This window comes from Coregonus clupeaformis, chromosome 29, assembly GCF_020615455.1.
Source record: "Coregonus clupeaformis isolate EN_2021a chromosome 29, ASM2061545v1, whole genome shotgun sequence".
In the NCBI taxonomy this organism is placed as follows: Eukaryota; Metazoa; Chordata; class Actinopteri; order Salmoniformes; family Salmonidae; genus Coregonus; species Coregonus clupeaformis.
The window spans coordinates 15,902,929-15,975,017 of NC_059220.1; the positions used below are offsets into that span (position 1 = coordinate 15,902,929).

Here is a 72,089-nt window from a genome sequence, read left to right on the forward strand (position 1 = left end):
GGGAGGAGCTATAGGAGCACAGGCTCATTGTATTGGCTGGGATGGTATGAATGGAACAGAGTCAAACATGTTTCCATATGTTTCATGTGTTTGATATCATTCCATTTATTCCATTCCAGCCATTGCAATGAGCTCGTCCTCCTATTGCTCCTCCCACCAGCCTCCACTGATGTCAATGCAGTCCAACAATGACCAAACCCTGTAATCATATTCCCAGCTGTATAAGAAATGAGAGCATATTTCAACACCATTTAGACTTAAGCTTGGAGAATAAAAAAAAAACGTTATTAGCAAAAAAAGTATGGAGTAAACCAAACTCTTTCGGGTTTTTTTCTTTCTCAAAATCATTTATTTACTATAATACATAGCAGATTATGTTCAAATCTTAAGAGTTTGTACACCGGCTTGAATGAGGCAGATCTTATGAACAAAATAAGGTTGCGTTTTATTGAAACTACACAAAAGGTATATTCTACCTAGCAGCTGCACACTTGTTTCCCCCAACCACAACCACATTATCTGCGGTGTCTCTATAGAGAAAAATAACAATGATAATAGGTTGTCTGAAATGGCACCCTATTCCCCCATAGGGCTCTGGTGAAATGTAGTGAACTACGTAGGGAATAGGGTGCCATTTAAGTCACAAGCATAGTCTTGAAAGGCTTAAAGATGTCTTCGATCTGTCAATCTGTTTCCCCCTTCATCCCACCAAGCTCCTCTCTCCCTTTACCCTGTCCTCCAATCCAACAAGACTTACACTTTTCCTTTCCAGAACTTTCTAAGCAGCATCTTTTACTTACAGCAAAACAAAATGCAGTACCATCTACAAAGAAGCAATGGGTCTTTATTCATAAAATGAATGGAATTAAGTACAGTCAATTAATCTAACCCAAAATCTTTGTACATCATACCACAAAGAAATCTGATTATAGCAGGTTTTACAAGATTATACAGAATTTCAGTACCCCACGGTATTTTGCTATATCAGCAATCTTATCTGCTGATAAATATATATATATAATTTTTTCCCTCTATTTAAGGGAAACACTTAAGACAGATAACCAAAATATGATATTAAGAGTTAACTTGCATGGAAAAAATAATGAATGAACAATAGATACAATTTCACCCCTGTTTCAACGTTCCCTTAACCAAGTTAGATAAAAAAATATGATCTGAATGAAAGCGGTTAATCTTGAGTTGTAAATTCAGTCTTTTTTCTTTTTTAATTGTTCATCATCATGCAAATGTAGTTAAACAAACAGAAGAACAACACAAACGTCTCTTATTGGTCAGTAGCACCACTGCCGAGACATTTCATCAATTAAACAAAAAACGTAGAAAAGAACAGAACAGAACAAGAGAGACAAAGACTGCTTTGCAATGCGAACATTTCAGAGTTAACGCAGAGATGTGCCATTAGGGTTCTAGTAGTGGGATGCTCCCTTCATAAGCTTCAGGAATTGCATGAGTTCTGCTCCAATAGGAGATAGGAGGCCAGGCAGTCTTCCAATAGGAGATAGGAGGCCAGGCAGTCTGTCTGTTTTATGTCCCGGTCTGGTGCAGTGCAGCATCAGTCCTCTCCCTCCCAAACAGTGCGAGGCGTTGGGAGTAGGTAGAGAGACAAAGCCTGCAAACTTTCACTGTCTTTCTGTCCCTCAAACCCTTGAGATAAAAATTTAAATCATACTGGTAAAAATACTAGAATCCATCATCATCATCATCATCATCATCATCACCAAATCATACAAAAATAAACAAGCAGAAGAATATCTACGCTGGTAGAAGTATCATAACAGATCGTGCATCATGTAACGTCAAGTTCACTTGAATGAATAAAGAGTTTTAGACAGTCAGTCTTTTTTTCTTTCTAAAAAAAAACAAAACAAACTTGTATAAATATATTTTCCTTATATTTTGCGAGGTGTTGTAGAATTTAGCAAATACTTTTCGCATCGCATGTTTTTGTCCCCCTTCTGGAGGCATACAGCGTCTTTATGACTGTGTTCATCATGAGAGCTATGGGAGGACAGTCAGTTCTGTCTGAAACAGGGTAAAGGTATGGCACTGAATGAAGACAAATGCTTTTGTTTTGTTGTTTTGTGTTCCTGGGGGATAGCTCGACGAGTCAGTCACCCTGAATCCAGTCAGTCACCCAGAAAGGGGAGCAGAGAACAAAGTTGGTCATTTAGTAATGTTTTTTGTTTGTTTTGCGTTCAGAGGGACTCCAAAGGGAGGACACATCACATCACCCTATGCCACCCCACCACGCAGCGTAACTCCCAGCCCAGCCTACTCCCTACCCCACCTGGGTCCTCCAATCCTGGGGTTTTGGGGGGGATGGGTGGTGGGGTCTGGAGCTTGGGGGGGGGGTCTATATGAGTGGGTCAGGCTGCAGGGACATACTATGCTGAATCTGCTGGGGCTGAAGAGGAGGGGGCAGCTGTAGGGGCCTCAGGGCCTCCACCATGCTGTGACAGTGGTGGGGTGGTGGGGTGCTCTCTGTGCTGGAGCTCTCCTGGATGTCTCCGCCGTAGAAGAAGTAGTGGCTCTGGTGGATGAAGGACTCGATGACAGACTGGTTAAGCTTGGTGGTGGAGAGGGTGTCCTTGTTCTCAAAGTCGGGACGCATCAGCGTGGGCCAGAAGCAGATGGATAGATTATCAGCCGTCATCAGGGTGGTCTTACTCTGCTGGCTCACCCTGGGGAAAGACGCAATTTAATTGATTTATTCCAACCATACTTATTTTGTACTTTATTTAGGAATACAGAATCAGGTACCGAATTAAGGGGGTGCAGATAAGTAAAAGAAGTGAATCCTTTGCCCTCAGAACAGCCTCAATTTGTCGGGGCATGGTCTCTACAAGGTTTCGAAAGCATTCCACAGGGATGCTGGCCCATGTTGACTCCATTGCTTCCCACAGTTGTGTCAAGTTGGCTGGATGTCCTTTGGGTGGTGGACCATTCTTGATACACACGGGAAACTGTTGAGTGTGAAAAACCCAGCAGCGTTGCAGTTCTTGATACAAACCGGTGCACCTGGCACCTACTACCATACCCTGTTTAAAGGCACTAAAATATTTTGTCTTGCCCATTCATCCTCTGAATGGCACACATACACAATCCATGTCTCAATTGTCTCAAGGCTTAAAAATCCTTCTTTAACCTGTCTCCTCCCCTTCATCTACACTGATTGATGTGGATTTAACAAGTGACATCAATAAGGGATCATAGCTTTCACCTGGATTCACCTGGTCAGTCTATGTCATGGAAAGAGTAGGTGTTCTTAATGTCTGTATACAAAGTGTATATCACAACGGAAAACAGAATTATGTTCATTTAGCATCTCCCCGTATCACTTTGTTTCAAAACGTTTTCTCCCTATTGAACACGACCCGGTCCAACTACAGGACTGTATGACATGCTTGTTTCTATGACTACTGTCACCTAACAAACATCATGTATACTTTGCAGCTTACTTCAGATTGCACCCATTATCAGTCAGCTGAAGGCCTGTGACTGTTTCTGATCCAGTTAGTTTCACAGCGTTGTCTCTTACCTGTTCAGGTGAGTGATGACGTATTTAAACACCTCGTAATTCACAGCAGGGAACTTCCTCACTATTTCTTTCAGCACTTTGAGTCTTTCTATGTGGTCCACAATTTCTGAAAGGAGGAGGAGAACAGAGAGGAGGAGGAGAACAGAGAGGAGGAGGAGGGGAACAGAGAGGAGGAGGAGAACAGAGAGGAGGAGGAGGAGGAGGAGGAGGAGGAGGAGGAGGAGGAGGAGAACAGAGAGGAGGAGGAGAACAGAGAGGAGGAGGAGAACAGAGAGGAGGAGGAGGAGGAGGAGGAGAACAGAGAGGAGGAGGAGGAGGAGAACAGAGAGGAGGAGGAGGAGAACAGAAAGGAGGAGGAGAAGGAGAACAGAAAGGAGGAGGAGGAGAACAGAGTTAGCTTTTTACTCATTCCTTCCCTTGGGAGAAGAAGATAAAATGAATGGAATATCACGAAGGCGACGGGGCTGCCAATGACCTCCCACACAACAAACACATTCAAACACTAGCTAGACCTTCAGCAGATACAACACCAGACCACTATGTTGACAGTACTACATGCCAAACTATATAGTCCATGACCCAGACCACCAGATTTAGGCTGTCTGTATCATCTGGGGGCACAATGTCTCTTAGTGATTTTCTTGTCACTCTTTCTCTAATTAATAATAGCATCAATTTGCACTCTTGTCTTGGATGTTTAGGCCTAACTCCACGTAAGATTGCCAAGTAATAACAGACGTATGGACAAACCATGCTTTAGCACATCAACTCTTTCAAGACATTTAACATATCATCAGATATATTTTATCACAGCCTGCCAATTAACTCTGACCACAGTGCTATTGTGGAGGTCACCTGGCTGAGACTACTAGGCTAATCAATAGTTAGAACGTCATCAGAGGAATGTTTGTGCTATGTGTCCCAGAGCAGAGCCCTGTGCACCAAGGCTGGCCCGGACTGAGACTAAGGGTGAATCCCAAATGGCACCCTATTCCCTTTATAGTGCACTACTTTTGACCAAAGTACTACACTACATAGGGAATAGGGTGCTAGTTGGGACGCATCCTGACACTTGGAGGTCCTCGTCCAAACACCTCCACATTACGCTGCTTGCACAATTATAATTTCTGCAGAGCTGCTCCAACCCCTGAGAGACAAGCTCCAGGAGTCTCTCTTTCTCTACCCCTCTCCCTCCCCCTCACTCTCTCCCTCCCTCTCTCTCCCCTTCCTTCCCTCCATCCAGGAGAGTAGAAGGAGACATATTTCTGGGACATTAATCTGCAGCAGTGAGCCAGAGAGGAGCCCGCTGGCTGGGTTGGTTTCAACAGTGATCAGAAATACATTACTGCAGACCCAGGATCACATGACTCCAGCTAGGAGATCATACAGAAACACCCAGGCTGCTTCCCAAATGGCACCCTATTCCCTATATAGTGCACTACTTTTGACAAGAGCCCTATGGGCCCTGGTAAAAAGTAGTGCACTATATAAGGAAAAGGGTGCCATTTGGGACACAGAAAGAGACAGCCAGGGGGGAAATAATGCAGATGCATGAAAATCGGTTGGCATCCTTGGACAGGAATTTGTCTTTCAGGAAGACGGCTGTGAGCCGAGTGTGATGTGACTTAGAGGTGTGAATTATAACTGGGGTTGGAATATTACTGCAGGCTTGTAGTTCTACAGCAGAAACACAAAGAGAAATGTGTATACATACAGAGAGAATAATGTGTATACATATGGAGAGAGAAGTGTGTATACATATGGAGAGAGAAGTGTGTGTGTATACATACGGAGAGAGAAGTGTGTGTGTATACATACGGAGAGAGAGAAGTGTGTGTATACATATGGAGAGAGAGAAGTGTGTACACATATGGAGAGAGAGAAGTGTGTACACATATGGAGAGAGAGAAGTGTGTACACACAGAGAGAGAGAGAACTGTGTACACATACAGAGAGAAGTGTGTATACATACAGAGAGCGAGAAGTGTGTATACATACAGAGAGAGAAGTGTGTATACATACAGAGAGAGAGAAGTGTGTTTTCACTCAAAATCTCACGATACATGGCCCCATTCATTCTTTCCTTTACACGGATCAGTCGTCCTGGTCCCTTTGCAGAAAAACAGCCCCAAAGCATGATGTTTCCACCCCCATGCTTCACAGTAGGTATGGTGTTCTTTGGATGCAACTCAGCATTCTTTGTCCTCCAAACACGACGAGTTGAGTTTTTACCAAAAAGTTCTATTTTGGTTTCATCTGACCATATGACATTCTCCCAATCCTCTTCTGGATCATCCAAATGCACTCTAGCAAACTTCAGACGGGCCTGGACATGTACTGGCTTAAGCAGGGGGACACGTCTCGCACAGCAGGATTTTAGTCCCTGGCGGCGGAGTGTGTTACTGATGGTAGGCTTTGTTACTTTAGTCCCAGCTCTCTGCAGGTCATTCACTAGGTCCCCCCGTGTGGTTCTGGGATTTTTGCTCACCGTTCTTGTGATCATTTTGACCCCACAGGGTGAGATCTTGCGTGGAGCCCCAGATCGAGGGAGATTATCAGTGGTCTTGTATGTCTTCCATTTCCTAAAAATTGCTCCCACAGTTGATTTCTTCAAACCAAGCTGCTTACCTATTGCAGATTCAGTCTTCCCAGCCTGGTGCAGGTCTACAATTTTGTTTCTGGTGTCCTTTGACAGCTCTTTGGTCTTGGCCATAGTGGAGTTTGGAGTGTGACTGTTTGAGGTTGTGGACAGGTGTCTTTTATACTGATAACAAGTTCAAACAGGTGCCATTAATACAGGTAACGAGTGGAGGACAGAGGAGCCTCTTAAAGAAGAAGTTACAGGTCTGTGAGAGCCTGAAATCTTGCTTGTTTGTAGGTGACCAAATACTTATTTTCCACCATAATTTGCAAATTAATTAATTAAAAATCCTACAATGTGATTTTCTGGAGAAAAAAAATGTCAATTTGTCTGTCATAGTTGACGTGTACCTATGATGAAAATTACAGGCCTCTCTCATCTTTTTAAGTGGGAGAACTTGCACAATTGGTGGCTGACTAAATACTTTTTTCCCCCACTGTGCATACAGAGAGAGAGAAGTGTGTATACATACAAAGAAAGAGAAGTGTGTATACATACAGAGAGAGACGTGTATACATACAGAGAGAGATAAGTTTGTACACATACAGAGAGAGATACGTTTGTACACATACAGAGAGAGAGAAGTGTGTACACATACAGAGAGAGAAGTGTGTATACATACAGAGAGAGAAGTGTGTATACATACAGAGAGAGAGAGAGAGAGAAGTGGGTATACATACAGAGAGAGAGAGAAGTGTGTATACATACAGAGAGAGAAGTGTGTACACATACAGAGGGAGAAGTGTGTATACATACAGAGAGAGAGAAGTGTGTACACATACAGAGAGAGAGAAGTGTGTATACATACAGAGAGAGAGAAGTGTGTACACATACAGAGAGCGAGAGAAGTGTGTATACATACAGAGAGAGAGAGAAGTGGGTATACATACAGAGAGAGAGAGAAGTGTGTATACATACATACAGAGAGAGAGAGAAGTGTGTATACATACAAAGAGAGAGAGAAGTGTGTACACATACAGAGAGAGAAGTGTGTACACATACAGAGATAGAAGTGTGTACACATAGAGAGAGAGAGAAGTGTGTACACATACAGAGAGAGAGAAGTGTGTACACATACAGAGAGAGAAGTGTGTATACATACAGAGAGAGAGAGAGAGAGAGAGAAGTGGGTATACATACAGAGAGAGAGAGAAGTGTGTATACATACAGAGAGAGAAGTGTGTACACATACAGAGAGAGAAGTGTGTACACATACAGAGAGAGAAGTGTGTATACATACAGAGAGAGAGAAGTGTGTATACATACAAAGAGAGAGAGAAGTGTGTACACATACAGAGAGAGAAGTGTGTACACATACAGAGAGAGAAGTGTGTACACATACAGAGAGAGAGAAGTGTGTATACATACAGAGAGAGAGAAGTGTGTACACATACAGAGAGAGAAGTGTGTATACATACAGAGAGAGAGAGAGAGAGAGAGAGAAGTGGGTATACATACAGAGAGAGAGAGAAGTGTGTATACATACAGAGAGAGAAGTGTGTACACATACAGAGAGAGAGAAGTGTGTACACATACAGAGAGAGAGAAGTGTGTACACATACAGAGAGAGAAGTGTGTACACATACAGAGAGAGAAGTGTGTACACATACAGAGAGAGAAGTGTGTACACATACAGAGAGAGAAGTGTGTATACATACAGAGAGAGAGAAGTGTGTATACATACAGAGAGAGATAAGTGTGTATACATACAGAGAGAGAAGTGTGTATACATACAGAGAGAGAGGTGTGTATACATACAGAGAGAGATAAGTGTGTATACATACAGAGAGAGAAGTGTGTATACATACAGAGAGAGAAGTGTGTATACATACAGATAGAGAAGTGTGTACACATACAGAGAGAAGTGTGTGTACATACAGAGAGAGAAGTGTGTATACATACAGAGAGAGAAGTGTGTATACATACAGAGAGAGAGAAGTGTGTACACATACAGAGAGAGATAAGTGTGTACACATACAGAGAGAGAGAAGTGTGTACACATACAGAGAGAGAGAAGTGTGTACACATACAGAGAGAGAGAAGTGTGTATACATACAGAGAGAGAAGTGTATACATACAGAGAGAGAGAAGTGTGTACACATACAGAGAGAGAGAAGTGTGTATACATACAGAGAGAGAAGTGTGTATACATACAGAGAGAGAGAGAAGTGTGTATACATACAGAGAGAGAAGTGTATACACATACAGAGGGAGAAGTGTGTATACATACAGAGAGAGAGAGAAGTGTGTACACATACAGAGAGAGAAGTGTGTATACATACAGAGAGAGAAGTGTGTATACATACAGAGAGAGAAGTGTGTATACATACAGAGAGAGAAGTGTATACACATACAGAGGGAGAAGTGTGTATACATACAGAGAGAGAGAGAAGTGTGTACACATACAGAGAGAGAAGTGTGTACACATACAGAGAGAGAAGTGTGTACACATACAGAGAGAGAGAAGTGTGTATACATACAGAGAGAGAGAAGTGTGTATACATACAGAGAGAGAAGTGTGTACACATACAGAGAGAGAAGTGTGTACACATACAGAGAGAGAAGTGTGTATACATACAGAGAGAGAGAAGTGTGTACACATACAGAGAGAGAAGTGTGTACACATACAGAGAGAGAGAAGTGTGTACACATACAGAGAGAGAAGTGTGTATACATACAGAGAGAGAAGTGTGTACACATACAGAGAGAGAAGTGTGTACACATACAGAGAGAGAGAAGTGTGTACACATACAGAGAGAGAAGTGTGTATACATACAGAGAGAGAGAAGTGTGTATACATACAGAGAGAGAGAAGTGTGTATACATACAGAGAGAGAGAAGTGTGGATACATACAGAGAGAGAAGTGTGTACACATACAGAGAGAGAAGTGTGTGTATACATACAGAGAGGTGTGTATACATACAGAGAGAGAGAAGTGTGTATACATACAGAGAGAGAAGTGTGTATACATACAGAGAGAGAGAAGTGTGTATACATACAGAGAGAGGTGTGTACACATACAGAGAGAGAGAAGTGTATATACATACAGAGAGAGAAGTGTGTATACATACAGAGAGAGAAGTGTGTATACATACAGAGAGAGAAGTGTATACATACAGAGAGAGAGAAGTGTGTATACATACAGAGAGAGAAGTGTATACACATACAGAGGGAGAAGTGTGTATACATACAGAGAGAGAGAGAAGTGTGTACACATACAGAGAGAGAAGTGTGTATACATACAGAGAGAGAAGTGTGTATACATACAGAGAGAGAAGTGTGTATACATACAGAGAGAGAAGTGTATACACATACAGAGGGAGAAGTGTGTATACATACAGAGAGAGAGAGAAGTGTGTACACATACAGAGAGAGAAGTGTGTATACATACAGAGAGAGAAGTGTGTATACATACAGAGAGAGAAGTGTGTGTACATACAGAGAGAGAAGTGTGTATACATACAGAGAGAGAGAGAAGTGTGTACACATACAGAGAGAGAAGTGTGTATACATACAGAGAGAGAGAAGTGTGTACACATACAGAGAGAGATAAGTGTGTACACATACAGAGAGAGAGAAGTGTGTACACATACAGAGAGAGAGAAGTGTGTACACATACAGAGAGAGAGAAGTGTGTATACATACAGAGAGAGAAGTGTATACATACAGAGAGAGAGAAGTGTGTACACATACAGAGAGAGAGAAGTGTGTATACATACAGAGAGAGAAGTGTGTATACATACAGAGAGAGAGAGAAGTGTGTATACATACAGAGAGAGAAGTGTATACACATACAGAGGGAGAAGTGTGTATACATACAGAGAGAGAAGTGTGTACACATACAGAGAGAGAAGTGTGTATACATACAGAGAGAGAAGTGTGTATACATACAGAGAGAGAAGTGTGTGTACATACAGAGAGAGAAGTGTGTATACATACAGAGAGAGAGAGAAGTGTGTACACATACAGAGAGAGAAGTGTGTATACATACAGAGAGAGAAGTGTGTATACATACAGAGAGAGAAGTGTATACACATACAGAGGGAGAAGTGTGTATACATACAGAGAGAGAGAGAAGTGTGTACACATACAGAGAGAGAAGTGTGTATACATACAGAGAGAGAAGTGTGTATACATACAGAGAGAGAAGTGTGTGTACATACAGAGAGAGAAGTGTGTATACATACAGAGAGAGAGAAGTGTGTACACATACAGAGAGAGAAGTGTGTACACATACAGAGAGAGAAGTGTGTACACATACAGAGAGAGAGAAGTGTGTATACATACAGAGAGAGAAGTGTGTATACATACAGAGAGAGATAAGTGTGTACACATACAGAGAGAGAAGTGTGTACACATACAGAGAGAGAAGTGTGTATACATACAGAGAGAGAGAAGTGTGTACACATACAGAGAGAGAAGTGTGTACACATACAGAGAGAGAGAAGTGTGTACACATACAGAGAGAGAAGTGTGTATACATACAGAGAGAGAAGTGTGTACACATACAGAGAGAGAAGTGTGTACACATACAGAGAGAGAGAAGTGTGTACACATACAGAGAGAGAAGTGTGTATACATACAGAGAGAGAGAAGTGTGTATACATACAGAGAGAGAGAAGTGTGTATACATACAGAGAGAGAGAAGTGTGGATACATACAGAGAGAGAAGTGTGTACACATACAGAGAGAGAAGTGTGTATACATACAGAGAGAGAGGTGTGTATACATACAGAGAGAGAGAAGTGTGTATACATACAGAGAGAGAAGTGTGTATACATACAGAGAGAGAGAAGTGTGTATACATACAGAGAGAGGTGTGTACACATACAGAGAGAGAGAAGTGTATATACATACAGAGAGAGAAGTGTGTATACATACAGAGAGAGAAGTGTGTATACATACAGAGAGAGAAGTGTATACATACAGAGAGAGAGAAGTGTGTATACATACAGAGAGAGAAGTGTATACACATACAGAGGGAGAAGTGTGTATACATACAGAGTGAGAGAGAAGTGTGTACACATACAGAGAGAGAAGTGTGTATACATACAGAGAGAGAAGTGTGTATACATACAGAGAGAGAAGTGTGTACACATACAGAGAGAGAGAAGTGTGTATACATACAGAGAGAGAAGTGTGTATACATACAGAGAGAGAGAAGTGTGTATACATACAGAGAGAGAAGTGTGTATACATACAGAGAGAGAGAAGTGTGTACACATACAGAGAGAGAGAAGTGTGTATACATACACAGAGAGAAGTGTGTATACATACAGAGAGAGAGAAGTGTGTATACATACAGAGAGAAGTGTGTATACATACAGAGAGAGAGAAGTGTGTATACATACAGAGAGAGAAGTGTGTATACATACAGAGAGAGAGAAGTGTGTACACATACAGAGAGAGAAGTGTATACACATACAGAGAGAGAAGTGTGTATACATACAGAGAGAGAGAAGTGTGTATACATACAGAGAGAGAAGTGTGTATACATACAGAGAGAGAGAAGTGTGTATACATACAGAGAGAGAAGTGTGTATACATACAGAGAGAGAGAAGTGTGTATACATACAGAGAGAGAAGTGTGTATACATACAGAGAGAGAGAAGTGTGTATACATACAGAGAGAGAGAAGTGTGTACACATACAGAGAGAGGGAGAGGTTTGTACTGACAGGAAAGGGCGAGTATCTCATGTTATTCCCCTCTTGCTTTCCTTCCAGCTGACTTCATGAGAGGAGAAGGTGACTGACTGGCTGGTACTAAGGGAGGCACTATGAGGGGCATGGAGGAAACAGCACCCTCTCACCAAGTAGCCTACTAGAGGCACTGTGTTTCCTACCCCTGATACCAGTTTTGCCCTTTCATTATTTTCCTAACAGGGCGCAAAGCCTTGTTCAAGCAAAATGTGTAACTAAAGCCAAAAGCTTTTAGATGGGGGGAGGAGGGAGCAAAGCTAATCCTAATATATATACAGTATATATATGGTAGATATACAATGGAAGGAGAAACAATGCCTGTAACAATACAACTCAACATAGAGCAGACAAGCCAAGGGGTAATAATAACATTCTTTCACATCTGCTTGCAGTTAAACACTGTGGAATATAGCACCATCACCCTTCCTGGCATACATCCAACATCATGAATATTTGCCACATTCTACTAGCTAAAGAACACTTGAGGTGAAAACAAGAACAGACTGCACCTGAAATGTGATAGTAAAATAGGGCTGTCCCCAACAAAAAAAAATCTTGGTCGACCAAGAGTTGTCTGTTCTTTCGACCAATCGATTGGTCAAAATTTTTAAATGTGTATTTTTCCATATATTGACACATCCTATGTGTTTTAATCAAATCAACTATATTCACTGAGCTTGTCTGATGCTTTATGCACACTGTTTGATTAAATAATTAAGACACACAAATTACTAGAGGGAGTCCGACCAGCAATTGATTTGATTGTGCCGGCCCTGGCTTAGACTTGCTGCGCTGTTAAAAAGAAAAGACAGCGAGTGACTGTGACTAGCACCCGTTGTCTCTCTCTCCTCCCTGCTGCAGCGACCACCACAGAACATCAGTGTGTATAGGGCTGTCCGTGTTGCTGAAGCTGCAACATAATTACAGCCATTTCTGACTGAAAGGTTCTGTTACCGAAATCCCTCATTTGTTTAGGAAAAACATTCCCTATTCCCTCAACCCTTGCTCTCTTTACGTGACACATGTATGCATCGGATATGTCAGATATGTGTAATACATTTGACTAGTTGTGGAAAATACTGGAGATCAAGAAGCCGGCCGCGACCGGGAGACTCATGGGCGGCGCACAATTGGCCCAGCGTCGTCCAGGGTAGGGGAGGGAATGGCCGGCAGGGATGTAGCTCAGTTGATAGAGCATGGCGTTTGCAACGCCAGGGTTGTGGGTTCGTTTCCCACGGGGGGCCAGTATAAAAAAAATATGTATTCACTAACTGTAAGTCGCTCTGGATAAGAGCGTCTGCTAAATGACTAAAATGTAATGTAAATGTAAGGTAAGGAGCAAGCGCTGCATTCATATTATGTGTGCCAAACAGGTGCTGTAATTTTTCTGAGACTGGTGTTTTGCGGGTACTATTTAATGAAGCTGCCAGTTGACGACCTGTGAGGCGTCTGTTTCTCAAACTAGACACTCTAATGTATTTGTCCTCTTGCTCAGTTGTGCACCGGGGCCTCCCACTCCTCTTTCTGGTTAGAGCCAGTTTGCGCTGTTCTGTGAAGGGAGTAGTACACAGCGTTGTACGAGATCTTCTGTTTCTTGGCAATTTCTCTCATGGAATAGCCTTCATTTCTCAGAACAAGAATAGACTGACGAGTTTCAGAAGAAAGTTCTTTGTTTCTGGCCATGTTGAGCCTGTAATCGAACCCACAATTGCTGATGCTCCAGATACTCAACTAGTCTCAAGAAGGCCAGTTTTATTGCTTCTTTAATCAGCACAACAGTTTTCAGCTGCGCTAACATAATAGCAAAAAGGTTTTTGAATGATCAATTAGCCTTTTAAAATGATAAACTTGGATTAGCAAACACAACGTGCCATTGAAACACAGGACTGATGGTTGCTGATAATGGGCCTCTGCATGCCTATGTAGATATTCCATAAAAAATCTGCCGTTTCCAGCTACAATAGCCATTTACAACATTAACAATGTCTACACTGTATTTCTGATCAATTTGATGTTATTTTAATGGACAAAACAATAGCTTTTCTTTTGAAAACAAGGACATTTCTAAGTGACCCCAAACTTTTGAACGGTAGTGTATATTTGTGTTTTTTTAGCAAACATTTCCAAAAACCTGTTTTTGTTTTGTCATTATGGGGTATTGTGTGTAGATTGATGAGTGAAAAAAATTATTTAATCAATTTTAGAATAAAGCTGTAACGTAACAAAATGTGGAAAAATTCAAGGGGTCTGAATACTTTCCGAATGCACTGTAAGTATTGAAATATAGGCCTAAGTAAGTTACGGTATTAAGACTAAACAGGATGCTCTCTTAGGCCTACAGCTCAATGGCGGTTATAAAAGGCTGCTATACTAAGCCTACTAATGATAATGATAATCATAATAATAATAATAACAATAATAACAATAAGGAGATTACGAAAAAGGAGAGTTATTGTTATTATTATTTTTGGGACAATTTGGAACAGTGTAAACAACACTAAATAAATTATAAATAATACCAGGGAGGCTGTTCTAACGAAAAAATTCATTTTTTACAGTAAAGCAAAAAACAGCAGAATTTGTGAAATTGTTTACTTGACATGTGGTTGCGTGAGGCTTGGTGCTCATGGAACCAGTAGGCTATTAAACAAACACTCAAACAGGCAACAGAAGCAGGATCTGTCTTATTTCTGTAGATATATTGATTATTTATAAAGCCAGGCACATTTAACAGTTAGGCTATTGATTATAGACCTAATTAAGTTGGGGTTTCTGCTCTCCTCACTTTCCTTAGACAATAAGGCGAGGGCTGTTTTCTCATCTCCTCATTCTGCTGCTGCCTCCGCCACATTGTTCTCAACACCAATATGCTGGTTAACTTTGCTATTATGCACATAGCAACATGGTCTAGGAAAGGTGCCAATTCAACACCGCACTGATGTGTTCCAGAACCGCGAACAGCGACCGCTATCCAACGCGGGAGAAAGCGCATTTGTTATAAAATAATATTATTTTTATTAGTGTTGCACCATTGTTCTTATGTAATATAACCATATAGAATTTCAGTAGCATGTCTTAGATTGATGGACTGTGCCATCCCCACGGCCTCCACAATGGATCAGTCCATTCAGACAGGCGCCAATCATACAGGTACACCATTCATTTTATTTTATATTTTGTTTGCTACTGCTCGACTAAAGAAATCTCGGTCGACCAACAGCATATCGACTAAACAATCGACCAGTCGACTAAATGAGGTCAGCCCTACAGTAAAATAAATGACACAGAAATGAACCGAGCAGGAAAAGAAGAAGGACAGACTGGGGTACTGTAATTTACCATCTATTTAGCAGTACTTTGGAGAGAGAGAGGGAGAGAGAGAGAGAGAGAGAGAACTGGTTGAACTCCTCTTCTCTAGCTGCTGGGTGTGATTTTAGGGGGGAGGGCTGAGGCGCTGGGTGTCAACCCTCCCCACAGCTAGTAGTTAGTGAGTTAGGACACTGGCCTCTACAGACCAGACATGGGTTGATATAAGATTTGTTTTCTTTCAAAAGCATTTCATTGAGCCTGCCTGAGAGTGCCAGATGGGCAGGGTTTGCACTGCCACTGTTGGGAGTATTGCACTAGGCAAGCTTAACCAAGCATAGCTAAAAGCATTTGAAAGAGACACAATACTATCTGAACCCAGGTCAGCCCTCCAGAGCATGTGTAGCTAACAGTACAGTATAGTACTCACTGGCTGCCTCCACCAGCTCTGGGTGCAGGGTGTAGGGGATGAGAGGGTCAGGTAGGTCAGCGAAAAAGGCCTTCAGAGCCCCCGCCACAGCATTCACAGCCACATCCATCACTATCAGGTCCATACTGTGGTCTGCAGGGAGCGAGAGGGGGACATGGTTAGATTGGAGGGGGGGGAGAGAGGGGAGGAGAGTAAGAGGGATGAGGGAGAGAGGGGAGAGAGTAAGAGGGAGGAGGGAGAGAGGGGAGAGAGTAAGAGGGATGAGGGAGAGAGGGGAGAGAGTAAGAGGGAGGAGGGAGAGAGGGGTGAGAGTAAGAGGGAGGAGGGAGAGAGGGGTGAGAGTAAGAGGGAGGAGGGAGAGAGGGGTGAGAGTAAGAGGGAGGAGGGAGAGAGGGGTGAGAGTAAGAGGGAGGAGGGAGAGAGAGGTGAGAGTAAGAGGGAGGAGGGAGAGAGGGAGAGAGTAAGAGGGAGGAGGGAGAGAGGGAGAGAGTAAGAGGGAGGAGGGAGAGAGGGGTGAGAGTAAGAGGGAGGAGGGAGAGAGGGGTGAGAGTAAGAGGGAGGAGGGAGAGAGGGGAGAGAGTAAGAGGGAGGAGGGAGAGAGGGGTGAGAGTAAGAGGGAGGAGGGAGAGAGGGGTGAGAGTAAGAGGGATGAGGGAGAGAGGGGAGAGAGTAAGAGGGAGGAGGGAGAGAGGGGGAGAGAGTAAGAGGGAGGAGGGAGAGAGGGGAGAGAGTAAGAGGGAGGAGGGAGAGAGGGGTGAGAGTAAGAGGGAGGAGGGAGAGAGGGGTGAGAGTAAGAGGGATGAGGGAGAGAGGGGAGAGAGTAAGAGGGAGGAGGGAGAGAGGGGAGAGAGTAAGAGGGAGGAGGGAGAGAGGGGAGAGAGTAAGAGGGAGGAGGGAGAGAGGGGAGAGAGTAAGAGGGAGGAGGGAGAGAGGGGTGAGAGTAAGAGGGAGGAGGGAGAGAGGGGTGAGAGTAAGAGGGAGGAGGGAGAGAGGGGTGAGAGTAAGAGGGAGGAGGGAGAGAGGGGAGAGAGTAAGAGGGAGGAGGGAGAGAGGGGTGAGAGTAAGAGGGAGGAGGGAGAGAGGGGAGAGAGTAAGAGGGATGAGGGAGAGAGGGAGAGAGTAAGAGGGAGGAGGGAGAGAGGGGAGAGAGTAAGAGGGAGGAGGGAGAGAGGGAGAGAGTAAGAGGGAGGAGGGAGAGAGGGGAGAGAGTAAGAGGGAGGAGGGAGAGAGGGGTGAGAGTAAGAGGGAGGAGGGAGAGAGGGGTGAGAGTAAGAGGGATGAGGGAGAGAGGGGAGAGAGTAAGAGGGAGGAGGGAGAGAGGGAGAGAGTAAGAGGGAGGAGGGAGAGAGGGGAGAGAGTAAGAGGGAGGAGGGAGAGAGGGGTGAGAGTAAGAGGGAGGAGGGAGAGAGGGGTGAGAGTAAGAGGGATGAGGGAGAGAGGGGAGAGAGTAAGAGGGAGGAGGGAGAGAGGGGTGAGAGTAAGAGGGAGGAGGGAGAGAGGGGTGAGAGTAAGAGGGAGGAGGGAGAGAGGGGAGAGAGTAAGAGGGAGGAGGGAGAGAGGGGTGAGAGTAAGAGGGAGGAGGGAGAGAGGGGAGAGAGTAAGAGGGAGGAGGGAGAGAGGGGAGAGAGTAAGAGGGAGGAGGGAGAGAGGGGTGAGAGTAAGAGGGAGGAGGGAGAGAGGGGTGAGAGTAAGAGGGAGTTAGAGAAGGAGAGCGGGGGAGAGTAAGAGGGAGGAGGGAGAGAGGGGTGAGAGTAAGAGGGAGTTAGAGAAGGAGAGCGGGGGAGAGTAAGAGGGAGAGAGAGTGGTGAGAGAGTAAGATAAAGAGAGGTGAGAGGAGGAAGATGCTGAGAGAGAGAGAAGGAGCTAGTGGGAGCAGGACAGGGCCTAAGGTGAACTGACAGCTGTCAGAGTAGATCTTTCTCCCAGAGATAGAAAGGGAAAGAGAGAAAAATGCACTTCATTCCCAAATTCCGGTGGTGAAAGAAGAGAGAGGGAGAGAAGAGCGAGCGAGAAAGATGGGGAAGAGAGAGAGAAGAGAGGAAGAGAGGGAGGACTAATGGTTCCGGGCCAGCAGGCAGATTGATGCCCATAGTGGCTCTTTTCAGTAAACAGTGTCTCATGGATAGGAAGTCATTTGGCCACTCGATGGAAGGAAGATTTTTCCACCCAGCCCCTTTGCACAGCTCGATGGCTCCCCCCAGGGAAATACAGCCAACCGGTGAGCTTACACAGTAATTCAATTCAAGGCTAAATAAAATAACATAAAATTGATTGCTTGTGTAAGTCAAGCTATACGGCAAATTGGAGTCATTTTGACTTGGTCCGGGCTTATATAGAGACAATATTTATTGCACTACACCGCAAGCAGTATTTATACGTTTTTCAAGCAAGCAAGCGAGGGAAGGATCCATATGCAGCCGAGTGGTGACTATATCAATGTCTAAATCATATTCTAGGACATACCCATCCCTCCCGCATTGGCAGGTTACTACAATCAGCCATCCCCTGTGTGTTATAAGACTCCCATTCACAGTAATTCATATATTATTTGTGTCTGAATTTAAACAATTAGGAGGGAAATTAATAGAGTCCTTGGGAACAGTCATTATTGGTTTTCCCAACCAGTCACTTTCCCTCTCTGACATCTTAATGAACCGGTGTGATTTAACCACCTGTTCAGTTTAGAAAAAAGAGGAGAAAGAACACGGAGCTTTTAAAGACAAGAAGGAAAAAGTGAGCTTGTAAAGAGAAAATACATTTAGAAGAGAAGAGAGGATCGCAAGTAAAATAGTGAGTTGACAGTTGCAGCTGTGTTTTACCTTGATCAAACTGCTTCTGAATATTGTCTTGATCAGTCTTGTTTCCACTCACGCGATACAGGCCCTCTGTTGTAAGTCCTGGAAGAAAAAAGAACAGGCATATATTTAGAGCATAAGTACAGGCAGTGCGAATCTACTACTTGACCTGCTATTAACATGGTTTGATTTCCACTGTGAAAAGGGTAGGAGAAGTTTAAAGCCAGTTTTCCATTTTGCAATAATTTCAGATCAGAGAAAAATAAAACACAGACACAGCCACAGTGACATTAAGCATGGCCAGGCCATCTTTTACACACTCTCTCTCACACACACACACACACACACACACACACACACACACACACACACACACACACACACACACACACACACACACACACACACACACACACACACACACACACACACACACACAGTGTGGAGGAGGTGGAGGAAGAGGCTGTGAGTTTTGAGAGGTAGAGGAAAAACAGGCCCTGGCTCTGGGATACAGTAAGCACTACCTCAACCTAACCTAACCTACTTACAAACCATCCCAATAGTCAGGCCTATTTAGAATATTATTCTTATTAAACATGATGAGGCATTGTCCTTGCATCATCTAGAGACAGGTTGGTTGGTTAGCAACAAAACCGACGCATGCGCAAATATGGGGCAAAACAGAAGGGGTAGGCTTAGATTGTTGACATGTAAATTATATTTAGTCTCCAACGTTTATTGTAAACAAGACAATGAATCAAGAACAAGATAAAACTAACTGAAAAGAGCCACTTACGATTCCCCACATGGCAGCTTCTTGTCTTTGTTGCTAGCTATCTGGCCATCCAGAATCACAACAACACACAGCCTTCTGCCCCACTTAAGCGTGCACATGGTTTTCGTGACGTTGTCAGCTACCCTGTCTATACAATCTGAGCTCCCCTCACATTGTCCATAGACAATATATTTATGTTTCTATTCATCATTGCATAACGAGACACAATAGCATCTCTGAACATCTCAGTTGAGGGACACTGACAGACTTCTCCCACCATGTTGACACACACACACACACACACACACATACACACACACACACACACACACACACACACACACACACACCACACGCAGCAGTGAGCGGCCTAGTGGTTAGCCTAATCAGTTTGCCGGTTGGATGGTTGTCAGTCACACCAGCTGATCTGGGGACAGCGCTTGGGGAGCATCTAACCAGCAAAATAATGCAGGCACAGTGTGTTTGTGGTCGGGGGTGAGCTCTGTCTGTTTGGGCCCGCTGTAATGACAGACTGCAGTGTGTGTGACTTTGCAGCACAGACACAGAGCTGAGCAGTTTATAGTGCACACACACACACACACACACACACACACACACACACACACACACACACACACACACACACACACACATACATACACAGTGTGGGACTAGCTAGCTACAGTACACATTCCTGAGATGCTGTAACATGTCAGAGCAGGTCCTCTCTTAGAGCACTGATGTGATGGCACAGTGTGTTTATATAATAGAGATGAATGTAATATATACTGAAGAACAGGGGTACAGGTAGAGATGAATGTAATATATACTGAAGAACAGGGGTACAGGTAGAGATGAATGTAATATATACTGAAGAACAGGGGTACAGGTAGAGATGAATGTAATATATACTGAAGAACAGGGGTACAGGTAGAGATGAATGTAATATATACTGAAGAACAGGGGTACAGGTAGAGATGAATGTAATATATACTGAAGAACAGAGGTACAGGTAGAGATGAATGTAATATATACTGAAGAACAGGGGTACAGGTAGAGATGAATGTAATATATACTGAAGAACAGAGGTACAGGTAGAGATGAATGTAATATATACTGAAGAACAGGGGTACAGGTAGAGATGAATGTAATATATACTGAAGAACAGGGGTACAGGTAGAGATGAATGTAATATATACTGAAGAACAGGGGTACAGGTAGAGATGAATGTAATATATACTGAAGAACAGGGGTACAGGTAGAGATGAATGTAATATATACTGAAGAACAGGGGTACAGGTAGAGATGAATGTAATATATACTGAAGAACAGGGGTACAGGTAGAGATGAATGTAATATATACTGAAGAACAGGGGTACAGGTAGAGATGAATGTAATATATACTGAAGAACAGGGGTACAGGTAGAGATGAATGTAATATATACTGAAGAACAGGGGTACAGGTAGAGATGAAGAACAGGGGTACAGGTAGAGATGAATGTAATATATACTGAAGAACAGGGGTACAGGTAGAGATGAATGTAATATATACTGAAGAACAGGGGTACAGGTAGAGATGAATGTAATATATACTGAAGAACAGGGGTACAGGTAGAGATGAATGTAATATATACTGAAGAACAGGGGTACAGGTAGAGATGAATGTAATATATACTGAAGAACAGGGGGTACAGGTAGAGATGAATGTAATATATACTGAAGAACAGGGGTACAGGTAGAGATGAATGTAATATATACTGAAGAACAGGGGTACAGGTAGAGATGAATGTAATATATACTGAAGAACAGGGGTACAGGTAGAGATGAATGTAATATATACTGAAGAACAGAGGTACAGGTAGAGATGAATGTAATATATACTGAAGAACAGGGGTACAGGTAGAGATGAATGTAATATATACTGAAGAACAGGGGTACAGGTAGAGATGAATGTAATATATACTGAAGAACAGGGGTACAGGTAGAGATGAATGTAATATATACTGAAGAACAGGGGTACAGGTAGAGATGAATGTAATATATACTGAAGAACAGGGGTACAGGTAGAGATGAATGTAATATATACTGAAGAACAGAGGTACAGGTAGAGATGAATGTAATATATACTGAAGAACAGGGGTACAGGTAGAGATGAATGTAATATATACTGAAGAACAGGGGTACAGGTAGAGATGAATGTAATATATACTGAAGAACAGGGGTACAGGTAGAGATGAATGTAATATATACTGAAGAACAGGGGTACAGGTAGAGATGAATGTAATATATACTGAAGAACAGGGGGTACAGGTAGAGATGAATGTAATATATACTGAAGAACAGGGGTACAGGTAGAGATGAATGTAATATATACTGAAGAACAGGGGTACAGGTAGAGATGAATGTAATATATACTGAAGAACAGGGGTACAGGTAGAGATGAATGTAATATATACTGAAGAACAGAGGTACAGGTAGAGATGAATGTAATATATACTGAAGAACAGGGGTACAGGTAGAGATGAATGTAATATATACTGAAGAACAGGGGTACAGGTAGAGATGAATGTAATATATACTGAAGAACAGGGGTACAGGTAGAGATGAATGTAATATATACTGAAGAACAGGGGTACAGGTAGAGATGAATGTAATATATACTGAAGAACAGGGGTACAGGTAGAGATGAATGTAATATATACTGAAGAACAGGGGTACAGGTAGAGATGAATGTAATATATACTGAAGAACAGGGGTACAGGTAGAGATGAATGTAATATATAATGAAGAACAGGGGTACAGGTAGAGATGAATGTAATATATACTGAAGAACAGGGGTACAGGTAGAGATGAATGTAATATATACTGAAGAACAGGGGTACAGGTAGAGATGAATGTAATATATACTGAAGAACAGAGGTACAGGTAGAGATGAATGTAATATATACTGAAGAACAGGGGTACAGGTAGAGATGAATGTAATATATACTGAAGAACAGGGGTACAGGTAGAGATTAATGTAATTTATACTGAAGAACAGAGGTACAGGTAGAGATTAATGTAATATATACTGAAGAACAGAGGTACAGGTAGAGATGAATGTAATATATACTGAAGAACAGGGGTACAGGTAGAGATGAATGTAATATATACTGAAGAACAGGGGTACAGGTAGAGATTAATGTAATATATACTGAAGAACAGGGGTACAGGTAGAGATGAATGTAATATATACTGAAGAACAGAGGTACAGGTAGATCAATGGCAGGTGGTAATCCAGGTGAATCACACACTCCCTGTTCTCTATATAGTGCACTACTTTTGATCATTTGGGAAACAACCCTAGCTTAGTTATGAAATGAACAGCAGTGTCTCATGGGAATGGGAAGCGTACATTTCCTTTCCCAAATGGCCCTTGTGCAATTTGTTTGAAAGTGTGTGTGTGGTGTTAGGCCCCTCCTGACACACAGAAAACACAAGAGCAGCTGCTTTACGAGAGGCACTGGGGAAATTTCCATGGCATGATAAGATAGAGCTTCTACTTTTTTAACACTGACTCACTCTTAATGCCGTCATTCATGACTTCTGTTCATATTTCCTGTAACCACTATTTCATTAGAAGCCAGTTAAGCTATGTTTCCTGTAACCACTATTTCATTAGAAGCAACTAAAAAGCCATTCAATGTTTGTTAGGGTCTACTCTGAGAAGCGACCGAAGGCACCATACTAAGACAGCGCTAGGGCTAAATACCCCAGTCTAAATACCCCAGTCTAACGACTTACTCTACATACAGACATGCAGGTCACAGCCATAGAATATATCTAGCCTAATCTTGTTCCACTCATTCTATTTCTATGGTCACAGCACCTGTTAGTTCCACCCCACATCATGACTTCTCCGACCGTTATCATGACATTGCTGAAACAAAACCGTTTATTTTGTGTGTGTGTGTGTTGATGCCGATGGGCCGAGGTTTTTGACTGGAAGTGACCCTGCCTGCACTTTAGTCAAATAACTGGGAAGAAGGTTGCAGCCAAAGACATCAAGAACAAAATGAACTCCACTGAGGGAGGGAAGCGCTATAGGGAAGTGATCCGAATTTAGACGTGTTCTACAAGCCGGATGTTCCATTGTCCTCCTCCCTAACTACACATTAACTCAACACCAACTCCACCTCCACCACTACCACTACCACCACCAATACTACTACTCCCATTCTGTCTGTGTCTGGGAGTAAGAGAACTTGATAACGTGATTAGCATCATGTTCTACATATCACTATGCAAAGCTAGCCTGGTCACAGATCTGTTTTTGCCATCTTACCAATGCCAACTCCTATGGTCATTGTCAGGAGCTGGCAGGTGCAAGACAGCACAAACAGATCTGGGACCAGGTTAGTACAGAACATAATCTCTCTTTACAACTACAACTTCCAGAAATAGTCTAGCAGACAGACCGCAGCTCTAGAATCTTTGCATTTCAAACTCAGACTAAATCTGACCTCCAGCAGTAGATAAACTTCTGATATCCTTTTGGATGGGTGTGACCGGTAGTTCCTCACGACGTCATATCGTCGTAGAAACAGTGGAACAATCCACTAAAGCGTTTAGTTTAACTGCCGGCGGCTGCCTGGATCGTTTTATGACTAACTTTGATCTGCTGCAACAGAAACAATAAAATCCACTAACTGAATAAAAACCTTTTTAAACCTGGCCTCTGCTTGTCACATGATGATAGTACAAAAGGTCAGCAGTTAGCTAGAGTTATCAGATGTACACTACCACTGCTTCCACAATGTTGTTGAACACAAATATATATATAGAGTTTAGGCTTAGATATTGTAGCCTGTAGGCAGTCAGTAATTCCCCTAGTTTAAATTTCAGGCCAAACAACAGTGTGGCCCCTCTGGCATCTAAACTGTAAATTGAAACCAAATAGAAGCCAAACTCTTCTAGGCAACAATGGTATGAGAAATATGCTGTGTTAAACCAGTCAGAGGCAGGGCTGAGCAAATTGGGGTCTTCACTATCACTGCCCACCTTCCCTCTCCTCCTGATCTAATGCTATCCTACACCAGCAGCTACAGCAGGCCACAGATTCCCATCCACATTCCACAGGAAAAAGGTTGAAAAAATAAACAGTGTTTTATTAAACCCATTCATCACAAGGCCTCAACTAATTCAGTCAGAGAAATAAAACAAGGAAGCTACTATCACCCAAATGACCTTGACTGTTGTGGTGGTGACTGAACCCAACCACCACAGCCAAATCTACTGCAATTCTCTGGTCGTTTGTAGCTAGTATCTACTCTGTCATCTATCCTACTGAGAGGCCGAGGCTTGGATGCATCCTAAATGGCACCCTATTTCATATATAGTGCACTACTTTTGACCAGGACCAATGGAGCTGGCAGACATAATTACAGTAGTAGCCCATCCTCCAACAGCAGTAACAGTAACTGCGCTGTGTCAAGAGACCAGAGTGTCCTAGCCGACTCATCAATTTCCAGCCTAGTGCGTTAATAATTGTCCTTCCTTGCAGCCCTCTGTGCCCATAAATCATCAGCCCAGAATGCAATGCAGGGGGAGAACTAATCTGTGTCCCAAATGGCACCCTATTCCCTATTTAGAGCACTACTTTTGACCACAGCCCTATGGGCCCTGGGCAAACGTAGTACTAGGGCTTTGGTCAAAAGTAGTGCATTTTAAAGGGAATAGGGTGCCATTTGGGACATATCCATACAGTTGGCTTCCAACTCCACTAAAGCCACACTGACTCAATAGCCAGGATCAGCCAGACAATAAGCCTTCAACTCCACTAAAGCCACACTGACTCAATATCCAGGACCAGCCAGACAATACACCTTCAACTCCACTAAAGCCACACTGACTCAATATCCAGGACCAGCCAGACAATACACCTTCAACTCCACTAAAGCCACACTGACTCAATATCCAGGACCAGCCAGACAAAACACCTTCAACTCCACTAAAGCCACACTGACTCAATATCCAGGACCAGCCAGACAATACGCCTTCAACTCCACTAAAGCCACACTGACTCAATATCCAGGACCAGCCAGACAATACACCTTCAACTCCACTAAAGCCACACTGACTCAATATCCAGGACCAGCCAGACAATACACCTTCAACTCCACTAAAGCCACACTGACTCAATATCCAGGACCAGCCAGACAATACGCCTTCAACTCCACTAAAGCCACACTGACTCAATATCCAGGACCAGCCAGACAATACACCTTCAACTCCACTAAAGCCACACTGACTCAATATCCAGGACCAGCCAGACAATACATCTTCAACTCCACTAAAGCCACACTGACTCAATATCCAGGACCAGCCAGACAATACACCTTCAACTCCACTAAAGCCACACTGACTCAATATCCAGGACCAGCCAGACAATACACCTTCAACTCCACTAAAGCCACACTGACTCAATATCCAGGACCAGCCAGACAATATATCTTCAACTCCACTAAAGCCACACTGACTCAATATCCAGGACCAGCCAGACAATACACCTTCAACTCCACTAAAGCCACACTGACTCAATATCCAGGACCAGCCAGACAATACACCTTCAACTCCACTAAAGCCACACTGACTCAATATCCAGGACCAGCCAGACAATATATCTTCAACTCCACTAAAGCCACACTGACTCAATATCCAGGACCAGCCAGACAATACATCTTCAACTCCACTAAAGCCACACTGACTCAATATCCAGGACCAGCCAAACAATACACATTCAACTCCACTAAAGCCACACTGACTCAATATCCAGGATCAGCCAGACAATACACCTTCAACTCCACTAAAGCCACACTGACTCAATATCCAGGACCAGCCAGACAATACACCTTCAACTCCACTAAAGCCACACTGACTCAATATCCAGGACCAGCCAGACAATACACCTTCAACTCCACTAAAGCCACACTGACTCAATATCCAGGATCAGCCAGACAATACACCTTCAACTCCACTAAAGCCACACTGACTCAATATCCAGGATCAGCCAGACAATACACCTTCAACTCCACTAAAGCCACACTGAATCAATATCCAGGACCAGCCAGACAATATGACGCCAGGACAGCGGAGTCACTCACCACCTTCCGGAGACACTTGAAACCCCACCTCTTTAAGGAATACCTGGGATAGGATAAAGTAATCCTTCTACCCCCCCTTACCCCACCCCCTTTAAAAAAAATAAAAAAATAAAAAAGACATATTGTTTGGTTATCCCACTGGCTATAAGGTGAATGCACCAATTTGTAAGTCGCTCTGGATAAGAGCGTCTGCTAAATGACGTAAATGTAAATGTAAATAAGCCTTCAACTCCACTAAAGCCACACTGACTCAATATCCAGGATCAGCCAGACAATACGCCTTCTAGGACGCTTCTTGTAGGCACAATTAGAACTAAGCGGCCTACCTGGAGTCTTTTTTGATTAAACTAGGCCTTGTTGTCATTCGAGTGAGGTAAGATTGAACAAGATTACCTCATCATTGATTCCCTTATCAAATGTAATTTGGTCTCTACCGTTTGTAGTAAAATGGTCAAATAACCCAGCAGGCCAGGGTTGAAACAATTATAAACTTGGACCACAATCTTGGATAGACAAGACACATGACTGCTCCTCTCCTTGCTGGGGCTGAGTGAGCGCACCCTGATCCAGTTTGCATCCCATATGGCACCCTATTCCCTATATAGTGCACTACTTATGTCCAGAGCCATTTGGGAGGCAGCACCAGAGTAAAAGAGTGAAGGATGAGCTCATAGACGTCAAGCCCAGTTGCCAGAGCGGAGCAGAGCGCTGTCTGTCTGTCTGTGGACGTAAGGTGTTATCACACAGGAATGTGTACAGCTACAGCAGAGCAGACTTTACAAAAGCAGCTCCACTGGCACTGGAGAAGATTAAGCAGAGGGAGGGATGGAGGGAGGAGAGGAGGCACAGCAGCTCTTATCTGGGGCCTGCAGCACATGCTGCTACTGCTCCAACTAGAGGAGAGGAGGCAGTCATTATCATCAACTTCTTCTCTCTCCCTCTCTCCCCCATCCTCTCTTCATCTCTCTCACCCTGTCTCCCTTTCTCTCTCCCTCCCTCTCTCTGTTTCTCTCTCCCTCTATCCCTCTACCTCTACTTGTCTCTCTCTCTCTCTCCTCCTCCCTCTTTTTCTCTCTCTCCCTCCCTCTCTCAGTCAGGGATGATACAGGGCTGTCTGGACTGACTCAGCTATACAGGAAACCTGGGCAGAGACTGGCTAAACATGAGAGGAAGGAAGAGAGATGGGTATTGGAATCCATAATGACAAGTTTGGCAACCTGACCATGTTACCTAAGGCCACCACTGACGTACAGTGAACAGGGTAAAGAACTGAGAGAACTGTTGAGCTCCAAGCCTGCCGTCAGTGTCCAATCATATTCTAGTTGCTATACAGGCTGAGTCATAGGGCTAGTGTCCTATGTAGGGCCGGGTTCTCCAACCCTGTTCCTGGAGAGCTACCATCCTGTAGGTTTTCGCTCCAACCCCATTTGTAACTAACATGATTCAGTTTATCAACCAGCTAATTATTAGCATCAAGTGTGCTAGATTAGGGTTGGAGCGAAAACCTACAGGACGGTAGCTCTCCAGGAACTGGGTTGGGCAGCCCTGATGTAGAGTATAGGGTGCCATTTGGGATTAATGCATAGTCTTTCAATAAACTAAAACCCTTAGTATTAACAGAGCCATAATAACCACAAATTGTCAAGACTGATATTGATGGCAAAATGATCTCTACCACAAAGCCTAATATACAGCTAAGTGTTCATTGAGTTTTCCGGTGGCTTGTTGTGTGTGTGTTGTTGTTGTGATCACTGGAGCTTGTCTAAGGTGTTAGCCTGGGACCAATCCTCAAGTGAGACTATGGTCAGTCAGAGTGTCCGTCCCAAACGGCACCCTATTCCCTACATAGTGCACTACTTTTGATTATGGTCAAAAGTAATGAGTGCACTATGTAGGGAATAGGGTGCCATTTAAGATGCATCCAGTCAGACAGCTCCTGCTCCTCCTGTCACACTGTCACAGACTGTGTAGTGGTGGACATCTGTCCCTCTCTGAGCCACACTGACACAACCACCATCGCATCATTTGATTCAACTAATCTCAAATGTATCATGAACAGATGGGACACATTTTTAAAATAGAACCTTTACCTCTCAAACTGTAGCAATTGCATAATAATTTGTGTGTGTGTGTGTGTGTGTACGCTAAACTATATGTGTCTCTGTGCGTGTGACAGTAAATGAGAAAGATGTACATCACTGTTCCACTTTCCTTACACCCCCCTCTCCCTCTCTCTCTTTCTCTCTCTCTCTCCCTCTCCCTCTCTCTCTCTCTCTCTCCCCTCTCTCTCTCTCTCTCTCTCTCTCTCCCTCTCTCTCTCTCTCTCTCTTTCTCGCTCTCTCTCTGCCTCTCTCTCTCTCTCTCTTTCTCTCTCTCTCTCGCTCTCTCTCCCTCTTTCTCTATCTCTCTCTCTCTCCCTTCCCTCTCTCTCCCTCTCTTTCCCTCTCTCTCTCTCCCTCTCTCTCTCTCTCTCTCTCTCTCTCTCTCTCTCTCTCTCTCTCTCTCTCTCTCCCTCTCTTCTCTCACCAGGGACCAGCAGTAGCAGAGCAAAGCTACATTAGTTGTCTTAATGTAAAAGCTTAACAGCTGTATGGCCCATTAAAAATCCTGGCCTACATATAATTAGATAAAATGTGATGGATTTTGCTAGCAACAAAAAAGGATTGTAATAAGAAAAATCTAAATTCTTCTAAACAGTTCAGTTTATTCAAGTTGAACTAATAGGAACACAGTGTATGATAAGGCCTTGCTGATAATCTACTTGGGAATATATTTTTTCTCGCTTTGATGACATTATCCATAGATATTGATGGTGACGGCACATTGACAGAATGACTTTCCGATCAACAGCTAGGTACATTCTTTTGATTCATTAAACTTTCTCAATACTTTTCTTTTTTGCTGGCAGCCTAGAAAGTAAGAGGAGTTTGGGTGGATTTGTTTGAAAAGTGCCAAATGTTTTCACTCACTCACTCAGTCACTCACTCAATCACTCACTCACTCACACACACACACACACACACACACACACACACACACACACACACACACACACACACACACACACACACACACACAGAGGTCTAACGCTAATCACGCTAGGAGTGTTAGAGAGGCGTATAACACAATGATCCGCACATTCAAACCCTTCACTCCAGCAGCCCATAGAAGCATTCATACCTGGGATGCAGTAGCTATGCTGGCTAACTGTGTGATATGGGGACGACTACAAGTCAAGCCACTATGCCAGGGCCCCTCAACTACAAGCATAGAGTCATGAAAACTGTTACATAAAATAAATGTTCTATGGTGTAACAGTGTGTGTGCGCGCATGTCAGTACATTGCTCAGGGTTATTTGGCCCTGGCTGACATACCAACAGTTGAGTGTTGAAGAACAGAGAACTGGAACTCTACTGAACTCTGTGCTATGGGGTGGGTAGGGCTGGCCGATGGCTGATGGAGCCACTACAGAACAGTGATTGCGTCCCAAATGGCACCCTATTCCATATGTAGTGCACTACTTTTGACCAGGGCTCTGGTTAAAAGTAGTACACTATGTAGGGAATATGGTGCCATTTTGGGACACATTCCGTGTTTAGCGCCTGTTGGCAGGGAGTATTTTTGTTCAGGCAGTATTGTGTTGTTCTGCTATTGTGAGGCTGACGTAACGTGCAGCAGAAGAGGCAGCGGAGGCCCCCCGGTGCCTGTGGTGGGGACTGACTAGGGAGGGTCGTGGCACTGGCAGGCAACTACGAACAGAACAGGGTCGTGTTCCGTAGGGAGAAAATGTTTTGAATGGGAGTGAAACTGGGAGGCACCACTTGATCTTGTCCAATAAGAATACAGATTTTTGTTTTGCGTTGCGTGTTCTACTGAACAAGACCCATGCCTGCTGTTATACACCGGGGCATCCTAGGGCCAGCACCAGGCTAGAGGAGGTGGAGGAGGATGAGGAGGAGGAAGAGGAGGAGAGGAAGAGCAAGAGGTGCAGGAGGAGGTGGAAGAGTGCTTATCACCAGCCAGCCCAGCCTGCTTGCAGCCACAGCTAGAGAAGAACAAGACCTGATGTGTGTCGAGTTGACAGCTCTGTCATATCCAACTCACTCAAGTTCCCTCTGTGACATCCCCTGGCCCCACACTGAGGGGAGAAAGCAGAGCAGAGCAGAGTACGCTGCCAAAGGGAATAACAGGAGATTGTCTTGTTCAACATGGACTGCTAAGCGTTCGCCCTGTCTGCCAAGACCTTGATAAAGCAGCCTGCCGCGTCATCACGAACTTCTACAGCTGCAGCTGGCCTGCAGCAAGGTGCTTGAGTCACAACCGTCAGGGGAAGAGAAGAGACAACACAACAGCAGCAAAGCAGAGGTCAGGAGAGAGATGGAGGGAGGGAGGGAGGGAGGGACCAGCCCCACAGAGCAGAGACCAACCCCACAGAGCAGGGACCAGCCCCACACAGCAGGGACCAGCCCCACAGAGCAGAGACCAGCCCCACAGAGCAGAGACCAGCCCCACAGAGCAGAGACCAGCCCCACAGAGCAGGGACCAGCCCCACAAAGCAGAGACCAGCCCCACAGAGCAGGGACCAGCCCCACAGAGCAGAGACCAGCCCCACAGAGCAGGGACCAGCCCGAAAGAGAAGGGACCAGCCCGAAAGAGAAGGGACCAGCCCCACAGAGCAGAGCCCAGCCTCAGTACCAGTAGTACAGAGGCCTGCAATGACGCTCAACAAGCCCCAGAGGCTACTGCTGGAGCTGGATCGAAGGGAGGCTTGGCTAATAGATCTGATCAGGGCCCTACTAGTGCTCCTCCCTCCACCCAGCTCTCTCCCCCTGGGCCTGGCTCACCACCAACCAGGAAATATGGCTCTACAGCTCCTCCCTCTCCCCAGCTCTGAGCTCTCCCCCTGGGCCTGGCTTACTGAGGCCCTGCCTGAAAACTCCTGCCTGGATGGGCCGTAACAAATCACCTGAACATGTAATTCCACAGAGGCGCAACGGCAACGCGCTGCAGGGCATTATAGATAGATAGATAGAGAGAGAGAGAGAGAGAGAGAGAGAGAGAGAGAGAGAGAGAGAGAGAGAGAGAGAGAGAGAGAGAGAGAGAGAGAGAGAGAGAGAGAGAGAGAGAGAGAGAGAGAGAGAGAGAGAGAGAGAGAGAGAGAGAGAGGAGAGAGAGGAGAGAGGGGGAGAAGAGAGAGAGAGAGCGAGAGGAGAGAGAGAGAGAGAGAGAGAGAGAGAGAGAGAGAGAGGTTAACATACGTTTCACATGCCCTTGAATTGAATTTAGAGAGAGAGAGACAGAAGAAAACTAACAAAACAAATATAATAAACCTAGATAAGAATAATGAAAGTTAGAATATATATTTTAAAGATTTTACTATTTCCAATTCAATATTGTGTACAGTGAGTAATCTTGATGGCGAAATCTCTTCCCTCTTGTCTTGTTTGACATTGACGGCTAGCGTGAGTAACTCAGAGGCTAGCCTGACAATCATTGGCCCATTGTGGAGCAGAGTAATCCCTGAGGCTGAGGAGAATGCTAAACAGGAGGCCGCAGCCCAGTCGCCACCCCCCATCTTCAGATCCAGGGGCTAAGCGTGCACGCACTCATGCATACACTATTGTGAAAGAGCTGACTGATGCTTTTCCACTCAGCATAAAGTCACTTATGGTCATTTTAACTGCATCAAATAAAATCAAGCTTTATTTATACAGCACATTTCAGAAATGGAATGCAACGCAAATAAAAAACTATGAAAATAAAAGCTGAAATATTTACTACACAACAAACATACGATAAAAAACAAAAGAATGACACAAAATGAACGACTAAAAAGCCCCCTGAGGAAAAGCAAAGCTAAAAAGATGTGTTTTAAGATCTCTTTTAAATATGTCCACAGTTTCGGCCCCCCTCAGGTCCTCTGGCAGGCTATTCCAGAGGCTGGGGGCATAATAACTAAAGGCTGTCTCTCCATGCCTCTTGGTCCTAGGCTTTGGGATAGTTAAAAGGCCAGTGCCAGAGGACCTGAGGGACCTACTGGGTACATAACTTAAAAGCATGCCCTCGTAAAACTGACTATCCTACCGATCCTTGACTTTGGCGATGTCATTTACAAAATAGCCTCCAACACTCTACTCAGCAAATTGGATGTAGTCTATCACAGTGCCATCCGTTTTGTCTCCAAAGCCCCATACACTACCCACCACTGTGACCTGTACGCTCTTGTTGGCTGGTCCTCACTACATGTTCGTCGTCAAACCCACTGGCTCCAGGCCATCTATAAATCACTGCTAGGCAAATCCCTGCCTTATCTTAGCTCATTGGTCACCATAGCAGCACCCACCCGTACTCTGCGCTCCAGCAGGTATATCTCACTGGTCATCCCCAAAGCCAACACCTCCTTTGGCCGCCATTCCTTCCAGTTCTCTGCTGCCAATGACTGGAACGAATTGCAAAAATCTCTGAAGCTGGAGACTCTTATCTCCCTCACTAACTTTAAGCATCAGTTGTCAGAGCACCTTACCGATCACTGCACCTGTACACAGCCCATCTGAAATTAGCCCACCCAACTACCTCATCCCTGTATTGTTATTTATTTTGCTCTTTTGCACCCCAGTATCTCTATTTGCACATAATCTCTTGCACATCTAGCATTCCAGTGTTAATACTAATTGTAATTATGTTGCACTATATAGCCTATTTATTGCCTTACCTCCATAACTTGCTACATTTGCACACACTGTATATATATTTTCTGTTGTATTTTTTGACTATATGTTTTTTTACCCCATATGTAACTCTGTGTTGTTGTTTTTATCGCACTGCTTTGCTTTATCTTGGCCAGGTCGCAGTTGTAAATGAGAACTTGTTCTCAACTGGCTTACCTGGTTAAATAAAGGTGAAATAAAAAAATAAAAAAATGTATTGGAGTGCACAATCGTGGATTGATTTAAAAACCAATAGAATAATCTTAAAATGAATTCTAAAACTCAAAGGCTGCCAGTGCAGAGACCTTAAAATGGTGCAATGTGTGCTCACCATCTGGTCTTAGTCAGTACCGGTGCTGCAGCATTCTGTATGCTTTGCAGTTGACCAATGGCTTTCTTGAGTAGACCAGACAGGAGAGCGTTACAGTAGTCAAGCCTGCTTGTAATAAAAGCATAAATGAGTCTCTGTATCAGCCTGAGAGAGAAACGGCTGCACCTTGGCAATGTTCCTCAGGTGGTTAAAAGCTATTTTGGTCACATTCCTAATGTGTGATTCGAAATGTATAATGTGCAGCAGATTCTCTCTCTATGCTTTGGTTCCAACAATAAGTACCTCGGTCTTGTCAAATTTATCTGGAGGAAGTTGTGAGCCATCCATGTATTTAAATCACTACTACAGTCTAATAATTTATCCGTGAGTTGCTCTGTGTCCTCTCTCTGCTCAGCATCTTGCCTGGTGTCTGTTAGTAACGTTACAGCACCGGTGGTCCATTCTGAGACCCTACTGATCAGCATCTTGCCTGGTGTCTGTTAGTAACGTTACAGCACCGGTGGTCCATTCTGAGACCCTACTGATCAGCATCTTGCCTGGTGTCTGTTAGTAACGTTACAGCACCGGTGGACCAATCTGAGACCCTACTGATCAGCATCTTGCCTGGTGTCTGTTAGTAACGTTATAGCACCGGTGGGTGCTCAACCCCCTCCTGTATTCCCTGTTCACCCATGAACGCGTGGCCAAGAACGCCTCCAACATAATCATCAAGTTTGCAGACGACACAACAGCAGTAGGCCTGATTACCAACAATGGCGAGACAGCCTACAGGGAGGAGGTGAGGGCCCTGACAGAGTGGTGCCAGAAAAAGAACTTCTCCCTACACGTCAACAAAATGAAGGCGCTGATCGTGGACTTCAGGAGACAGCGGTGGGAGCACGCCCCATCCACTTCGACGGGGCCGCAGTGGAGAAGGTGAAAAGCTTCAAGTTTCTCAGCGTACACATCACTGATATTCTGAAATGGCCCACCCACACAGATAGTGTGGTAAAGAAGGTGCAACAGCACCTCTTCAACGTCAGGAGGCTGAAGAAATTCAGCTTGGCCCCCTAAGACCCTCAAAAACTTTTACAGATGCACCATTGAGAGCATCCTGTCGGGCTGTATCACCGCCTGGTACGGCAACTGCACCGCCCGCAACAGCAAAGCTCTCCAGAGGGTGGTGCGGTTTGCCTAACACATCACCGGGCGCACACTGCCTGCCCTCCAGGACATCTACAGCACAGGGCTATTCTATCCTACAAATATACTAAATATTCTATCCACATACTGTCCATAATGTCTATAATGTCTATACATCCCATCACATATATATATTTTTTTATTTTTTTTATTTCACCTTTATTTAACCAGGTAAGCCAGTTGAGAACAGGTTCTCATTTACAACTGCGACCTGGCCAAGATAAAGCAAAGCAGTGCAATAAAAACAACACAGAGTTACATATGGGGTAAAAAACATAAAGTCAAAAATACAACAGAAAATATATATACAGTGTGTGCAAATGTAGCAAGTTATGGAGGTAAGGCAATAAATAGGCTATAGTGCAGAAGAATTACAATAGTATTAACACTGGAATGCTAGATGTGCAAGAGATTATGTGCAAATAGAGATACTGGGGTGCAAAAGAGCAAAATAAATAACAATATAGGGATGAGGTAGTTGGGTGGGCTAATTTCAGATGGGCTGTGTACAGGTGCAGTGATCGGTAAGGTGCTCTGACAACTGATGCTTAAAGTTATTGAGGGAGATAAGAGTCTCCAGCTTCAGAGATTTTTGCAATTCGTTCCAGTCATTGGCAGCAGAGAACTGGAAGGAATGGCGGCCAAAGGAGGTGTTGGCTTTGGGAATGACCAGTGAGATATACCTGCTGGAGCGCAGACTACGGGTGGGTGCTGCTATGGTGACCAATGAGCTAAGATAAGGCGGGGATTTGCCTAGCAGTGATTTATAGATGGCCTGGAGCCAGTGGGTTTGACGACGAACATGTAGTGAGGACCAGCCAACAAGAGCGTACAGGTCACAGTGGTGGGTAGTGTATGGGGCTTTGGAGACAAAACGGATGGCACTGTGATAGACTACATCCAATTTGCTGAGTAGAGTGTTGGAGGCTATTTTGTAAATGACATCGCCGAAGTCAAGGATCGGTAGGATAGTCAGTTTTACGAGGGCATGTTTGGCAGCATGAGTGAAGGAGGCTTTGTTGCGAAATAGGAAGCCGATTCTAGATTTATCTTTGGATTGGAGATTCTTTATGTGAGTCTGGAAGTTGAGTTTACAGTCTAACCAGACACCTAGGTATTTGTAGTTGTCCACATACTCTAGGTCAGACCCGTCGAGAGTGGTGATTCTAGTCGGGTGGGCGGGTGCCAGCAGCGTTCGATTGAAAAGCATGCATTTAGTTTTACTAGTGTTTAAGAGCAGTTGGAGGCTACTGAAGGATTGTTGTATGGCATTGAAGCTCGTTTGGAGGTTTGTTAACACAGTGTCCAATGAAGGGCCAGATGTATACAAAATGGTGTCGTCTGCGTAGAGGTGGATCTGAGAGTCAACAGCAGCAAGAGCGACATCATTGATATACACGGAGAAAAGTGTCAGCCCAAGAATTGAACCCTGTGGCACCCCCATAGAGACTGCCATAGGTCCAGACAACAGGCCCTCCGATTTGACACACTGAACTCTATCTGAGAAGTAGTTGGTGAACCAGGCGAGGCAGTCATTTGAGAAACCAAGGCTATTTAGTCTGCCAATAAGAATGCGGTGGTTGACAGAGTCGAAAGCCTTGGCCAGGTCGATGAAGACGGCTGCACAGTACTGTCTATTATCAATCGCGGTTATAATATCGTTTAGGACCTTGAGCGTGGCTGAAGTGCACCCGTGACCAGCTCGGAAACCGGATTGCATAGCGGAGAAGGTACGGTGGTATTCGAAATGGTCGGTGATCTGTTTGTTAACTTGGCTTTCAAATACTTTCGAAGTTGAAGTCGGAAGTTTACATACAACTTAGGTTGGAGTCATTAAAACTCGTTTTTCAACCACTCCACAAATTTCTTGTTAACAATCTATAGTTTTGGCAAGTCGGTTAGGACATCTACTTTGTGCATGACACAAGTAATTCTTCAACAATTGTTTACAGACAGATTTTTTCACTTATAATTCACTGTATCACAATTCCAGTGGGTCAGAAGTTTACATACACTAAGTTGACTGTGCCTTTAAACAGCTTGGAAAATTACAGTACAAGTCAAAGGTTTGGACACACCTACTCATTCAAGTTTTTTTTTTTATATTTGAGATTCTTCAAAGTAGCCACCCTTTGCCTTGATGACAGCTTTTCCATACTCTTGGCATTCTCTCAACCAGCTGATTGTGGAGGCCAGGTCATCTGATGCAGTACTCCATCACTCTCCTTGGTAAAATAGCCCTTACACAGCCTGGAGGTGTGTTTTGGGTCATTGTCCTGTTGAAAAACAAATGATAGTCCCACTAAGTGCAAACCAGATGGGAATGCTGTGGTAGCCATGCTGGTTAAGTGTGCCTTGAATTCTAAATAAATCACAGACAGTGTCACCAGCAAAGCACCCCCACACCATCACACCTCCTCCTCCATGCTTCACAGTGGGAACCACACATGCAGAGATCATCCGTTCACCTACTCTGCGTCTCACAAAGACACGGCGGTTGGAACCAAAAATCTCAGATTTTGACACATCCAACCAAAGAACAGATTTCCATCAGTCTAATGTCCATTGCTCGTGTTTCTTGGCCCAAGCAAGTCTCTTCTTCTTATTGGTGTCCTTTAGTGGTGGTTTCTTTGCAGCAATTTGACCATGAAGGCCTGATTCACGCAGTCTCCTCTGAATAGTTGATGTTGAGATGTGTCTGTTACTTGAACTTCGTTAAGCATTTATTTGGGCTGCAATCTGAGGTGCAGTTAACTCTAATGAACTTATCCTCTGCAGCAGAGGTAACTCTGGGTCTTCCATTCCTGTGGCGGTCCTCATGAGAGCCAGTTTCATCATAGCGCTTTATGGTTTTTGCGACTGCACTTGAAGAAACTTTCACAGTTCTTCAAATTTTCCGGCTTGACTGACCTTCATCTCTTAAAGTAATGATGGACTGTCGTTTTTCTTTGCTTATTTGAGCTGTTCTTGCCATAATATGGACTTGGTATTTTACCAAATAGGGCTATCTTCTGTATACCACCCCTACCTTGTCACAACACAACTGATTGGCTCAAACACATTAAGTAGGAAAGACATTCCACAAATTAACTTTTAACAAGGCACACCTGTTAATTGAAATGTATTCCAGGTGACTACCTCATGAAGCTGGTTGAGAGAATGCCAAGAGTGTGCAAAGCTGTCATCACGGCAAAGGGTGGCTACTTTGAAGAATTTCAAATATATCTTTTGATTTGTTTAACACTTTTTTGGTTACTACATGATTCCATATGTGTTATTTCATTGTTTTGATGTCTTCACTATTATTCTACATTGTAGAAAATAGTAAAAATAAAGAAAAACCATGGAATGAGTAGGTGTGTCCAAACTTTTGACTGGTACTGTATGTGAATGCGACCAATAAAATGTTATTTGTTTTTTATTTGATTTCACGAGGTTGAAGCCCTTTTGACACACGTTCAACCCACACCCCGCCCACTCCACCCAGTTAGAGAGGGGAATCTTTGGAGTTGAAGGAATTGACTCAAACGTGCAATTGGGAACACCGGGACTGATCAGGACATTCAAACCTAGATATCTAGACTCAGACATCATTTTGAAATTAGATATTTTGTGAATGTTACTACTATGGACTACTGAAAACAACAAAACCACTGGATTACATGGGTAAAATAGTCCTTTAACTTGACTTTACCGTTGACTTCCTCTGTGATCCGGGGAGATGTCTTCATCTGCCCATGACTGTTTGTGAGCATCGCAGGCCTCCATTACCACTAACCAGGCCTCCATCACTACTGCATTACCACTACATTACCACTAACCAGGCCTCAATCACCACTCCATTACCACTAACCAGGCCTCCATTACTACTCCATTATCACTACATTACCTCTACATAACCACGAACCAGACCTCCATTACCACTACATTACCACAGCATTGCCAGTAACTAGGCCTCCATTACCACTACATTACCACTGACCAAACCGCCATTAGCACTACATAACCACTACATTACTACTAACCAGGCCTCCATAACCACTACATAACCACTAACCAGGCCTCCATTACTATCCAATTACCATTACATTGCCACTACATAACCACTCCATTACCACTCCATTACCACTAACCAGCCCCTTTGAAAGCCTCAGCTCCCTTCCTTTCAACGACCTCACAGATGAAAAAGTGCATCAAGGCAGAAGGCTATTCTTTCTCCTTCCTTAGTATTTTGATGTGAATCCCTGGGGAAAGAAATCGTCCTTTGGCATCTCTCTCTCTCTCTCTCTCTCTCTCTCTCTCTCTCTCTCTCTCTCTCTCTCTCTCTGTCTGTCTGTGTGTGTGTGACCCAAGCCTAACTACTAGTCTGCGTGCCAGTCTGAACATGCTTCTTTACACACATATGTGCAGTCAGTCATTCTTTCATTCTCTTTTCCTTTCCTCCATTTTGTGATGTGGAGAGATGAGAAAGTCCATAGCGGCAGGAGAAGAGAAAGCGCAAGAGAGAGACATGGAGAGACAAAATGGGCTGCCATGGGTGTCTGTTAATTGAATGTGATCGCTCATTTTGTTTCAGCATTCCTCAGGCTCTTGATGAAGCCAGCACTCTTCCTGCACTCTGCAGCACTGTGCTGTTGTATGTTATGTTCAGTGATCCGATGATAGCCTGATACCTATTAGAACTATTTTATAATAGCACAGAACTTCCAGTCCAGTTGAAACTAAGGCCCCCAGCGCTAAATCCAGGCCCTTGTCATTTAAAACTAATAGAAGCCACTCTTTGGGTGAGCCTTGTCTGAAGGGAAACAAACATTGATGCAGCAGCAGGACCTCTCTCTCAGGTCTCCATCCCCATTCTACCAGTTCTAGTGTCCACAACACCATGCAAAGCCCCTCATCCCCCAGTCACTACAATCTGGTCAGGGTCACACAGACACCAAGAAACAAGCAAACTTGTTGAATGAGTAGTATCTTCAGGTTGAGAAATAAAAAATGTAGAAGCTAGACACAATGACTGACACGTGAAAATGTATGACAGTGTTTTCCACTAGCGCCGGTTACACACTCATTTTCAGCCGGGTACTTTTCTCACTTAAATTAACTAGGTTACTTTTTTACAATTCACAAGTCAGAAAAAAAGACAGCCCTCTCCCGCTAGAATGAACGATATGCATCTTCTAGCGATCTATTGATAGGACAGGTGTCTGTCAGTCACAAAGTGAGCGATGACAGGAAAGCACTGCTGGTTTGACAGTCTGCCATCTGTCCCGCCTCCCGGTACCTGGGAGTGTGTGTTGTGTATGCTGTGGTTGCAGTCACATGTCTTTACACGGCGGGAGAGAGCATGATGCTCCTTCATCGTCTATGTGAGTCAATTTGCATGTCCCATTTAATGTCGAAATCCACTTAGCCTATTGTTTTCTGGCACATTCATTTATTTTCTTTCGCATGTTTCATATGTAGCCACGATGTGCTGGCACGTAGGCTTACTGTGTTTTGATTGACGAACAGTAAGCTTGACTAGTTTATAAATGGTGTCGAACTGACTGAATAAAGTTGATCTCATATATCCTTGCCATTCATAAATCATACAACGTAGTTATATGTCCATGGAATGGCATCGGGACAAGTGAACTAAAGACCTCGTTTGCTTGCCAGACAGTGACGTTAAAGTGAGTGACTCGTCAGTAGTCTACCGAATCGCATCGGTAAGAGAGACGTTTATTTGGCTCCCTAATTTGCATACTGGTAGGCTTTTTGGTGATTGTCTGCAGATAAATGATGAAAACATTGGATAAAGATGGTGAATCCTCCTCACTGCAGGAACAAAGGGTAGGCTAGTGGAGAGAGCCTCACTATGGTCCAAAATATGATCAAATAAAACTGATTAAAAGTTAATGTTACTTCTATGGTCTTTTCAAAGATATTGATATAAAGTAGGTCTACTGATTTAATCAAAGTGTTGACAATGGAGTAGTCAACTGCTGCTTTCTGTGTAGCAAAGCCCATGATTAACACCTGCTTCATTCTTCAATCATACCTGTATTGCAGATAGCTGAGAAAATGCCTCTTCAAAGAAAGCTTGAAGCCTGTGGAAGTCAGCAGACTCTTACAATATTCTTTAAGAAGTTACCTGTGGATCAGTTGTTAAACAAGTATTTTTTGGAATAAATGACATACTGCAATTCACAAAGAGAGTTGCAAACCCTTGTTGAAATTTTTTCACTAATGTAACTGATATTGTTCTATCTTCTCTTAACACGTATGGAACTTAATTGAGCATCTGTAACGGTTATTTTAGAGACACATTTTTTTATTTGAAAAAGTGCCCATCACACAACTTGTTTTATTTTAAATGTAACCTTGTATTTATTTATTCAAGATCATTTGGGCTATTTACATGTTTCTGTTTTAATAAAAAACATAATTTGAAGAACAAACATAATTCATATCTTACAGTAAAATACATTAATCTAAAGCAGGGGTATCAAACGTACGGCCCGCGGGCCGGATCAGGCCCGCAAACGGGTTTAATCCGGCCCGCGAGATGATTTTGAAAGAAAAAAAGAAAATAAAAGATTTTTTATTTTTTTATTTTTTATTCAATAAAATAAACTGCTGTTCCAATTGCGTCCACTGGATAGCGCAATAGCAATTGTGTTAAGCAAGCAAACTGTTTATACCGGGGCAGAGCAAGTAGGTCAAGCACGTGCAGCCAATGAGCTACTTTGTTTTGCCCGCAATATTTATTACGGCTTCTACTTTTAACATTATGTGCTTTGGCACCCTCATTGCCCCAATATGTCTCTGTCAAAAAAGAGAAAAGTGGACACAGAGTGCAGAGTGTTCCAAGAAAAATGGTCATCCTATTTAATCACGGAATTGAATGGGAAAGCTGTATGTTTGGTGTGTTCAGAGCATGTTGCAGTGCTGAAAGAATATAACCTTCGTCGCCACTATGTGAGTCTTCATGCCGACAAATATGACAACTTTCAAGGACAGCGGAGATGAGAGAAGGTGAATGAACTGTTGGCGGGTCTGAAGAAACAGCAGTCTGTGTTTACTCACAGCCGAGACATCAGTGACGCTGCAGTGAAAGCTAGCTACCTCATTGCTAATGAAATCGCAGTGGCTTCAAAACCATTTAGTGAGGGTGAATTTGTAAAAACATGCATGATGAAGGCAGCGGAGATTGTGTGCCCTGAAAAGCGGCAGGCTTTTGCAAATATCAGCCTGACAAGAAACACAGTTGCAGACAGGATTTCCGATCTTTCAGTGGATTTGGACAGCCAGTTAAAGCAAAAAGTAAAGTCATTTATTGCGTTTTCGGTTGCAATTGATGAAAGCACGGACATTACAGATGTTGCACAACTGGCAATTTTTTCATCCGCGGAGTTGATGACACATTGACCGTCACCGAGGAGTTCGTGGAGTTGGTGCCGATGACAGATACAACGACAGCAGCTGATATTTTTACCGCACTCGTCGGGCGCGCTGGACAGGGTCGGAGTGGACTGGTCCCGCGCTGTCAGCCTGGCTACAGATGGTGCGCCCTCAATGATCGGGAAAAAAGCAGGCGTTGTGACAAAGTTCAGAGAGAAAGTGCAATCTGCAAATGGAGGACGTGATTTTTGACTTTTCACTGTATTTTGCACCAGGAGGCTTTGTGTTGCAAGTCATTAAAGATGGATAACGTCATGAAGGTGGTCATCCAAACTGTTAATTTCATCCGATCCAGAAGCCTGAATCACCGTCAGTTTGACAGCCTTCTCAGAGAGAAAGACCACATCTATGGCCTGCCATACCACACTGAGGTAAGATGGTTAAGCCGAGGTGCTGTGCTGAGTCATTTCTTTGATTTACGAGAAGAAATTGAACAGTTCATGGAAGAAAAGGGCAAACCAGTGTTAGAATTTCATTCCGCAGAATGGATGCCGGACCTTGCATTTATGGTGGATGTTAAAGAGCACCTGAATAACTTGAACAAACAGCTGCAAGGGCGCAACAAAGTTGTCACGCGGTATTATGACAGCATACGTTCTTTCAAGTTGAAGCTGTCATTGTGGGAGACGCAACTTGCCGGTGGTGATGCAGCTCACTTCCCCTGTCTGAAAAATGTGTGTGCGACCCAACATGTGGCAGACATGAAGCGGTTCAAAGATAAAATAACGGGACTGTTACGGGAGTTTGAGCAACGCTTTCAGATTTATGTATATGTTTTTATGTTGATGTGCTATTGTTTTTAATTGTTTTTATTTTATTTGTATATTTAACCTATTCTTGACTCTGTGGTTCTTGCACTTGTTTTGGGAACAGGATTTCATTATTTTTATCTACATTTCTGCCTGAGAAATGACACCCTGATATAGTTCTGTGATCTGTGAAACAGTTCTGTTAATCACTGAGGCATTGTGTGTTTGTGTGTTCTTTTTCTTTAGAATTTTCAAATAAACTTGACGTGTTTTATGATTAATAGTGATGTTGTGCTTGTACTATTTTGGACACACTGTCCTCAGGCTCCAGCTTTATGTTGTATGTTGATCGTATTAAAACAAAGAAAACAATCTGAAGTTGTTGTTTTTAAGTTATATATACCATGATTTTTCCGGTCCGGCCCACTTGGGAATAGATTTTCCTCCATGTGGCCCCTGAGCTAAAACGAGTTTGACACCCCTGATCTAAAGAGAAGACGGGTTAAATGTTAAAGGTTTAATGTTCTCTTACTTAGAAAATAGTACTGATCATATAGGCCTAGTTCAAGATGATATCAAAAAAAAACTAACAATACACAGAATTCATACATTTTCAGTCATTTCAATTGTAAACACAATACCACAACACATTTTTCCATTCTATTTTGGATGGAATCAAAGCAATAGAACGTACCAGAGACCACCAAAATAGAGCTTGTTCGGCAAAGAAATCTTAACTGGCTGGCTCTACTTTTTCTATTAGGCTGGGTACTCCATGTGCTTGTGAAAAACACTGGTATGATGATGATGATGATAAGCATGGTAATGATTTCTGAAGGCTGACGGAGACGCATATGATGGTTGTTGGCACAGCCCTGCATGCACAAAGGGCAACATGGAGCCCTGACCTGGCTTGCAACTACACACGGTGTGGCCAGCAATCTCTCCCAGGCAGATACAACTGGCTCCCAGAGCAAATGACCCGTTAACTACTCTGTGGTTCAACACACACGCACATGCACACGTACACACATGGTCAAAGAAAAAATACACACACACAACATGGTCAAAAGAGAGAAACACACATACACACACCAGTCTATAGCCATTGCCACCACAGAACACACACACCAGTCTATAGCCATTGCCACTACAGAACACACACACCAGTCTATAACCATTGCCACTACAGAACACACACACCAGTCTATAGCCATTGCCACCACAGAACAAACACACCAGTCTATAACCATTGCCACCACAGAACAAACACACCAGTCTATAACCATTGCCACCACAGAACACACACACCAGTCTATAACCATTGCCACCACAGAACACACACACCAGTCTATAGCCATTGCCACCACAGAACACACACACCAGTCTATAGCCATTGCCACCACAGAACACACACACCAGTCTATAACCATTGCCACTACAGAACACACACACCAGTCTATAACCATTGCCACCACAGAACACACACACCAGTCTATAACCATTGCCACCACAGAACACACACACCAGTCTATAACCATTGCCACCACAGAACACACACACCAGTCTATAGCCATTGCCACCACAGAACACACACACCAGTCTATAGCCATTGCCACCACAGAACACACACACCAGTCTATAACCATTGCCACCACAGAACACACACACCAGTCTATAACCATTGCCACCACAGAACACACACACCAGTCTATAGCCATTGCCACCACAGAACACACACACCAGTCTATAACCATTGCCACCACAGAACACACACACCAGTCTATAACCATCGCCACCACAGAACACACACACCAGTCTATAGCCATTGCCACCACAGAACACACACACCAGTCTATAACCATTGCCACTACAGAACACACACACCAGTCTATAACCATTGCCACCACAGAACACACACACCAGTCTATAACCATCGCCACCACAGAACACACACACCAGTCTATAACCATCGCCACCACAGAACACACACACCAGTCTATAACCATTGCCACCACAGAACACACACACCAGTCTATAACCATTGCCACCACAGAACACACACACCAGTCTATAACCATCGCCACTACAGAACACACACACCAGTCTATAGCCATTGCCACCACAGAACACCAGACCCCAATCGTTGAGTACAGAAATAGGCTCCCACCATCCCACATAACATTTACATTTTAGTAATTTAGCAGACGCTCTTATCCAGAGCGACTTACAGTTAGTGAGTGCATACATTATTTATTTTTCATACTGGCCCCCCGTGGGAATCGAACCCACAACCCTGGGGTTGCAAACGCCATGCTCTACCAACTGAGCTACATCCCACATAACCACAGGTTACAGTCTGGTACCATTTCCCCATCACCAGAATGTGCCCTACTTCCATCTCCAAACAACCACAGGCACCACAAAAAGGAACTATTTCCTCCAACCACACAGCAGTGTGCTGGGCTTGTCTCATTGCCACACAGCCTACTGCTTCAAAGGCATGTAAACCTGCCACAAACTAGGCTACTCAGATCCGTGTGAAATTCACCACTTTGAAATTCACCACGTTGGCTTGTTTGAGACCGACTACTAGGCTCAGGCTGCTCACTCACTGGGTATTGATGAGTAGGCCTACCAGTCAATGTTTCCATTGAACATGGCGGTTATGTTCAAGTTTGTTTATTTGTCATATATATATATATATATATATATATATATATATATATACACATGATATACATGGGGTACACAGTGAAATGAAATGCTTACTTGCAGGCTCACCTCTCGAACTAGGTAAGTGAATAAAAGAGTAATAAAATATTAATATGGCGGTCTACTACAAAGCAGGGGAAGGGGTGGAAGGGGGGGAGGGCACGATGCCCCTGATACCAATAGCCTAGCAAGCAGGAGCTTTCCAATGACTACTACTGGAATTCATTCCGATTTTTACTCTATTCCACTGACTTCAAAGCAAACAAAAATTATCTGCTTTTTTACCCAGCTTGGTTTAACATATGTTCTGAGATTACTTTCAACCCCCAAAAAATTTATGGAAAACCCATTTTTTTTAAAATGATTTTTGAAAATACATAAAGATAATGCTGCATGGAGGGTTCACTGCAGTCGGAGATGATATCATTTCCAGTTTCAGACACTACTGTAAACTGCATATTTACAAATCAGATATCATTACGAATAACCTAGAGGGAGATTTCTGCAGCTGCATTCAAAATATTTCCCGGCGTTAGCATTAGGCTAAGTGCTGAGAGAATAATAGCCAATGAGATTTCCAAATGCATCAACATCAAATTCCATTTAATCATTCACCATGCCCAGTCATCGCCCTCCCCTCTTCTGCCCCCCTTGAAACACAATTTATTACTGGGGGAAAAGGAAACGTTTAATGAAATCCTCAATTGAGTGTGTAAGCAGTTAGCGGAGTCTTCTCTCCCCAGTCATGGCTTGCATCTGGCGACTGATGCACTTTGCAGAAATGAAGGCGAGTCAAGCCCTTTGATTCACTGCAAAGGGCAACAATCTTGCTACAATGCTACATTTCACTACTAAAGGATTGTGAACAAAATGTAGCTGGGCATCTCAGTGAATAACCTTGTTTAAAACCCATGTGCCGAATTAATTAATCACTAGATTAACCGCTAACATTATATGAGATCCAACAATTAAAAGGATAAAGTGCGCTAAGTAAGAGCTTAAGCAAGTTAAGTGGATACAAACAGGAGGGGAATCTAAAAAGGACCCATACTATAGCTGTAATACATACATCCTCTCTTCTTTCTGGAAATCAGTGATTTGTAATGCAATTACAGTAAACTAAACCACAATGATGTTCTGTCATAAAGGTCATGCCAGTCAGTTGGAGCAGAGGGGTTATCATTTTATCACACAACTGAAATCATGAATGAATTCCGACCAAATAGCAAACATATTTGGGGTAACCTATGTTCAAGAGAGAGATGGAAGGTGCGTAACCCCCCCCCACACACACACACACACTACTACAGGATCATGCTCACACAGTCAAATGGTAACAACAACTCAAATCAGGGATGAGGGAGAACTGATTTTTTTTTAAACCTACCAGTGCGTTCAATGTAGTCCACACACTTCTCAATGAACAAGGGGATTGGCCGGTCCATGGTCACCAGGTTCTGTAGGGGAACACCAAAGTAGTGGCTCTCCCAATTCCTCCGTGTGGGAGGGTACAAAGGCTTTGTGGGCTTGGATTTTGGCTGTGAAGTGAAGGAAAACATTATAGCATCGTTTTCAAGACAAACTACATAAAACAAAAAAGTTCATCCTTTCAATTTCAATTCTTCAAAAGAGTTGTCATCCCCCACAATAGTTAAGCTCTAATTGAAAAAGAAAAGTGTAAAACACCTTGCAAGAACTAACATTTTGTTCCCAGGTTTTTTTTGTTAATGTTCTGTTGCCTGATTATCAAAGACAGCAAAATGTTGAAACAATTAGAGTATTCTTAATGTCAGTGGTGCTACTGTAGTGTCATCAATTCATGATTCTAATATATGAAGTTTGGCTTTTAGCCAAAACATTTGTATATGATTGTCCTATTATGTGTAGACAAAATCATTTTATAAAATGAAGAATGAAGCAAGCTCCTTGAAACGTCATTGTGAGTGTGGACCTACTGTACAGTATTGTTGTGAAAATATGAAGTGGACAGTGTTTATGTCCCAAATGTCACCCTATTTCCTATATAGTGTACTACTTTTGACCAGGGACCATAGGGCTTTGGTCAAATGTAGTGCACTATATTGGGAATAGGGTGCCATTTGGGACATAAACGCTGTCCACTGATTCATGCCTCAGTGCACTTCCTCCACACCCTGGGAACCCTGCCTGCCTCAAAATGCCTTTAACAGACCAGACTACAATACAGTGGGATGCCCAGAAATTCTCCTCTAACTCATCAGCTATGGCGGTCATATTTAACCATGATTATGTTGTCATTGCTTGTTATATCCCGTCTTAATTGCTAAGGAATGGGAGTGCATGCTTGGCCAGGAGTATGTGATGTTGCAATATTCAACAGAAATTGCAAGTCACGTTTTCTCTCAGTGTGATAGACCAAACATTGATTTTCTCCACTGTACGAGAGCAGACCATTCTGAATCTGTGTCATAGTAATCATGCTTGATATCACTGGATTGTATGACCAGCTTGTTAGACAATGTGCAATTACATATAATATACACTGCTCAAAAAAATAACGGGAACACTAAAATAACACATCCTAGATCTGAATGAATGAAATAATCTTATTAAATACTTTTTTCTTTACATAGTTGAATGTGCTGACAACAAAATCACACAAAAATTATCAATGGAAATCAAATTTATCAACCCATGGAGGTCTGGATTTGGAGTCACCCTCAAAATTAAAGTGGAAAACCACACTACAGGCTGATCCAACTTTGATGTAATGTCCTTAAAACAAGTCAAAATGAGGCTCAGTAGTGTGTGTGGCCTCCACGTGCCTGTATGACCTCCCTACAACGCCTGGGCATGCTCCTGATGAGGTGGCGGATGGTCTTCTGAGGGATCTCCTCCCAGACCTGGACTAAAGCATCCGCCAACTCCTGGACAGTCTGTGGTGCAACGTGGCGTTGGTGGATGGAACGAGACATGATGTCCCAGATGTGCTCAATTGGATTCAGGTCTGGGGAACGGGCGGGCCAGTCCATAGCATCAATGCCTTCCTCTTGCAGGAACTGCTGACACACTCCAGCCACATGAGGTCTAGCATTGTCTTGCATTAGGAGGAACCCAGGGCCAACCGCACCAGCATATGGTCTCACAAGGGGTCTGAGGATCTCATCTCGGTACCTAATGGCAGTCAGGCTACCTCTGGCGAGCACATGGAGGGCTGTGCGGCCCCCAAAGAAATGCCACCCCACACCATGACTGACCCACCGCCAAACCGGTCATGCTGGAGGATGTTGCAGGCAGCAGAACGTTCTCCACGGCGTCTCCAGACTCTGTCACGTCTGTCACATGTGCTCAGTGTGAACCTGCTTTCATCTGTGAAGAGCACAGGGCGCCAGTGGCGAATTTGCCAATCTTGGTGTTCTCTGGCAAATGCCAAACGTCCTGCACGGTGTTGGGCTGTAAGCACAACCCCCACCTGTGGACGTCGGGCCCTCATACCACCCTCATGGAGTCAGTTTCTGACCGTTTGAGCAGACACATGCACATTTGTGGCCTGCTGGAGGTCATTTTGCAGGGCTCTGGCAGTGCTCCTCCTGCTCCTCCTTGCACAAAGGTGGAGGTAGCAGTCCTGCTGCTGGGTTGTTGCCCTCCTACGGCCTCCTCCACGTCTCCTGATGTACTGGCCTGTCTCCTGGTAGCGCCTCCATGCTCTGGACACTACGCTGACAGACACAGCAAACCTTCTTGCCACAGCTCGCATTGATGTGCCATCCTGGATGAGCTGCACTACCTGAGCCACTTGTGTGGGTTGTAGACTCCGTCTCATGCTACCACTAGAGTGAAAGCACCACCAGCATTCAAAAGTGACCAAAACATCAGCCAGGAAGCATAGGAACTGAGAAGTGGTCTGTGGTCACCACCTGCAAAACCAGTCCTTTATTGGGGGTGTCTTGCTAATTGCCTATAATTTCCACCTGTTGTCTATTCCATTTGCACAACAGCATGTGAAATTTAGTAATTACACATAATAACACATAATCAGTGTTGCTTCCTAAGTGGACAGCTTGATTTCACAGAAGTGTGATTGACTTGGAGTTACATTGTGTTGTTTAAGTGTTCCCTTTATTTTTTTGAGCAGTGTATTTGATTTCTGTGTACAGCATTAAAACCACATTAAAGAATAATATTTAAGCAATACGGCACGAGGGGGTGTGGTATATGGCCAATATCCCACGGCTGAGGGCTGTTCTTAGGCACAACACATCGTGGAGTGCCTGGACACAGCCCTTAGCCGTGGTATATTGGCCATATACCACAAACCCCCGAGGTGCCTTATTGCTATTATAAACTGATTCCCAACGTAATTAGAGCAGTAAAAATAAATGTTTCGTCAATCAGCATTCAGGGCTCGAACCACCGAGTTTATAAAATAAATAATACCATGGCATTGTTGAATACTCGTTTCTGATTGGCATTCTAGAGCTCGCATTATTACACAGGAGATGAGGAATCAGAACGCCTACCTTTTTAGGTTCCTTTGTCTTTGGCGTTTTCTTCTTTTTCTTCTTCATGTCATCCTGCTCTGGATCGGAGGTGATAGCAGGGTTGTCTATCCCTCCCTTCCAGGGGTCAGCAGGGGACAGCAGGGGGTCCTCCTCACTGCCCCGATGGGCCCTGCCCTTCTTCTTCCTCTGCATGGCCGGCCCAGACTCATCATCGCTGACGTCGGAGTGGACACGTCTGTGGTACATCTTGGTTTTGCTGAAGAGTATTTTTGAGCGGTGCTTATACTTGGAGGGCCTCCTGCTGGCCTGCGCATGGCGGTCGAAGCCGTTCTCCTCCTCACCGTGTAAGACGTGAAGCCCCTCAAACGAGTTACGCATTTTGATGATCCTGCTGTGGGTGTCCTCCGGGACAGCGTAGATGTTGTCGGTAAAGCCCTTTGATTTCAGGAGAGTGTCTACGGGGTCTGCGTAATTGTCGGACGCCTCGACGTCCTCACCGTGGGCCATGGGGCCGCGTTGTCGTCTGTTGCTTCTCATCCCAGCCTCGATGGTCTTCAGGAGATTGGGGTCCAGCTTCTTGACGTTGGGCTTGGATAGTATAGGCTTGGGCCTAACAGGGGGAGGCACTCTGTGGTTGCGCTCTTGGTCACCGATAAGTGTGCTATGGACAGGGTACTCGTTCCCCTCCAGATCGATCCTGCACTTCGTTGGAAGAAGTTGCACGTCGTCCCCGATGGGGCTGTAAGGCGGAGGAGCCTCGGTGTCGTCCTCTGAGTCAGGGTAGTAACTGTAAGCAGGGGAATGGCTGTGGGGAGACTGGGGGAAGACATCTTCACTCGCACCCGTGCAGTCTCGAGAGCTGTCGAACATGAAGGCACTCTCGATGCTGCTCTTCTTCACTAGCACCTCGTTGAAGAACGGTGTGAAGACTTCCGTCTGACGATGGTACTGAGACAGAGAGTAGAGAGCTGTGAATTTGGCGGTTATCTCTGTAGCGATGTGCTCCCCTTCAGTCATGAGCTCTTTGATTGCATCATTCTCAAAGAAGTCTGCTTGACTGTCTGTAATGGCCACCATTTGAACAGGGATGACATCTTGGACCTCCGCCAGGAAAGCTCTGAGCATCGCCATGGAGGACTTGCGTTTTGCTGAGTAGACCAGGATGTATCCATGGACGAGCTCGTCCTTCCTGATTCCAATGGAGGAGTGGTAGGAAAGGACAGTGACCTGTATTCTTCTGCGACTGTCGCCAATGATTTTGTTGAGGATCAGAGTGTTACTTTGGCCAGGTTGCCCAGCGCTGCAGGAATGTGAATCCAGGAAAGGTGAGAGGATGAGGTCCACGCTAAATGGATCCCCACACATGGCACACATAACGATCCTCAAGTCGGTCTCTGACATGTCTTTGATTGACAGCAGAGGGCTCATCACATCAAAGTTGTGCTTTAGTCCTTCTAATACTCCTCTGAGTGCCTGTTTAATTTGGAACTCGTTAAACTTCCGTGGAAAGGTAGCAGAAGGTATATCTACAAAGGTGCACTGTAGCTTATTTGCAAGCTGTTGGCCTTGATGCCTCAAGATAGGCATATTTTTGCAAACGATGTCTCTCTGGTTTGCTAGAATTAGAATGAATGGCAATGGCGGAGCGTATCTCTCCCTCCTGTTCTGTGCAATCTCTGCCCTGATTCGCCCTACGCAGTCGCCAACACAATTTAGCGACTCTATGGAGCTGAAAACACAGAAGATTCCGTGAGGTTTGAAGGTCGACGCCCACGTATGGCTGAAGAGCAACGTTGAGTTGACATCAACAGGCAGAAGCTCCAGTTCATAGATTTTCCCGTCAAGGGTGTACTCGTCATCTGTGGACTGGGCTCGGATTTCATTTGCAAGTTCTTGTGCGAGACCCTCCCTTCCCAAGAGACACAAATTGACTTTATCAATGTTGGCACTGTTATAGTACAGATTAGAGCGACCATGGTCCAGCTGAACTAGTCTGTTAGCCAGTACTTGCTCGACATTCATATCAACGCAGCTCTGTCCGCTCAGACACGTCTCCTTCGTGGGGTGGTAGACGAACCCGATGTGCTTGAGAAGAAGTGACTCCCTGTCCGGGGCCAGTTTCTGCAGGGCTCTGTATCTGGGCTCCTCGTTGAGCACAGTGTGGATCTCGCTCATTTTGTCACAGCTTGGGGTGGCGTTTAAATCAAGGTCATAAAACAGCTCTGCATGTTCAAAAAGCATTTCCTGAAATTCCTCTTTGGCCCTTTCAACTATTTCCTGCTGATGTTGGCTATAAACATCCCTGTGATCAGATTCACTGATATACTTGTAGGCCTCGTCCTCCATGACAAAACACATGACCTCTTCCCAGGATTGTCCAGGGCTGATGAAATGGACTCGATCCAACGTCTTCTTGAATTTATCCTTCATTTCTAACCGCATTTTCTCTGAGAACAGATGCTGGACATGGTTCTGAAAAATCTTTTCCCCTTCCGACGTTTTGAGGAGATCAAAGGGCACTCTTCTGTCGTTGACTTTGTCAATTTGGTCCGTCTCATCCCACGGGGTGTGCTCCAGCACCACAAACCAGAAATGAAACTCAGCCCTGCTCTTCAAGATACTTTGAGCCTCTGACCAGCTCAGGTTCTCGAGTTCTTCCAAGTTGTTGAGCAAGCTATTGAGAATTTTTGGCAGGCTCGAGAAGTATTCTTCCCTCCTTTTCCTGATATGTTCCTGCTTCAGCTGTTCGATGTGCTTGTTGAGGGTGTTTCTAGCTTTTCGGGTGCCTTCCAAGTTTATGTATTCCTCATAGTCTGGGTGGTTTTTCAACATGTTACTCACTGTTTTCCAACTCGTGTGATAATCTCTGACAGTTTGTACAATCCTCTTTTCAAACTTGTCAGACACTGTGGCTACTAACTGTCTCTGAACTTTGTAGGCCTCCAAATAAGGAATGATTTTGGGTTTGCCTCGTGTTTTGTCCATCTGCTGGGTCAACGCGTTAAAACAGAGGTCTACATTTACGTTAGATCGAGCTGATGTTTCTACCACCAGGAGGTTCTTTTTGCTTGCAGCGAACACCTGAAGGTCCCTTAGATACTGCTCCATGCACTCGTCACATTTAGTTGCAGCAATGACGATGGGCTTTTTCGATTTGACCATCTGAGAATAGAGACTGTTGACAAATTTCATCTGATCCTCAAATTTCCTATTACAGCCTTTGCTCACATCTATGCACAATAAAAAACCGTCAATGTTCAGTTTCCCATCGGCCATCTGCTTCTGATCAAAATCCTGTTCCAGCCCAAGCTGGTCGGTGCAAATGTACATCAGCTTCTCAGCAGACTGTAGCTTGGAGGATGCAGCCCTTTTACTATAGGGCTGCAGGTTTGTGCTGCGATGGGGCAAGAAAGTCTGATCATCAATGAACTCTGTTTGTTCAATGATTTGAATTTTACACTCGAGCCCGTCATCACTTCGGTGTGGCACTTCACCCCAGTAGAGGAAGTGATCATTGTTCACCACGCGACCTCCAAAGTCAATTGTGCTCAACACAGAAGTGTGCTCAGTGTAGTAGCCGTCAGCGTTGGAACGCACATATCTGTTGCATAGGCAGGACTTGCCCACGCCACAGTTGCCCTTCTCCTTCTCTGTCCCTGAGAGGCCGACAACACTGACAGCATATGTTGGGGGGCGTGCCTCCTTGTTCTTGGCCATTATATTCCCCCTTTCATTGCTTTGTCACTTTCAGGAAAGGTTTCCACCAGCACAGCTATCATTCCACTCCAATTGGTTAGATAGGGTGGTGGTGCACGTTCCTGGATTTCTCCCTTTAGTGGTGAATCCCTCTATCCTCCTAGATCCTCGAGCTGGGATAGGGCAGCTGGTTCTCCATTATTATGACCTCCCTGAAAAAGAAAGAGTGTATAATTGAACTACACACACATAGGAACACAAACAACAGATCGTATAGGCCTAATATGGTCTCCGTACCAAATGGCACCCTATTCCCTATATAGTGAACAACTTTTGCACTATAAAGGGAAAAGGGTGACATTTGGGATGCCATGATGTTGTTATTAATACTACATTGTAATTATCTTGCACTATGGCCTATTTATTGCCTTACCTCCATAACTTACTACATTTGCACACACTGTATATAGATTTTCTATTTTCTATTGTGTTATTGACTGTACGTTTTTGTTTATTCCATATGTAACTCTGTGTTGTTGTTGTTTTTATCGCACTGCTTTGCTTTATCTTGGCCAGGTCGCAGTTGTAAATGAGAACTTGTTCTCAACTGGCTTACCTGGTTAAATAAAGGTGAAATAAAATAAATAAAAATAAAATAAAATTGCAGTGAGTCATTGTCAAGGTCCACATGACTAATGATAAAATATGAACAGCTACAGTAGAAATGTAAATGTTGATAAAACCCTGTACTGTCTGTAGGAGTGTAACAACTAAATTCCTCCTTCAGTGTCAGTGACTCTTTTCATTTGCCATTCAATTTTTTTTTTACTCCTTTCATCCAATTTGTGCAGAAGATAAAAAATGTTATGCAACTTCAGACTTGGAGGCAGTGATCTAGAAATAATGAAAAAGAGTAATGACACAAGACCATCATTTAGTTATTTATCAAATCCCAGTAACCTGCTATTCATCATCATTCAATATGGATTACATTTCAGTTTACTCCAATAACACTATTGTTGCAGAAGTTACTAGAGAACTATTGCACCTGCCATCTATTGAACCCTTTGACAACAATACTGGCTAATATTTGTTGCGCTTTGCATGTTCGTCACCTAAGAATCATGCAACACACCCCATCATGACATGTTACAAAGCAAACAGACTAGCAATTCAGTCAGGTTTTGACGTCTGACTTATAATACTGTAATTACACCGGTCCCACGCTTCTAGTATTAAACAGGAATTTAGCTATTGCTTATCTACTGCAATTTTTTGATATTATCGAGATGCGTAACTAGTAGTGCCCATGTGAGAAGGTAGCCTATCACTAGCAAACCATTGTAGTACCTGGCAGTGGCTACATTTCTTTCCGGTCTGCTACGTTCTGAACGGTGCGCCATTCTAAACCCCAGTCATTGATTAATGATAATGGCATGCAACCAAGAATGTCATAGCCAGGGAGGCACACCAATGAAAACTAAAAAGCAATCCTCTACCAGGAGATGTAGAGGTTATTGAAAAGCAGGACGGTGTTCTGGACAACTTGTCAGTAACAATTGTCATTTTGCAACAATCCGAGGTTCATTAGTTAACTAGCTAATTGACCTGTCCTAGCTAGCTAACATTAGCTGCTAGCGAACTAACAACCAAGAAACGTCCAGCAAGTTAAACTGTCACACTTCCAATTAGGTTGCTAGCAAACGTGGTTTGCTTTATCTGCATATGGTTACAATTATAATAACCCATGCAATAAAAGGTTACGTCTGGCTATGCAATTGTAATCAGAAACTTGACAATGATAACCCCATCATCAATGGCATTTGGTTGGAAGAATGACTTGTACAGCCAGCTCAGGGGCCTTGCCCCGACACTAAGCTAAAATCGCTTGCTTCCAGAGTCCTCTCTGGCTGAGCTTAGCCTGCTAGCTAGCTGTAGCTAACGCTGCCTAGTTAGATAGCAAAATAGTGGTAGCGAGTCGAACAATAATACATTTCACTCAGCGCAAAATACAAACGAATGACCTTGCCGGAATATTTCGTTACTTCCCTTGATCCTGAATTGAAATAATTTGAATTTATTTGACACAGACAATTTTATCCAGAGTGTAGCTAATGAAAAATTAAATGCAGTCCATTCCAAATACATTCCCCTACCTAACATGGTCGCTCCCAGCGCCGAGACCACGAAAAAAGGTAGCATTCCAAGTGTATTATTTTACTCCAGCAAATTCGATTTTTCAACGGCTCGTGCCCTTCAATTCACGGGGAACGTTCCGTGTATCCTCTTTCTATTCCACATTTGATTGTTTTCATATATTTTGTTTAATTGGTGGAATGCGTGTAATCCGAGACCTGCTCCCCCTCTCTCTCTCATCCCAGTCAGTAATGGCGACTGATCCATCCTGCTCTCACTCACTCTCTCTCCAGTAACTTTTCCATTAGGGCTCAAAGCAGGGGCGCGACGCTCGTGCATGGTTGCTATGTAATTGTGTGAATTAATATGTCTGAAATAGTATTAGCTAATGCCTGAAAATTTGGTGTGCTTATTTTTGTGATAGTGATTAGAGACCAGTGACTAGGGATCATGTCCAGGAGATGGCACATTGTCAACCAGAATAAACATCTACATAGAGAATGTAATAACCTACATTGTTCAATAGTGCATCAGCTTGAACCAATCTGATTTTGTAGGCTACTGACACATCTTTGTGGTTATGTTGTAGTGTGGAGCCAAACCAAGGTATTACATGGTTAAAACAAGATCTTTACAGGGATATGCATATCTGAAAGAGGCAATCTGAAGAATTTCAGTAACATTCATGTGAATTACAATAATATTCCATGAGGGTTTTATATTACAGACAAAGCTAGTTTTTTTTTTTTCAAGGATAGTGTACAGCTATCTGGAGCAATGCAATGGCAGGTTTTTAATACTACGCAATATGCTGCTTACCCTAAATCCTTTACGTTCAATGCTCCGCTAGTGGATTTTAAGCAGATTTGCAAAACCTTATTTGTTAAGCTCTTGCTTTTATCTTGACTTGGAGGGGAGGGGGAATCCACCACAACTTGTCTCTCACTCACTAATAGCCTACATTACTATACATTTTTTACACTGTTCTATACACGTCTTCTGTTGATGATTCATTTGTCATTGAAGTGAAAATTCATTGTAGAATTCATTTCAACCTGATTTGGTTCTATCCAGGAGGTAGAATTCATTTCAACCTGATTTGGTTCTATCCAGGAGGTAGAATTCATTTCAACCTGATTTGGTTCTATCCAGGAGGATTGACGGAGCCCTAGTAGATAAACTATGCATAAGCAGTCATGGTACATGATGATGGTCAACTTACATGTTGTAATGTACATGTAAAATATCTGCATCAAGCATCTTATGCAAAAATGTGATAGGAAGTACATTTATGAGTAGACTGATCATTGTATCAAAGAAAGTGTGTCCCTCACAACTGACAGACACAAAGTTATCAACCCTTTTATACAAGCCTTTTCTACATTGAATTGGAAATCCAGCCATCGCTGTGTTGTTTTATTGTCAGTCATCATAATGCAATAGCCTTTAACAGTGAAGCTGAGAGTCTAAATTCCATTGTCTGGGTCTGTTTTGGGCTCAGGCTCAGCTGTTCCTCTGCAATTGTTGCGACACAAAACACCAGGGACTAGCAGGAAGGCTGAGGGAGCTTTGTCCAATTGTTTATGTCGCTTTAGTGTTCATATTTTCATGTTATCCTTCAAACTACAATCGTGTTTTTAATAGTTCTATGCACCGTTGTTGTGATGATTGCACACTGAAACATAGTGTAGATATTCTAGTAAGAGTGGGCATTCTCTCCCAACCAACGCTGAATGGTGGAGAGAAAGTGGGAGTTGTTTCACACAGGATCCCAGTGTTCTGGGTTGGCACTTTGCCATCTGTCAATATGAACAGGAACAAGGCATTGGAATCAGAGCCTTAGTTACAAACTTAACACACTCAGAGCCAAAAGGCTCACTGCTTCTCTCTCTCTCTCTCTCTCTCTCTCTCTCTCTCTCTCTCTCTCTCTCTCTTTTCTCTCTCTCGTTCTCTCTCTTAGTGCTTTGCAGCTTACATGTCAAAGGTCAATCAATATAACTTTCACACAGTGTCATCAGTGTCATTGTTGTCACAAGTGATGTAGTAAAAAGAGGAGGAGGGAACGTATTTATTAGCCAATGGTTTAATTAAAAATCAGTTCCAAGAGCAGACTATGTGTGAGGTCGCCATGCCATGTAAGTGTGAAGCTCGTGATGAAACAAGAACAACCTGGAAATAGATGTGATGATTCCTAGCAACAGCCAGTATGACTGTGATAAAGGCACTGGATTATGAGCTGTCTTGTTTGCTAAATGAACAAATTAAGTAGGCAGTGGCATGGTGCATATAGCCATAGAAGCACAGTGACAAGTAGTGTGTTCTCATCTGATGTAAGTGTTGGTTGAGAATCTCAACTATTGGTCCTTACACCCTCCTTCTCCTTAGAGCAATAAGGGAATATCCTTCTCTTTCAGCTACCCTGCACAATCAATACAGTCTGAGTCTGCCTGCCGCCCTGACTAAGGGCTGTGAATACTTATGGAAATTAGATATTTCTGTATTTCATTTTCAATAAATTTGCTAAAGATTCTAAAAACATGTTTTCACTTTGTCATTATGGGGTATTGTGTGTAGAAAAAAATCTATTTAATCCATTTTGAATTCAGGCTGTAACACAACAAAATGTGGAATAAGTCAAGGGGTATGGATACTTTCCGAAGGCACTGTATAAGTAAGTGAACATTTTCGTTGTCTTGTGGTTGTTATGAAACGCTCATGTACTGCTTATGAATGTGGTATGGTGGGTTATAAATGTATGAAGTCCTATACCCTTTAAATAACCATTAATTCTGCTTTTGGCCCTCTTCAAGTCAATGATGCAGAGTGGTGTTATCATAAGGAACCATAAGAATGAATTCCTCTTTGAGCGAAAACTAGTTGGTCACAGTGTGAGAGAGGTTTTCCATGCGCAAACAGGGTGCCCTTCATAAGGCGTGAAACAGCTGGCTATGGGAGATACTAATGTTAAAAGACTTTAATGACAGCCTCCCACGTTGAACTGGAAATGTATGCACTTATAAGCTGCTCGAGTATAGACGTGCAAATTCCTTCTTACAGATTTTTTTTGCATATGCCCCCAAAAATAAATAATTCTTAAGATGGGGATGGGATATTATTCTATGCTCTATATATTCCTGTCAACTAAATGATTTCTCAGTACAACACTACGCACGTGTATTACACATCAATGACACTACAACACAGCCTGCCTGAGGAGAAAACTCACAACATCCAAATGGTTCTGTCATTTTCAGCAATAGGTCTTAGTCTGCATCATTAAACGTATGCTTTTATATGTTTGAAACAGATGACAAATTAGTCAGGAAAATGCAAAGTGCCTCAATGAAAACAGCTCACAACAACCCTTTGATGTTCAGTTGCGATTTGTATTATGTGTTAGCTGTTACTGTCACGATCGTCTGAGGAAGCGGACCAATACGCAGCGCGTGGAGTGAACATGATGACTTTATTTATTAAAGCAACCACGAAAAACAACAAATGACGATAGTGAAGTCCTCTGTAACACTGACAGAAACATGGAACACTGGAACAATAACCCACAAAACAAAGGAGAAAACACACAGAATATATATATGGCTCCCAATCAGAGATAACGAGCCGACAGCTGACACTCGTTACCTCCGATTGGGAGTCATTGACGACAACATACAACCACCTGGAAAAACAACCCACAGACCTGCAAACATAGAAATACACCCAACAGAACTACCAACATAGAAAAACACCCAAATCCCCAACAAAACAACATACACTCTAGCTCACATACAAAAGTCCTAGAGCCAGAGTGTCACAGTACCCCCCCCCTAAAGGTGCGAACTCCGGGCGCACCAGCCCACAGTCTAGGGGAGGGTCTGGGTGGGCGTCTGTCCACGGTGGCGGTTCTGCCCCTGGTCGTGGTCCCCACCCCACCTTAGTCACCAGCTTCCCTAGCCTCCTCCACATTACCCCCCCCCAACTAAACCCCACTGGGTTAAGGGGCGGCCCCGGACTAAGGGGCAGCACCGGACTAATGGGCAGTACCAGGCTAAGGGGCAGCACCGGACTAAGGGGCAGCACCAGGATAAGGGACAGCACCAGGATAAGGGACAGCACCAGGATAAGGGACAGCACCAGGCTACGGGGCAGTACCGGACTAAGGGGCAGTACCGGACTAAGGGGCAGTACCAGGCTAAATGGCGGATCCTGGCTGGCTGGCTCTGGCGGATCCTGGCTGGACGGCTCTGGCGGATCCTGGCTGGACGGCTCTGGCGGACCCTGGCTGGACGGCTCATGGCTGGCTGACGGATCTGGCTGCTCATGGCTGGCTGACGGATCTGGCTGCTCATGGCTGGCTGACGGATCTGGCCACTCATGGCTGGCGGAAGGCTCTGGCTGATCCCGTCTGGCGGAAGACTCTGGCTGCTCCTGTCTGGCGGAAGGCTCTGGCTGATCCGGTCTGACGGAAGGCTCTGGCTGCTCCTGTCTGGCGGAAGGCACTGGCTGATCCTGTCTGGCGGAAGGCTCTGGCTGATCCTGTCTGGCGGAAGGCTCTGGCTGATCCTGTCTGGCGGAAGGCTCTGGCTGATCCTGTCTGGCGGAAGGCTCTGGCTGATCCTGTCTGGCGGAAGGCTCTGGCTGATCCTGTCTGGCGGAGAGCTCTAGCGGCTCCGGTCTGGCGGACGGCTCTGAAGGCTCATGGCAGACGGGCGGCTTTGCAGGCTCAGTACAGACGGGCAGTTCAGACGGCGTTGGGCAGACGGGCAGTTCAGACGGCGTTGGGCAGACGGGCAGTTCAGACGGCGTTGGGCAGACGGGCAGTTCAGGCGCCGTTGGGCAGACGGGCAGTTCAGACGGCGTTGGGCAGACGGGCAGTTCAGGACGGCGTTGGGCAGACGGGCAGTTCAGGCGCCGTTGGGCAGACGGGCAGTTCAGACGGCGTTGGGCAGACGGGCAGTTCAGACGGCGTTGGGCAGACGGACAGTTCAGGCCCCGTTGGGCAGACGGCAGACTCTGGCCGTCTGAGGCGCACCGTAGGCCTGGTGCGTGGTGCCGGAACTGGAGGTACCGGGCTGAGGACACGCATCTCAGGGCTAGTGCGGGAAGCAGCAACAGGGCATGCTTGGCCCTGGGGACGCACCGTAGGCCTGATGCGTGGTGCCGGAACTGGAGGTACCGGGCTGAGGACATGCATCTCAGGGCTAGTGCGGGGAGTCGGAACAGGGCATGCTGGACCCTGGGGACTCCCATAACGCCTAGTGCGGGGAGCCGGAACAGGGCATGCTGGACCCTGGGGACTCACCTCACGCCTAGTGCGGAGAGCAGGAACAGGCCGGGCGGGGCTGGCGACGCGCACCGTATCCCTGGTGCGAGTGGCCGGAACAGGCCGGGCCGGGCTGGCGAAGCGCACCGTATCCCTGGTGCGTGGAGTAGGAACAGGCCGGGCTGGGCTGGCGAGCGCACCGTATCCCTGGTGCGTGGAGTAGGAACAGGCCGGGCTGGGCTGGCGAAGCGCTCCGTATCCCTGGTGCGTGGAGTAGGAACAGGCCGGGCTGAGCTGGCGACGCACACCGCATACTTGGTGCGTATGGCAGGAACAGGCCGAACCGGGCTGGCGACGCGCACCTTACACTTAGTGCGAGGGACCGGAACAGGCCGTACCGTACGGGGAACACACACTACTGGCTGCACCTCGGGACTAGGAACGGGCCGGACCGAACTGGTTACACACCCCAGTACCTCACGCCGTGCCTCAACACCTTCCTTCCCTGCTTTACCCAGTAGCCCCCTTGACCTGGTAGCCCACTGAATCCGTCCCTTCTCTGCCTCCGTCAGCCCCCTTAACCTGGCAGCCCTCTGACTCTGCCTTGTGGCAGCCTCCTGCTGCTCCGTCGCCCAAGCCATGTGCCCCCCCAAAAAATTTCTTGGGGTTGCCTCTCGTCCTTCCGACGTTGGCTCTGCCGACGCCGTTGCTCCTCTCTCCGTCGCCTCTCCTCTGTTTCGCTCCATGGACGGCGATCCATGCCGTCCAGGATTTCTTCCCACGTCCAGGACCCTTTACCGTCCAACAGTTCCTCCCATGTCCAGACCCTTTGCCCCTGGACGCGCTGCTTGGTCCTTTTTTGGTGGGTTATTCTGTCACGATCGTCTGAGGAAGCGGACCAATACGCAGCGCGTGGAGTGAACATGATGACTTTATTTATTAAAGCAACCACGAAAAACAACAAATGACGATAGTGAAGTCCTCTGTAACACTGACAGAAACATGGAACACTGGAACAATAACCCACAAAACAAAGGAGAAAACACACAGAATATATATGGCTCCCAATCAGAGATAACGAGCCGACAGCTGACACTCGTTACCTCCGATTGGGAGTCATTGACGACAACATACAACCACCTGGAAAAACAACCCACAGACCTGCAAACATAGAAATACACCCAACAGAACTACCAACATAGAAAAACACCCAAATCCCCAACAAAACAACATACACTCTAGCTCACATACAAAAGTCCTAGAGCCAGAGTGTCACAGTTACTATGGTATACTGAAGTATAATTACAAGCATTCCATAAGTGTCAAAGGCTTTTATTGACAATTACATTAAGTTTATGCAATCCGCCCTGCCATGCTGTCAATTAACTTCTGTGCCACATCCTGACTGATGGCAGCCCATTCTTGCATAATCAATGCTTGGAGTTTGTCAGAATTTGTGGGGTTTTGTTTGTCCACCCGCCTCTTGAGGATTGACAACAAGTTCTCAATGGGATTAAGGTTTGGGGAGTTTCCTGGCCATGGACCCAACATTTCAATGTTTTGTTCCCCGAGCCACTTAGTTATCACTTTTGCCTAATGGCAAGGTGCTCCATCATGCTGGAAAAGTTATTGTTCGTCACCAAACTGTTCTTGGATGGTTGGGAGAAGTTGCTCTCGGAGGATGTGTTGGTACCATTCTTTATTCATGGCTGTGTTCTTAGGCAAAATTGTGAGTGAGCCCACTCCCTTGGCTGAGAAGCAACCCCACACATGAATGGTCTCAGGATACTTTACTATTGGCATGACACGGGACTGATGGTAGCGCTCACCTTGTCTTCTCCGGACAAGCTTTTTTTCCGAATGCCCCAAACAATCAGAAAGGGGATTCATCAGAGAAAATTACTTTACCCTAGTCCTCAGCAGTCCAATCCCTGTACCTTTTGCAGAATATCAGTCTGTCCCTGATGTTTTTCCTGGAGAGAAGTGGCTTCCTCGCTGCCCTTCTTGACACCAGGCCATCCTCCAAAAATATTTGCCTCACTGTGCGTGCAGATGCACTCACACCTACCTGCTGCCATTCCTGAGCAAGCTCTGCACTGGTTGTGCCCCGCAGCTGAATCAACTTTAGGAGACGGTCCTGGCGCTTGCTGGACTTTCTTGGGCGCCCTGAAGCCTTCTTCACAACAATTGAACCTCTCTCCTGGAAGTTCTTGATGATCCGATAAATGGTTGATTTAGGTGCAATCTTACTAGCAGCAATATCCTTGCCTGTGAAGCCCTTTTTGTGCAAAGCAATGATGACGGCACGTGTTTCCTTACAGGTAACCATAGTTAACAGAGGAAGAACAATGATTTCAAGCACCACCCTCCTTTTAAAGCTTCCAGTCTGTTATTCTAACTCAATCAGCATGACAGAGTGATCTCCAGCCTTGTCCTCGTCAACACTCTTACCTGTGTTAACGACAGAATCACTGACATGATGCTGGTCCTTTTGTGGCAGGGCTGAAATGCAGTGGAAATGTTTTTTGGGATGAAGTTCATTTTCATGGCAAAGAGGGACTTTGCAATTAATTGCAATTCATCTGATCACTTTTCATAACATTCTGGAGTATATGCAAATTGCCATCATAAAAACTGAGGCAGCAGACTTTGTGAAAATTAATATTTGTGTCATTCTCAAAACTTTTGACCACGACTGTATGCAGGTCAAGGCGTCGGTGAGACTTCACTATCAATTGAACCCTTGATCACCTGAGAGAAATGGTCTGTGGCCTCCATTTAACCTCAGTCTGCCCTGCTTGTGTAGACGGCAAACAGGGAGGTAGCTGCTTGTAGCCACCAAGGCACCTGTCACATCCATGTATTTATATGTCCTTTTATCTAACAGGTGGAACAAAACAAGACTAAAAGTTATTTCTTCTGTGCTTTAGCCGCCAGGAAGTTCACAGCATGTGACTAGAAAGCAGTGTTCAGCCGAGGAAACAGTCTCACAATGGAAACAAAGCTTGATTAATCACGGTAGCTTTGTGTTGTGGAGATGCTGATTTCTAATGGTCAATATTTGGCATTATTTCTGATCTATAACTATTATCACCTTAAGTTTCAAAAGGCTATAGCTTCCTGGGAGAGATGGGGGCATTTCTTGTAACATCCAGTAGAGCACTTATAGTACAATCGTTTTTTTTGGCTGAAACACAATACTGTAGGCCTTATACAAGGGGCCAATAGATTAACCACCACCATCAATCTGTCTTAATAATCGTAATGTCCAGCCATCTGTCTCAAGAATAGGCCTTAAAACATTGCAAAAAAATTCATACTATATTGACTGCCTTCTTGCTCTCGCTATTATTGAAACAACAGTGATTGTGTGGGTAAATTATTAATCTGAAGATAGTGATGTCATTTATGGCAAGTGTGTGCTGTATCGCTTTTTCTATGGGCTTGAAAGGTTGTCAAACAAACACTCACAAATAAAATTCCCCTCGAACCGATGTAAGGTATTTAATCACCTCTACGTTCTGGCAAAATAAATGCATATTGGATTTTATTTTTGCTTGGATCAAGTCCTGGTACAGAAGCGGATGTCCTTGAGAGCTGATGGTGCAGTTGCTACCTATTACTATAGCAACCTAAGCTTTATTTTTAATTGAACCCTGAGGCGAGGCAACATTAGTGAGCCCCTCCATTCCATCCTTCCCCACCACTGGCCCGTGCCTCAGACACATGTCCTTCAGCAGCAGACACAGAGTGAGGTAAAGAGGTTGATGCGCCCAGCCCAAGTCTCACACACCACCCAGCCATGCCCATAGAAATAACATTCCTAGAAGGGACTTAGCCCCTCAGACCACATCAATTTGAATGCCTCCTCAGCACCCACCTATTGACTGGAATGGGGGTCCCCATTCTAAGAATTACATTTCTATGTACATGCCCGCCCAGACATCAAAAACCTAGCTGCAGGCCAATACCCCAACTTTCTTCTGTCTCTAGGGCTGTTTTCCGCTTTGTGTTTTGTTTCCTTGCCACGACACTAACGAGTATCACGATACTGGTATCATCCCGGCTCTACACAGTACCACTGCTTCATCTAAAATCTCCTTCTCCACAATCATGAATTATTCACATCCCCCCAACCCTTAAATCTCCCTCTGAATCTCCTCAGATCTAGTCTCCTGCCAATTGTGTTTGAGAGTCCCCTAACGTCCTAGCCTGTGCCCCGCCGGGCTCTTTGGTCCTTTGTTTACTCTGCAGCTGCAGGGGGAGAGGTGAGCCCTAATAAGCTCCAAACACGGCTTGACACTGAAATAAAGAATTCCAAATTGAAACAACTGAATCAAATCTGACTCAAAGGAGAATAAAGAATGTGAATCCTGGTACCAAAGAAAGTAGTCCTATAGTTCCTCCTGGTTCGTCTATTTGTATTTCCAATGTGTACCTGACACTGTTGTGTCCTCCTAGGCCTAGGATATCATCCAATTTACATGGATCGTTTCCCCTGTTGTGCACTGAACAGAGATCCTAGGCTCTGAAAGCAAGTCGTTTTTCAGCTCTGTTAGCATCGTTGAGTCTGCAAAGTTCCGTCACACCCCGGGTTGGTTCTAGAGCTCTCAGCAGCATGCAGAGAGCAGAACAGGAAGACAGATGACTAGAGTGTGTGGGGGTGCTGCTGCAGTCCCCCCCCACCTCCCTCCACCCTCCACCCTACCTCCCCCACCACTTCACTCCCGTTCTGAGCCAACACATGCCCTCCCAGTGACGCAGCACAATTGCAAACAGCTGCTGCTGTTTACCCAGAGCCCTGTCGCATCTGCATTGGCATGGCAATGGATCAACGCTAGGGTGTGCCAGGCAGGGCAGGGATCCCAAGGTCAAGGGAGATGGGGCCATGGATAGGGGGGAGATCGCCTAGAGCTGGAGTGTGAGATACTTCATCCATCACCACTAGGAACACCAACTCCATCCTACCCTGCGGCTACAGTGGCTTGCCAAAGTATTCAGCCCCTTGGCATTTTTTCAATTTTGTTGCCTTACGACCTGGAATTAAAAGTGATTTTTGGGGGGTTTGTATAATTTGATTTACACAACATGCCTACCACTTTGAAGATGCAAAATATGGGTTATTGTGAAACAAACAAGAAATAAGACAAAAAAACAGAAAACTTGAGCGTGCATAACTATTCACCCCCCCCAAAGTAAATACTTTGTAGAGCCACCTTTTGCAGCAATTACAGCTGCAAGTCTCTTGGGGTATGTCTCTATAAGCTTGGCACATCTAGCCACTGGGATTTTTGCCCATTCTTCAAGGCAAAACTGCTCCATTTCCTTCAAGTTGGATGGGTTCCACTGGTGTACAGCAATCTTTAAGTCATACCACAGATTCTCAATTGGATTGAGGTCTGGGCTTTGACTAGGTCATTCCAATACATTTGAATGTTTCCCCTTAAACCACTCGAGCGTTGCTTTAGCAGTATGCTGTCCTGCTGGAAGGTGAACCTCCGTCCCAGTTTCAAATCTCTGGAAGACTCAAGAATTTCCCTGTATTTAGAGCCATCCATCATTCATTCAATTCTGACCAGTTTCTCAGTCCCTGCCGATGGTGTTCTCGGGTGATGAGAGGTGTTAGGTTTGCGCCAGACATACAGTGAGGGAAAAAAGTATTTGATCCCCTGCTGATTTTGTACGTTTGCCCACTGACAAAGAAATGATCAGTGTATACTTTTAATGGTAGGTTTATTTGAACAGTGAGAGACAGAATAACAACAAAAAAATCCAGAAAAACGCATTGATTTGCATTTTAATAATGGAAATAAGTATTTGACCCCTCTGCAAAACATGACTTAGTACTTGGTGGCAAAACCCTTGTTGGCAATCACAGAGGTCAGACGTTTCTTGTAGTTGGCCACCAGCTTTGCACACATCTCAGGAGGGATTTTGTCCCACTCCTCTTTGCAGATCTTCTCCAAGTCATTAAGGTTTCGAGGCTGACGTTTGGCAACTCGAACCTTCAGCTCCCTCCCCAGATTTTCTATGGGATTAAGGTCTGGAGACTGGCTAGGCCACTCCAGGACCTTAATGTGCTTCTTCTTGAGCCACTCCTTTGTTGCCTTGGCCGTGTGTTTTTAGTCATTGTCATGTTGGAATACCCATCCACGACCCATTTTCAATGCCCTGGCTGAGGTTCTCACTCAAGAGTTGACGGTACGTGGCCCCGTCCATCGTCCCTTTGATGCGGTGAAGTTGTCCTGTCCCCTTAGCAGAAAAACACCCCCAAAGCATAATGTTTCCACCTCCATGTTTGACGGTGGGGATAGTGTTCTTGGGGTCATAGGTAGCATTCCTTCTCCTCCAAACACGGCGAGTTGAGTTGATGCCAAAGAGCTCGATTTTGGTCTCATCTGACCACAACACTTTCACCCAGTTCTCCTCTGAATCATTCAGATGTTCATTGGCAAACTTCAGACGGGCCTGTATATGTGCTTTCTTGAGCAGGGGGACCTTGCGGACGTAGTGTGTTACCAATTGTTTTCTTGGTGACTATGGTCCCAGCTGCCTTCAAATCAAATCAAATCAAATTTTATTGGCCACATGCGCCGAATACAACAGGTGCAGACATTACAGTGAAATGCTTACTTACAGCCCTTAACCAACAGTGCATTTCTTTTTAACAAAAAAAGTAAAAATAAAACAACAACAAAAAAAGTGTTGAGAAAAAAATAGCAGAAGTAAAATAAAATAACAGTAGGGAGGCTATATATACAGTGGGGTACCGGTGCAGAGTCAATGTGCGGGGGCACCGGCTAGTTGCCTTGAAATCATTGACAAGATCCTCCTGTGTAGTTCTGGGGTGATTCAACACCGTTCTCATGATCATTCTGTCTCACTGTTCAAATAAACATGACCAGAAAGCTCAATTTTAGTCTCATCTGACCAGAGCACCTTCTTCCATATGTTTGGGGAGTCTCCCACATGCCTTTTGGCGAATACCAAACGTGTTTGCTTATTTTTTTCTTTAAGCAATGGCTTTTTTCTGGTCACTCTTCCGTAAAGCCCAGCTCTGTGGAGTGTACGGCTTAAAGTGGTCCTATGGACAGATACTATAATCTCCGCTGTGGAGCTTTGCAGCTCCTTCAGGGTTATCTTTGGTCTCTTTGTTGCCTCTCTGATTAATGCCCTCCTTGCCTGGTCCGTGAGGACTTCTCCACAACTTTGTCCCTGACCTGTTTGGAGAGCTCCTTGGTCTTCATGGTGCTGCTTGCCTGGTGGTGTCCCTTGCTTAGTGGTGTTGCAGACTCTGGGGCCTTTCAGAACAGGTGTATATGTACTGAGATCATGTGACAGATCATGTGACACTTAGATTGCACACAGGTGGACTTTATTTAACTAATTATGTGACTTCTGAAGGAAATTGGTTGCACCAGATCTTATTTAGGGGCTTCATAGCAAACGGGTTGAATACATTTGCACACACCACTTTTCCGTTATTTATTTTGTAGAATTTTTTGAAACAAGTTATTTTTTTCATTTCACTTCACCAATTTGGACAATTTTGTGTATGTCCATTACATGAAATCCAAATAAAAATTCATTTAAATTACAGGTTGTTGTCACGATCGTTATTAGAGGCAGACCAAGGCGCAGCGTGATAGGCGTACATCTTTTAATGAGTACTTTACACAATAACAAAACAACAAAACGATACGTGAAGTCTAAAGGTTCACCAACACAAACCTATACAGAACAAGATCCCACCTTCAACTGTGCAAAACAGGCTGCCTAAGTATGGTCCCCAATCAGAGACAACGAGCAACAGCTGCCTCTGATCGGGAACCACCCTGGCCAACATAGATCTAAACGATCTAGACAGAAAACAAGGAACAACTAAACATAGGAACTAACACCCTGGCTCAACATTAAAGAGTCCCCAGAGCCAGGGCGTGACAGTACCCTCCCCCCACCACAAAGGCAAGGACTGCGACCGCGCCAACCAAACACCACAGGGGAGGGGCCGGGTGGGCGTTCCGCCTCGGAGGCGGATCCGGCTCCGGGCGTGACCACCACTCTCTCTCTCGCCCTCGTGGTCTGGCCCTACTGGCCGGAGCTGGACTGAACACCGGTGGAGCGGATTGCTCTGGCTCCGGCGTGGAGCAGCTGACCGGTGCCGGACCAGGCACAGGTGGAACAGGCACGGACCGTGCCGGACTGACGACGCGCACCACTGGCTTGGTGCGGGGAGCGAGAACGGGCCGGACCGGGCTGACGACGCGAACCAAAGGCTTGGTGCGGGGAGCAGGAACGGGCCGGACCGGGCTGGCGACGCGCACCACTGGCTTGGTGCGGGGAGCAGGAACAGGCCGGACCGGGCTGGCGACGCGCACCACAGGCTTGGTGCGGGGAGCAGGAACGGGCCGGACCGGGCTGGCGACGCGCACCACAGGCTTGGTGCGGGGAGCAGGAACAGGCCGGACCGGGCTGGCGACGCGCACCACAGATTTGGTGCGAGAAGCAGGAACGGGCCGGACCGGGCTGACGACGCGCACCCCTGGCTTGGTGCGGGGAGCAGGAACGGGCCGGACCGGGCTGGCGACGCGCACCATAGGCTTGGTGCGGGGAGCAGGAACGGGCCGGACCGGGCTGGCGACGTGCACCACAGGCTTGGTGCGGGGAGCAGGAACGGGCCGGACCGGGCTGGCGACGCGCACCACAGGCTTGGTGCGAGGGACAGGGACAGGCCGGGTCGGACTGGCGACGCGCACCCCTGGCCTGGTGAGGGGAGCAGGAACAGGCCGGACCGGGCTGGCGACGCGCACCACAGGCTTGGTGCGGGGAGCAGGAACGGGCCGGACCGGGCTGGCGACGCGCACCACAGGCTTGGTGCGAGGGGCAGGAACAGGCCGGACCGGGCTGGCGACGCGCACCACTGGCTTGGTGCGAGGGGCAGGTACAGGCACAGGTGGAACAGGCACGGACCGTGCCGGACTGACGACGCGCACCACTGGCTTGGTGCGGGGAGCGGGAACGGGCCGGACCGGGCTGAAGACGCGCACCCCTGGCTTGGTGCGGGGAGCAGGAACGGGCCGGAACGGGCTGACGACGCACACCACTGGCTTGGTGCGGGGAGCAGGAATGGGCCGGACTGGGCTGACGACGCACACCACTGGCTTGGTGCGGGGAGCAGGAACGGGCCGGACCGGGCTGACGACGCGCACCATAGGCTTGGTGCGGGGAGCAGGAACGGGCCGGACCGGGCTGGCGACGTGCACCACAGGCTTGGTGCGGGGAGCAGGAACGGGCCAGACCGGGCTGGCGACGCGCACCACAGGCTTGGTGCGAGGGACAGGGACAGGCCGGGCCGGACTGGCGACGCGCACCCCTGGCCTGGTGAGGGGAGCAGGAACAGGGCGGACCGGGCTGGCGACGCGCACCACAGGCTTGGTGCGGGGAGCAGGAACGGGCCGGACCGGGCTGGCGACGCGCACCACAGGCTTGGTGCGAGATGCAGGAACAGGCCGTACCGGGCTGGCGACGCGCACCACTGGCTTGGTGCGAGGGGCAGGTACAGGCACAGGTGGAACAGGCACGGACCGTGCCGGACTGACGACGCGCACCACTGGCTTGGTGCGGGGAGCGGGAACGGGCCGGACCGGGCTGAAGACGCGCATCCCTGGCTTGGTGCGGGGAGCAGGAACGGGCCGGAACGGGCTGACGACGCACACCACTGGCTTGGTGCGGGGAGCAGGAACGGGCCGGACCGGGCTGACGACGCACACCACTGGCTTGGTGCGGGGAGCAGGAACGGGCCGGACCCGGGCTGACGGCGCGCACCATAGGCTTGGTGCGGGGAGCAGGAACGGGCCGGACCGGGCTGGCGACGTGCACCACAGGCTTGGTGCGGGGAGCAGGGAACGAGGTCGGACCGGGCTGGCGGCCGCGCACCACAGGCTTGGTGCGGGGAGCAGGAACGGGCCGGACCGGGCTGGCGACGCGCACCACAGGCTTGGTGCGAGGGGCAGGAACAGGCCGGACCGGGCTGGCGACGCGCACCACTGGCTTGGTGCGAGGGGCAGGTACAGGCACAGGTGGAACAGGCACGGACCGTGCCGGACTGACGACGCGCACCACTGGCTTGGTGCGGGGAGCGGGAACGGGCTGGACCGGGCTGAAGACGCGCACCCCTGGCTTGGTGCGGGGAGCAGGAACGGGCCGGACTGGGCTGACGACGCACACCACTGGCTTGGTGCGGGGAGCAGGAACAGGCCGGACAGGGCTGGCGACGCGCACTACAGGCTTGGTGCGAGAAGCAGGAACAGGCCGGACCGGGCTGACGACGCGCACCACTGGCTTGGTGCGGGGAGCAGGAACGGGCCGGACCGGGCTGACGACGCGCACCACTGGCTTGGTGCGGGGAGCAGGAACGGGCCGGACCGGGCTGGCGACGTGCACCACAGGCTTGGTGCGGGGAGCAGGAACGGGTCGGACCGGGCTGGCGACGCGCACCACAGGCTTGGTGCGAGGGACAGGGACAGGCCGGGCCGGACTGGCGACGCGCACCCCTGGCCTGGTGAGGGGAGCAGGAACAGGCCGGACCGGGCTGGCGACGCGCACCACAGGCTTGGTGCGGGGAGCAGGAACGGGCCGGACCGGGCTGGCGACGCGCACCACAGGCTTGGTGCGAGGGGCAGGAACAGGCCGGACCGGGCTGGCGACGCGCACCACTGGCTTGGTGCGAGGGGCAGGAACAGGCCGGACCGGGCTGGCGACGCGCACCACAGGCTTGGTGCGGGGAGCAGGAACAGGCCGGACCGTACTGGGAACACACACCACTGGCCTTGTGCGGGGATCAGGAACGGGCCGGACCGGACTGGTAACACACCCCAGTACCTCTCGCCATGCCTCTACACTCTCCTTCCCCCTCATGACCAATGGCCCCCGTAACCTGGTGGCCTCCTCTCCTAGTCCGCAAACTCGCCCTGTAGCTGCCTCCAGCAGCCCCGTCGTCCATGCCGTGTGCCCCCCCCAAAAAAATTATTGGGGTTGC

The 72,089-nt window shown here is 45.6% G+C and overlaps 1 protein-coding gene across 2 annotated transcripts; it reads right to left on the reverse strand.

The window, feature by feature from the left end:
* Positions 1-827: 827 nt before the first annotated feature.
* On the reverse strand, positions 828-56,050 carry LOC121544711 (rho GTPase-activating protein 5-like). Of its 2 annotated transcripts, XM_041854789.1 has the most exons (8): positions 55,812-56,050; positions 49,978-53,867; positions 46,866-47,016; positions 18,458-18,535; positions 15,639-15,770; positions 3,560-3,665; positions 2,368-2,702; positions 828-2,291 (listed from the first exon to the last, which is right to left on the reverse strand). In XM_041854789.1, exons 2-7 carry the CDS (start codon positions 53,674-53,676, stop codon positions 2,375-2,377), a joined length of 4,494 nt encoding a protein of 1,497 aa, XP_041710723.1. In that variant the 5' UTR covers positions 53,677-53,867; positions 55,812-56,050; the 3' UTR covers positions 828-2,291; positions 2,368-2,374. The 2 variants fall into 2 exon arrangements, with proteins under 2 accessions (XP_041710723.1, XP_041710722.1); XM_041854788.2 differs by having other exon boundaries at positions 828-2,702.
* Positions 56,051-72,089: the final 16,039 nt, after the last annotated feature.

Coding starts and splice junctions, on each gene's coding strand:
- LOC121544711 (XM_041854789.1), bottom strand. CDS start 53,676: ATGGCCAAGAACAAGGAGGCACGCCCCCCAACATATGCTGTCAGTGTT. Junction 18,536..46,865: donor GGACTACATTGAACGCACTG/GTAGGTTTAAAA, acceptor TTTTTCTTCCAG/GACTTACAACAGAGGGCCTG. Junction 2,703..3,559: donor GTCATCACTCACCTGAACAG/GTAAGAGACAAC, acceptor GTCTTTCCCCAG/GGTGAGCCAGCAGAGTAAGA.